This window comes from Brassica napus, chromosome C7 (assembly GCF_020379485.1).
Source record: "Brassica napus cultivar Da-Ae chromosome C7, Da-Ae, whole genome shotgun sequence".
NCBI classification, from domain to species: domain Eukaryota; kingdom Viridiplantae; phylum Streptophyta; class Magnoliopsida; order Brassicales; family Brassicaceae; genus Brassica; species Brassica napus.
Window position 1 is genome coordinate 21031553 of NC_063450.1, and position 59969 is coordinate 21091521.

Genomic DNA, 59969 nt, shown 5'->3' on the forward strand with positions numbered 1-59969 from the left:
TCCTCCTCCAGCGGCTGCACCTGAGCCTGTCCCAGAAGGTGCAGTTCATCCGGATTTGCGTGTGCCTTCATATGCTCCCTTCGCGAGATATACGGTGGAGGATTTGCTTGCCCAGCCTGGACGGGAGGGTTTGGATGTTCTAGACCCCGATAGACCCCGAAGAACTTATTGGTAAGTTATTAATTTTTATTACATTAAAATTTAATTAATTTTTATTTTCTAACGGTTAAATTGTTTTTTTTCAGGTTTGGGGCTAACAACCGTGTTAGCCGGAGCGTTTCGGCGACGATTAAAGGTTACTACGACGGGGCATACCCGAACTGGAGCAAGACAGCAAATCACGTTAAGATCACGTGGTTTAAATGTTTTGCGGTAAGATTTTTAAATTTAATTAAATTTTCACTTTTGTCTTTGGGAATCACCGAACTGGAGCAAGACAGCAAACCTCTTGGTCTTTGGGAATCACCGAGAGGGTGAAGGCGGAATTCGTTGCAAAGCCAAAGATACACCTCTGCAACACAGTCTCTGATTGGAAGGACAAGTGGGAGATCTACGGGTATGAGGGAAAGCCCACTGAGCTCACGACGGATGTGTGGGATGGCCTCATCGCCTATTGGGAGCACTCCTCTTCGATCAAAAAGGCCAATTCGTGCTCGGCTTCTCGAAGGACGAAGGATAAAGATGGTCATTTGCCCATGCTTCACAGAACCGGACAAAAACCTCATGCAGGAGTCCGTCTAGAAGCTGTAAGTTTTGTTTTAAATACATATTTTAAAATATTCAATTAATATAATTTATAATATTTAATTTAATTTTTTTTTTGTAGTTCGAGAAGACGGGAGTCTTACCTTCTCTGTCTGACCTATTCAAGATGACTCACGCCACATCCGACGGAGTTTTTGTGGATCATGCATCTGAGAAACTCTTCCAAACAGTGGCTGGTCGGATTGAATAACGGGAGACGCAACTAACCCAGGAGTCTCCCGATGGATTACCAGTCACATTGTCCACCGAAGAGGTCGACAAAATCTTCGAAGAGGTACAATTTAAAATTTTTGTTTACATTATTTTAAATATTTTAACATAATTAACTATATTAATATATGTTTTGATTTTATAGGTGGCTCCTAAAAAGAAGGGACGGATAGTCGGTATAGGCTCTGTTAACGAAGTTGCAAGGGCAACTTCGTCATACACTTCGAGACGGGATGAAGAGACTGCTCATATGAAGGCTCGAATGGATAGCCAGCAGGTTCGTTTAGACTCTCTTGAGGATTTGCTAGACGTGATGGCCGTGGGAAACCCGTTTATGCAGAGAATGTTGAGTGAGAGACGAGCCGCTCTTGGAATGCCACCACGAGATCCCCAAGAGTCCGATCCAACCCGTCAACAGCCGAGCAACCCCCCAACTACTTCGAGAATATGTAGTTTTTTTTATTTTTTCTGTTTGTATTATGAATTTAAATATTATTGTATGACTTTTTAAAATATGTTTTCCAATTTCATATTTCGTTTTAAAATTTAAATTATTTTAAATTCTGAATATTAAATATAAATTAAAATTTATTATATACTAATTAATAATAATATAATAAGAAACGATGTAAACTCCTCGTAAACATTACATGGAGTTTACATCGAATGTTTACGAGTGATTAACATCGAAACATTTACGAGGGTTTTACATCGAAATGTTTACGAGTGATTTACAACGAATGTATTTACGTGTGCTTTACATCGTTTTAATTATGTGGGCTTTACGACGAAAGCTTACGTGTCGTTTACGACGAATCGTTTCCCTGCGCTTTACGAGGAATATATTTCGTCGTAAACGTAACGAGTCGTTTACGACGAAACCTCCGTTACGACGGACGTTTAACAACGAAACGTCTTTCAACGTTAATTCGTCGTAACACACCGTTTACGACGAATTTACAACGAATACTGCCCTAGTAAAAAATATGTTTTCTTGTAGTATGAACCAACCTATTTTTCTAATAATTCTGAACTAGGTGATAATCCGCGTCCTGCGCGGAGCGAGGAAATTATTAATGTATTATAAATTTTAATATGTAGACATAATTAAAATTATAGGCATAGTAAGAAAAAAATATATGTAAGAAAGTACGGTTTATACCTAGGAATTTTAGTATGTGAATATAAATTTACATGTGATGGTCATGAGCATTAAATTGTATATTTGTTTGCATGCGGGTAAATTATAAATATAATATTAAATGAAAAATCCTCAATAGTCTAATAAAATATTAAAAGAACAATGTATAAAAAAACAAAAGAAAATTAAACATTCAGACAAAATAACTGCTGCCAAACTGCAGCCTTCAGAAGTCTTCGTTTGCAATCCTATTATGAGCAATAGAAAAGAGATCATGTAGAAATTTTAAAAATATTATTTAACAAAATCTGTAAATGCATGTATTACCTCAATCGTAAAGCATCAATTTCTGGAACACTAATGGGGTCGAAAACAATTTTGGAAATCCCATCAATGTTAGTAACCCTGTTAAGTCGGCCTTATTAGGAAATTCAGAAAAATATTAGGAAAATATACATATAATATCATCTCCTATTAACCTATTATATATACAGTAAATACAATAGATTACCTTGTCCCCAATTAATCTGCCAAAACTGTAAAACACATAATATTATGTCTGCATCTATAGACATAATATTTCGATTATTTGTAATTCTGTTTCCTTTTATATGCTTACATTATTATTGTGTTTCCTTTGAACTTTGACCAATTAAGCGATTTGAAATGTTGCATAGAAATGATCATCGAAAGAAGTAGTTGAAATTTCGAAAATGTTGCATAGAAATGTTCATAAGTAGTTGACTCGGTTTCAAAAAAGTATGATTATAATATGATTTGATATTAGTAAACAAATGTTCATAAAATGTTGGATTCAAAAAATGTTCAAAAAAATAGGATAACACACCGTTTAAAAAAATGTTGAAGAACCACTCTCACCCTTTTAAAATTCATTGGATAGATGTCGAGATATATTTGTTGCCTTTTTCAACCGTAATTGCATCAGATTCTACGCCTGTCATAAAGTCCCGGTTTGTATGTCAAAGCGGATTGTAATGCAGCGGTACCAAAACCGATCGAATTGTAAATAAAGTATATTATATAATGTATATGTCCAATGGCATTTGGTTGTAAATATTCTAGTTCACAAAGGGTTATTTTAAAAAGCTATTGAGAATGGCTTAGGTGATGCCACCTAAGAAATAGCACTCATGTAATAAACACATGAGGCCAAGGTTTATTTCTAACGATGTTTCTCCTTTAATAAGAAAGAGATTTCATTCTCATAGTGACACGTGGCTACAAAACAATATTGTAATGTTTTTCGGTTAATATATAAGAAATTTAAAAAAAAAATTAATAAACAGTTATTATTTATATTGGGTATATATTGCATTATAATGAAATATAATGAAATAGCAAAATACAATAATGTGAAACAATACGTAGAGCACAAGAAATGGAGACTGATTTGTCTGGACACGCTGACACCTGGCATCCTTTTCCAGTTAAAGACTTCAAAAGTATGATTCCATGTCATTTATATTGATACTATTATATCCTTTTATTTTATTTTTATTTTTATCATTTATTATTGGCCTCTACCATAGTTCATTTGAAATTAAAGTAGTGTTTTTCATTTTTTGTATTAACAAAGCATTATGTAAACCTTTTTGTGTTCGTGTGTGTCGTCGATATCTTGATTCATCCAACAAGAAATTTTGAGGAAAATGATATGTTCTAGTAATTTAATGAAATACTGAAAAAAGAGAGAAATATTTCACTTTGACTCGAACGTTTGGGCTATGGATGGGACCGCAAGCATCCAGTCTTATGTGCGGATATCCTTTTCGGAAAATGAAAATTTATCAACTAAATTATTTCCAGCAATTATTATGTACTACCTGTCCTTATTTTATCTAAAATATATCACAAATTAAATCTGTTTTCTAAAATAAATCTTTCATAGAAGTTAATTATATTGGTAAAATCCCAAACTAATTAATAGACATCTTTCAAAAGTCTTGAACCAATGAATACTACACTCATGAAAATAAAAAAGGTACTCTTTCCATTCCTAACAAAATAAGTTTGTACTTATTTTTTCTCGTAAATATTTTTTTTTTAAGTTGTTAAAACCCTATACAATGTTTAGACAAAAATATTGAAAATCCTGAGAGAGAAACGTATAGTCTGTCTAATGAGAATACAATAAAACATATTTGATTATTTTTTTTATTCCAAAAAAAATAAAACATATTTGATCACATGATTAACAAACCAAGTATGCACTCAATGCCATTATGATGACATCATCACATCAAGACACAATCAAACTTGAGTAATCACTACGTCTCCTCTCTTCTTCTTTCTTCTATATAAACCCTTCTTCTCTCTTTTCTTCTTCTTAATTACTGTTCTCTAATCTAATCTCATCCCAGCTTTCCAAACAAAACTGAAGTTTCTTATTACACAACCTAAAAGTTCTTGTCATTCTTGGAATGTCAGAAGAATTCGACGAATCTGATATCATTTTCTCCGACAGTTTCTTCCGGACTCGCCGGCGTGACGACATGAACGAGAAAGAAAACCGGCCCGTTGGTTTCCGAGAAAACTCCAAAAACAAACCGAGACGGAGCAAAACGGCGCCGTTACCTTCACCAGCGGCATTCTCGACTTCGCTACCGGTGAATATACCGGGTAATGTGGTGCAAAGGTATACGGATGATGAGGAATATTCCGATGACGGAGGAAGGATCATGGTTCCGCCGCATCTGATAGTTGGACGGAGGATGGAAGGTTGTCAAATGGCGTTTTCCGTTTGTACAGGTAACGTAAGGACTCTCAAAGGACGGGATCTGAGCCGGGTTCGTAATTCGGTTCTCAGATTAACCGGGTTTTTGGAAACTTAAATTCGTTAACCGGATTTGATCAAATTTTCGCGTCTTGTTGGTTTAACTACTTTATTGAAAGTCAAAAGGAAAATGTCAAAAAGAACATTTATTTCCTTGTTTATTTATTTAAATTCTTAATTTGATTGTTGTAATAGGAAAAAAGAATAGAAAAAACAATTTCCAGAATTTTTTTGGGATCAGTTTCAGGTTACTTATGATTTAACTTGTTCGTTGCAAAGTTTGAAACCCAGTGTTCATCAACTATTCGTTTAGGCTGATGTAATTGGATTGGATTTCTAATAAATAAATGTATAAAGGTATTGATCTCTGCAAAATATGTATGTATTATATTTGTTACAATGAAGATTAGTACAAAAGACGAACAGAACCGGCTGTTCGGTCCTAATTGATTGAGAGAGAGAGCTCACATTTCTTGGCGGTGACATCAACGCGAACAAATGCATTATTTTTATCGTATTATAACAGCCAAGTGCATTATTTTGTTTCTAAACGTAAATGCATTAATGTTTTTTTTTCTGAACTAACATTAATGCGTTTTTGTATTTTATTTAACAGTTTCCAATATCGTTAAAAGGTTTTAGCATTTGTTTTGGAAGAAAATAACAAGACAAACTAAAGTACTAAATACACGTGTTTGTAAGCAAAATGTGATGGCCAAAGTTTTTTTTTTAAGTATAAGATGATCGAAGTTTAACATAAATAAGATGACATTAGGCATGGACATTCGGGGTCCCAATCGGATTTCGGTTTTATCCATTCAGGTTTTGGTTTTTTGGGTTTATCAAAATCAGCCCCATTTGGGTTATATAAAAGTTCGGTTAGGAACCGGTTCGGGTTCTATCGGGTTCGGGTCGGGGTTAGTAATCTTCAAAGAACCGGTATAACCCTTTGTACTTTCGGGTTTGGATCCCAATCGGTTCTTCGGTTTAAAAATACCTAATTTGTACCTATTTTGTAACTAAAACATAAATAAAATCGGTTCTTCGAATTTAAAATACATGATTTTTACATATTTTAACAGTCAAACATAAGTAAAATTGATTCAAAAATAAAAAAAAACATCAAACGTCATCATTCAAAATCAAGCGAAAGATAAACATAGTTAGTGATAGAAAGAAAACCACATAAATGAAATCATAAAACAAAAACTAAGTTCTCATGAAATGTTCATGAGAAACATTATTCAATGAAAAGAAAACCAAAATCTAAAAACTTCAGGCTTCAACCGCCACATTCCACCACCAACCTTCATGTATAGATAATTATTTTAGAAGTTCAATAATATCTTAAAGTATTTTGGATACATATTAAGAATTAAGATCATATTTGGTAAAAGTTATTTTTGTGATTTTAAATGTTTCGGATTCTATCGGATATCCATTTAGGTCCGAGTTCGGTTCGGATAATATCCATAACCCAAAATACCAAAAAATAAGAGCCATTCGGTATTTATACCGGATTCGGATCGGTTCGGATTTATTTTTATTGGATCGGATTTGGTTCGAATTTTCGGGTTCAGTTTATTTGTCCAGCCATAGATGACATGGTCAAGTAAGTTACCTAGTTATATACTTATTCTACTTATATTAGACTAATTCTCTTACATTTTTAGATAAAACCGGTACGGAGATCCGATAGTAAAATAAAGACTTGACAGTACGAAAAGTAAAAGAGAATAATACCGAATATTCTTTTTCTTAGCCCAAATATAAAATGTGATGGAAATAAATTAGGTACGAAAAGTAAAAGAGAATAATACCGAATATTCTTTTTCTTAGCCCAAATATAAAATGTGATGGAAATAAATTAGGGCAAAACTCCAAAATAGCACATTTATAAGTTTATATCACAAAAATAGCACTCAAAAACTAAAATAACCAAAATAGCATTAATCATTTGAAAATTTTAATTTTATTTTATTTTTCAAAATTTGAAATCTTATCCCCAAAACCTCATTTCTCAACTCTAAACCCTAAACCCTAAACTCTAAACCCTAAACCCTAAACCATAAACCCTAAACCATAAAATCTAAACCCTAAACCCTAAACTCTAAACCCTAAACCCTAAAATCTAAACCCTAAACCCTAAAATCTAAACCCTAAACCCTAAACTCTAAACCCTAAACCCTAAACCCTAAATCCTAAACCCTAAATCCTAAACCCCACCCTTTAACTCTAAACCCTAAGTTTGTGACTTTTGATAAAACATTAAGTGCTATTTTTGTGACTTTTGATCTTGAGTGCTAGTTTGGGAACATAAACTTGATTTAATGCTATTTTTGTATTTTTTTCAATAAATTATTCAAAGGGTATTATTTATTAAAAGCATATGGAGATTAATGATGTGGCATAATAAAAAAAAATCAGTAGCCATCCGTTTGGAATTTGAGGGTCTCGTGGATGTACTTGACATGATTATAACCCGACGGCACATGCATCTAGCCAAGTTCTTATCCATTACTTTTCTTTTTACTGACTACATTCTTTAATGTACAACATTATTATATTTTAACTTTCAAGCTTGTTTTTCACATTTAGGTTGCGATTTATATAAACATGTTTTATACTTTAACAGACTATAAAATTCAAATCTAACATCCGCGTGTCTTAGATTAGGCAACTTTTTCTGACGGTCAATTTTTTTCCCTACCACCCGTGCCTGTTTGGTACTAGTTTTTTATAAACCCAACAAAGAAATAATAGGTCACACTCTAAATCTAATTGCATAAAATTCCTCTCGTCTGTCAATAATCAAAGAAGAAAAGACCAAGAAGGTTTCTTTTAACTCCTAATATATTATTAAATTAGAGTTTACCGTGGAATTCCGATTTAAAACTTGATAACTGAATTGTTCGTAACCTTTTATATATTATTTATGTCTCAGTTAAACTTTAGATTTGGGAGTTCATATTTTCACATTCTTCCTCAAGATGACGGTTCTTATAACCATTAATCTTGACAATATCCCAGTCTAGGATTCAATTTAGTCAGACGCCAGACCATTTAGGTCAAGGTCGGTTTAGGATCGATCGAGTCTTTTTTGCTGGACCGAATCGATTTCGTTTCAGTTAGGCAGAGAGTGTGTTCGGACTCTAATACCATGTTTAGTTTGAAGGAATTCTAAATAGTGTAATAGTTTTCTCATCCTCAGGAACTTGCTACCATTATCACTCCGTACTATCTTCACTTATTTATTAAATTCTCTCTGAACTAAAGCAAAAAAAATTCCACTATAGTTCTTTTAACTCGATTCTTCTCCACAGGAAGAAACACCAAAACAGTTAGGGGTGGGCGTTCGGATACCAATTCGGGTTTGGATCGGGTATTTCAGATTTTCGGGTATTTTGGTATAGGGATATAGAACTCGTTCGGGTATTTCTATACTTCGGGTTAAGATATTTAGATTTTGAAAGAACAAAATCAAAATTTTCATTATTTAATTTTTTGTATTTTAAAATATACATTTAACTTAATTGATTTTTAAAATTTTTAATAGATCAAATGATTAATATGTTTGGAGATAAGATTTAAATCTAAAAAGACATTAATTTGGTTATTATTTGAAAATTTGAATACAATTTTTGTTAATGGACGAACCAAGAAGTTTGACATGTTTTTCAGTTGAGTAGCAATCCATAATTATATGTATATTATTTGATACTAAACTATGTGTAGCATCAATATAAATATTTTGAATAAAATGAGAGAAGTAAACTATAAATATAAGACTATGTATACATATGTTCGGTTATTTTCGGATATCCATTCGGATTCGGATATTACCCGTTCGGGTTCGAATATCCAATCTCTCATAACTCAATACCCGTTCGGGTATTTTGCTATTTCGGTTCGGATTTCGGTTCAGGTTTTTCGGATCTGGTTCTGATGCGGCTTCGGATAAAGTGCCCAGGCCTAGAAACAGCTCTAGAATAATCATTCAAAATAGTAAGAAAATAAGAAAAACCACTTAAATTAGTCATCTGATACGGTCTCCAAAAATCGCAATGTATCATCTCAAAGTACTCTTTAGTTTTATTTGTATTCAACGGAAACTCACTTGTACATTGCTTCGCTTTGAAGCATATGTCACAACCAGATACACCAATAATTCCACTATCAACACCATACGTGACCCATCCTCTTCTGCCAAAGTTCAAGTGATTCCACTTTTGCCCTCTTTTCTAACACTTCGAATATATCTAATACCTTGAAGAAAATACAGTCATTCTTTTCTTTCACCTATTCCAATCACCATCTGCACACTAAATCATGTAGAAGACATCATGTTTTCGTGAGCAATACAATGCAGCCCCGTTCATCAATATACTGTGACTTGGAGATAAGATTACATCTCAAATCTTCAACAAAAGTACTCATTTCAAAATCAACTCTTTTTCAAAAGTCAAAACAACACTACCTTCACGATCAGCAACCACACTTTTTCCATTATGTAATCAAACCAAGCATGTTGAGATTCTATGGATATCAGTAAGAGAGCTCAATGTTCCTGTCATATGATATGTTCATATCAAAGTTCTTTTCGCTCTAATAACATAAAAGATCTGGAAATTCTTTTCTAGTATCACGTTAAATTATGGCTTATCATGGACTTTCAACTTAAAACCAATTAAAAATAACTAAATTGATTCTCTCTTTATATATTAGTTATGTCCCAGTTAAACCTCTCATGTATGAGCTCATATTCTCACATCTATATGCATTATGCATACAATATACACTCTAATTTCTTTGGTTTTAATGGTGTGGTATATGTACAATCGTCATGAACTACTATCAAGATAGTAGTTTTAAGGGACGGGGTCTTACTGTTTTCACAAGCGTGAAGATGCTTTGCTTGCCTTGATTAAAATAGTGTATTTATTAGCATTAGATGTCGTCGATCGATTCATTCATTGCAGTACTTCGTTTTTCATAAACCCACTTTCAGATAAAACCAAACAACTTGAAACTAGTGCTTAAACATAACTAATCGAATTATAAACTTTACAATTTGAGAGTTACAATAACTAAATCCCTTATACGTTTGACAATGACGCTTAAAGACGTAACGTAACGGTGAGCTGTTTCACAGTTATTTCTTTTCAAATAAGGTAAGTTTAGCAGTAACCTTTTGCGGGATAAACAAACTAACTAAAGCAGCTTTTTAATCATCTCATATATTGATATTAGGCTTGAGGTTTTCTCTCTCTCCAAAAAAGGCGAAAAAGGCGATTTAGGTTTCCGGTGTTTTCTCTGCCATTAGCTTGGCCTCACGCCGACTAACGAGAAGCTATTCCGCATCTTTCTTCTCCCATGGCGATTACAGTTACTTCCTCCCCCTCCTCAAGCTCTCCTATTGACCCAGGCGGGGCCAGTGACGACAGAGTCTCTAATCGTGAAAGTTGTCTTATCAATCGCGAGTTAGAGATGAAGCTTCAATCTCCTTCGGTTCCAATGACGATTCCAGCTGCGAGAGTTCTGGAAGGATCATGTCGTAGCTCATTTCCATGGTCGTCGACCCTCGGCAGCGAAGATTCTCGCAGATCTGAACCCAGTTTGGGGGAAGTTCGGGGGCATTATTGTTCGTACGGTGTCCGAAACATGTGTCTTGATATTCATTCCCTCAGTTCAGACTAGAGAATGGGTGCTTCAGGTGGGTTATTGGCAGGCCGATCGATGTGCTTTCTCGGTGTATCCTTAGACTGCTGATGGAAACTTAGCGGCTCAGGAGCTCCTCTTTGCACCAACGTGGGCAGTGCTTAAGAACGTGCCTCCTCAGTTGTACTCTCTGGATGGGATCAGTGTTGTTGCCAGCGGTATCAGCGATCCGCTCCACACTGAAAAGTCTCGTCTGGACCCGTTTCATTTTGGTGATACCAAAGTCAAAGAGGAAATTGATATTTCGAAAACTCCTCCAGAGGTGGTTGAAGTTAGGGATACTCAAGGAAATTCGGTTAGGATTAACGTAGAGTATCCCAGTCTCCCTCCGAAGTGTATCAATTACGGAAAATTTGGTCACCTGATGAATCGTTGCCACAAACCTCCTAAGAAAAGAAGTCACTCGCAGAAAGTAGAGAAAGTGACCAGTGTAGTGAAGTCTGGTGAGGAAGTGTCTTTAGCACCTCAGAGTCAGTTAATAGTTCAAGTTGTTCCGAGCAAGACTACTGATATTAAGAAGAACAGGGCTCGGTCGCGGTCGCGTAGAAGGTCACGTTCTAGAGCCAGAGCCAAAGCGAGGGCTCTTAGCTCTCCTCCTGAAGTTATTCCTGTAGAAGTTTCATCTTTGCAGACTGAGGAGTCTTTGGATTTGGCGGCGAAGGAAAGTAAGTCTTCGGAGGTAAAGGGTTGAGTATTGGTGGTGTGTCTGATGCAGTTGGAAAGTTAGTGGGTGAGGGTGAAACTCAATTGGAGGAAGGGGAGATTAGTGAAGAGTCAGGAGCAGGTGTTAAGAATGGTGATGAGGTCAGTCGGGAGGTTACTGAAGTCAGTATTGAAGAGGAGAAATCTCTGTGGCTTACTAAGCACTCAAAGAACTATAGGAGGGCTCTGCGTCAGTTTGAGTATTGGAAAGCTTCGAGTGCAGTTGATACCACCCAAATTACCCTAAGGAGTGAATTACTCTCTCAAATAAGAGGTTCAGTTGCAGTACTTAGGGATCAAGTCCACAAGGACTCTAGGATTACTCAACAGATCTAAAGGATTAGAAATAAAGATAGACTAAGAGGTTTATTTGTTTAAAAACAGTGAATGATGAGTCGAACAAGGCAATTGTTCGGCAGTTTAAGTTGAAGTTGTTTTAAGGATGGGAAAACAGCTAGACTTAGGCAAATTCTTAGGTATGAAAAGCATGCAACTTAGTTTAGACTAAAGGGTTTGACGGTTTTTGAACTCAAACAATGGTAAAACCATATAGGTTTTCATTACTAGATCTCGGATCTCAACTGTCTTCTTTTGATCTCGAGAAAGAGTCGATCGATGTGACTTGATGCACATCGTTCGATACACCTTTCAAACAATCGATCGACACAACGATAGTCGCGTCGATCGACGGTTCTTATAGCAAGCTTTGCGAGTGGGTTTGAAGCTGTTGTCTAACCTTCTAGACCAACTCTCGTTGTTATCTAGTCAGTTAGATCACGCTGGCTATTTCAGGTATTGAGGGTAACAGTTGGTTATCACAATTAATCCTAAGATCTAAAATGAGGGTGAGCAATCCAAATTTTAGCATTAAGCACAACAAGCATGAAAGAACAATCAAACACATTTTTAACAGTCTTATTAGCAGCACATACTTTCAACCTTTATGAGAAACCTAAATCTAACAATTGGGTTTACTCAGACATATTCATGAGAGACAAAGTCATGATGGTTTGAATGAAATTCAAATGAAATATTGAATACAGGAAGTAAGAGTAATAGAAATAAAGGAGTTCAAGATCTTCTCTGTTATGCAGTCTCAGATCTATCTCTCCAATCCTAAGCTCTTCTAATGGTAGCCAAAATGCTTCTTCTCCAAACTAGGTCTTTAGGCCAGTCTACCTTTAAAATGATACAAAACCCTAGTACATATAGCCTCACAGACGGCTAAGGGCTTAGGTTGCAATTAATAAACTTTAGGGGAATGAAGTCTTCTAATTTCGTGATTAATCCTCGAGTGATCCAATATTGATCGATGACGCCGAACGGCTGTCGATCGATTTTAATTAGCTCCGGTCGATCGATATTGCTCTTCAAGCTTCGATCGATTCTCTACGCGTAAAAGTACTCCAAAGTGTCCCAAAAGCATCATTTCCTTCTATCAAGTAACTGAACCTGTAATTGCTTTGAAAATACTCTAAAACATGATAAATATATCTTAAAATCACTTATATACCATGACTAAAAATGGGTGAAATCCATGGTATATCAACTCCCCGAGACTTATCATTTTGCTTGTCCTCAGGCAAAACAAACGGACAATCTCTCTGAAAGAGGTTTGAAAACAGCAGGGACTCACATATTTAAAACATAGAAGTCATCACCTCTACAATATCTCATTCCACATCTAAAAGGTCATAATCACAAAAGCACATTATGCAATATCCTAGCTTAGCAACCAAATTCATCTAGCCAACAACTTAGCAAATCTTATCTGACATTCCCCTTAACCAACCTCATTTCTTAACATAAATAAAAGTGCATGCTTTACCTTGGGAGTATCGATCACAGGATGCAAATGTTTTCAAACAAGTATCCGGATCTGCAGGTAAAAGTTAGTTCATATATTTTCTCTCTTCTAATTTCTCTCTTTAGTTAAAGTCTGCTTATATTGCAAGATCATTGACAAAGATTGGACAGGCTTCCATGAACCAAGCCTCAATGGTGGTTGCCACCAAGTCCTGTTCACTTCTTTTTGACCTATATCCAAGAATTCATATGAATCGAGCCTTGAAGATTGCCGCCACCAAGTCCCGTTCGAATTCTTTTTGTTGGAATCCTTATGAAGCAAGCCTTAATGATTGTAGTCACCAAGTCCTGTTCGGATTCCACCTAACTAACACCTATATATGTATATATATATATATATATATAATATATATATTTATAAATATCTCTACCTATAAATCTAGGGTCGAAATAGAGAGAGAAAATGTGATAAATCTACACAAGGATTTACCTTCCAGACTTGTTTGAAGAATCCGATTCCATGTATACCAAGCTCTAAGATAAGCAGTAATGTCAGGTTAGTGTTGGAGGTTAGCTTTGGTTCTTTCAAACAAGCTAGGCAAGTGTGTATAGTTGACAGGTTGATCCACTTTAGCATCTTTAGTACTATCTGCAATTAGTAAATCTAGAATGGTGCTAAAAGTGGTTAGACATTCAAGTAAAAATCATAAGTTCATAGTCCCCTTCTTGACTCAATAAAATTATTTTTGAAAGGATTTTGATAAAACTCAAGAAGATGGTGTTAGTACTACCTCCCCCAGACTTAAATTACACCGTCTCGGTGTAAAGTGTCCAAAGGTGGTGATAAGCAAAGTTAGATGTTTGAGATGTTAAAGCAAAGTATCGTACCTCTCTGTCCCGCACATCGATCGATACCATCCTTTCCGTGCCGATCGATGGCGAGGAACAAAAAATTCTGCGTCATGTCTGGAGTCTAACCCATATGATTTGTCAGTGTGGTTAGCTCTGTTTGACACTCCAAACATAAGAAATAAGTAAACAGTCTCAAACATAAAGCATAGATATGTTTAAAATATAAATCCTACAAGTTCGAAAATAGAAAAATAAGTTCATAAGGGAAAGAGATAGAAATGGGAGGACTAGTCGGTGTCCTCGCTGGTCTCGTCGTTGCTCCCAGACGAAGGATCCCTGTGCTTCCTAGAAGGTCCTTCTGCTGCTGGTGAGTGAGCTCTGATGGTCCTCTTGTTCGTGCAAGATACTCTAGCCCAGATGGCATGAAGATCATCCAGAAATACCCTCTGAAAGTCTCCCTGATCGCGCATAGGGATGTCTGGTATGATCGGGAAATCAGGAAGAGGTACCTCCGGTGGTCCCTGTGTAGCTTTGGCTCGACGCGCTCCGGGAGGTCTGCGCGGGATAGTCGGAAGATCGCGGAGGAGCTGGGAATCGGGCATGAACCGGAGTCTATCGATCTAGCCATCGAAGTCTGTGATCATCATGTTCGGCATCGGCAGTAGACGGTGCTGGTTCCCGATCCTAAAACTCTCGAGAAGTTCCTCCTTGAGCCAACCTGAGTTCATCAGGTGTTGCTCGTCCAAGAAGCGGTGGGATCGGTCGGCTGTGCGCGGGTCTAGGCGGATGCCTAGATACTCAAAGATCGGTGTCAGCAAACTCGCAACCGTCTTCTTCTTCCTACCTTTGCCCGTGAAGGGCTTCTTCTTCAAGTCCACCAAGTGCGCGGCAAAAATGGCTCCGAGGTTTGGAGTCACCACGTCACCGTTCTCATCGAGATGAGTCAGGTCTACCAAGCCGTTTACTCCACAGAAGAGTAGTGTAAGCTCATGTATCCTGACCTTGTTGGGCTACATCTTGCAAACCAACGTGTTTGCAAGAGCCCGTAGAAAGTACCGGAGGGTGGGGTGACGGATGTCTGTCTGCGTAGCGGAGTTGGAGTTTCACGCCCCTGTGCCGATTATCTCCCAGAATCCGTCGAGGCCTAGGAAGGGTGGAAACATGCTCGCAGCTGCATCCTCCTGGAAACCGTAGATGCGGCAGAGCTCGGTGATGGAGATCATGTATCTAATTCCCCTGGCGAAGAAAGTCAGTGTACCATCTCCTGCTACCCTCGCCTTCGAGGTGCTGTAGGTGAGCGCGACTGTGGCCATAAACTGTCTGACCAAGTCGACGTGGAGATCGTATGCGCGAGTGACCATGGTGCCAATTCCGAGCTGCGTGATCATCTCCCTGATGTCTGGCTCGATCCAGAGCTTCCATAAGATGTATGGGTCGATGAGCCGTGTGGGCTCGATAGAGCTGCCAAGCCAAGCATTGTAGAACAAGCTGTCGTAGTTGTCCCACTCGTCCTTGAGCACGCGGTTGATGCACTCCTTGCTGTTGACCGCTTTCTTCGAGTCAGCGAACTCCTCGAATGTGTCGATGGGTGTTTTGTCGTCACGAGGCCAAGGGTCGCGGTGCTGTATGGAGGTGCTAGCTTCGTCGTGTCTCCTCTTCGTCCTCCTCTCACGTCTTTCTGCGTCTGAGCTCATCTGAAAACAAACAGAAAAGAGAGTAAAAGTGAGATAGTGTTGTTGATATATTGTGATATCGATCGATGAAGTATGTGAGACATCGATCGATATTTGTCGTTAAGAATTAGTCGACAATAAGGGTATCGATCGACGCTATAGAATCTGGGTCGATCACTGTCGAATCGTGAAACCTGCGAAGATCATTCAATTCCAAATCGCACTTTCAAGGCATTAACATCATAAAATCCACGATCCTAACACTAGATAATCGTTAAAAACATGAAAACCATCCCAAATCTGCGCCTAATCATAAGTTCTAGTTCATCTCAAAACTTGACTTTAAAAATTCCTAACAAAAGAGAATTTCGAAGTCAAATTTTGTAAATCGGGTGATTGAATAATCTAAACAGATAGAGAATGAGAAATCGAGTGGATTAGGGCGAGAAACGGAGGAATTCCGTCAAGAATCAAGAGAGAAAGGAGAGGTTTTGATTTCGTTAGGGTTTCGGAAATGAGAGGAGAAAGAAGCGGATGTCGAGTTAAATGAGGTTAACTCTCGATATGTCCGCATCGATCGATGGCAAGAATGCTACATCGATCGATATTTCTCCAAATAAACTACTCCTGGTTTCTATTACTCCTAATATTTTACTAATAATAAGATATAAATATAAATATAGATATAAATAATAATATAATTAATTTAATTTATTTTTATTTTATTTTTAAAGAAAATGGGTTGCCTCCCATTCAGCGCTTAAATTTAAAGTCTTTAGCTTGACTTCCTGAATAAACTAGTTATCAGGGGGTTCTAGAATAATGAGCTGATTTGCTGGCGGTTTGGCCCAATAATCTTTCACTCGTTGGCCGTTCACTGTAAACTCATCCCCTTTATCACTTTTTAGAGTTATGGCTCCTGAGGGTTTTACATCTGTTACTGTGAATGGTCCGGACCAACGAAATTTAACCTTTCCAGGAAATAACGTTAGCCGAGAATTATAAAGAAAGACTTGATCATCCGGTTCAAAGTGTCGGGATAAGATCTTCTTATCGTGGTACGCTTTAGTCCATTCTTTATATAGTTTCGAATTCTCACAGGCTAAATGTCTGATTTCATCAAGCTCATTAAGCTGTATGAGTCTCCTTTCAGCAGCAGGCTTTATATCAAAATTCAGAAGTTTAGTGGCCCAAGCTGCTTTATGCTCCAGTTCGACTGGTAAATGACAGGATTTGCCATAAAGGAGGTGGAATGGTGTTGTTCCCAATGGGGTCTTATAGGCGGTCCTGTAGGCCCATAGTGCATTATCTAGTTTCCTAGACCAATCCTTTCTGGAAACTCCTACAGTTTTCTCTAGAATTTCTTTGATTTGCCGATTAGAGACTTCTACCTGTCCACTGGTTTGTGGGTGGTAGGGCGTAGCTGCTCTATGCTGAACACCGTTCTTTTTAAGCAATCCATCAAAGACCTTATTGATGAAATGAGTTTATTCTAGGAACTCCAAACCGCGGAAAGATTATGCTCTTGAAAAGCTTAATAACTACAGATGCGTCATTGGTTGGGGAAGCTACTGCTTCAACCCATTTGGATACGTAGTCTACAACGACTAGTATATACTTGTTTCCGTATGCAGATGGGAAAGGACCCATGAAATCTATCCCCCAGCAATCAAAGACTTCTACTTCCAGAATGAACTTCTGTTCCATTTCGTGTCTTTTGCTAATTTTTCCTCGTCTTTGGCATCTGTCACATTGTGTTATAAATGCATGGACATCGCGAAAAGTCGTCGGCCACCAGAATCATGCTTGAAAGATTTTCGAAACTGTTTTGTAGGTGGCAAAATGTCATGCATAGTCAGATCCATGACATTGGTATATAATGTACGGAATTTCAGCTTCGGATACGCATCGTCTGTATATCCCATCAGAGCAATGCCTGTAGAGGTATGGTTCATCCCAATGATATCTCCTAACTTCTATGAAGAATTTCTTCGTCATATACCCCTTGAGTTCTTCAGGCTCGACTTCGGCTGCCAAATAGTTGACTATATCAGCATACCAGGGTCGATCTTTCGAGTTCCTACCAATTGCGTGCACCTCTCGTTGCGATTCTTCATCATGTGTGAGATTTATCTTATCACCAGCAACGTTAACCTTTATGTCAATATTTATTTTTATCGACGAGGTGCCGTGATTGTGGTTACTAGGGAATCGAGGCGTTGCGATACTGTCGTTATCGATCGATGTATCACTACTGGAATCGATCGATATGGTTTCTTTCGCATCGATCGATGTCTCATCGGAAGTGAGGGATATTTGACCTACGAAAGATGTGTCTATTTGTGCAACGTTATCTGTTGGGAAGAAATCGTCTACATGGACGTTATCCTCTATTCTGATCCGAGAAAGATAGTCAGCGACTCCATTATCTACTCCTCGTTTATCTTTAATTTCAATATCAAACTCTTGTAGTAGTAAAATCTAGCGTATGAGTCGAGGTTTTGCATATTTCTTTTGCATCAAATATTTAATGGCAGCGTGGTCAGTGTGAACTATCACACGTGTGCCAATTAGATATTGACGAAATTTTTCAAATGCATAAAATACGGCGAGTAGTTTTTTTTCTGTTGTTGCATAATTCTGTTGCGCTTCATCAAGCGTACGACTGGCGTAGTAGATGGCATGCAACTTTTTATTTTTTCTTTGGCCCAAAACTGCTCCTATCGCAAAATCACTCGCATCGCACATGATCTCGAAAGGGAGATTCCAGTCGGGGGCTTGAACGACGGGGGCAGTTATAAGGGATTTTTCTAAATCTTTGAAAGCTTTCATGCATTCTAGGATAAAGTCAAACTTTACTTCCTTGCACAAGAGGTTATTTAAAGGTCTAAGCAATTTTGCTAAAGTCGTGTATAAACCTCCCATAAAATCCGGCGTGTCCGAGAAAAATTCGCACGTCTTTTACATTTTTGGGTGCTGGTAGACCGGTCATCACCTCGATTTTAGCTCTATCTACCTCTATACCAGCGGCGGAAACCTTATGTCCTAATACGATGCCATCGTTGACCATAAAATGACATTTTTCCCAATTTAGGACAATGTTCTTTTCTTCGCATCTTTCCAATACCTTGCATAAATTATCGAGGTAACTCTTAAAATTTGATCCGTAGACTGAAAAGTCATCCATAAAGACTTCCATAAAGTCCTCGATCATGTCTGTAAAAATTGACATCATGCAACGTTGGAAAGTGGCGGGAGCATTACAAAGACCAAATGGCATTCTGCGATACGCAAATGTCCCATAGGGGCATGTAAAGGTTGTCTTTTCTTGATCATCCGGATGTATGGGAATTTGAAAAAATCCAGAATATCCATCGAGAAAAAAGTAATACTAGTGATTGGCTAAACGCTCCAGCATTTGATCAATAAAGGGCTGGGGAAAGTGATCTTTCCTAGTAGCGGCATTTAATTTCCTATAGTCGATACACATCCGATGTCCAGTGACAGTACGAGTCGGGATGAGTTCATCGTTTTCGTTCTTCACTACTGTAATACCTCCCTTTTTGGGTACAACATGTACGGGGCTTACCCATTTACTATCCGAAATAGAATAGATAACTCCAGCATCTAGGAGTTTAATAATTTCCAGGAAGCTCGATAGGATCCTTTGTAATGAGAGGTGGAGGGATAAGTACCCAGAGTCTGTTAGCATTTTTGAAGCTCCAGGAGATTTGGATCATACCCCAGCAGTGGTAAACTTCTCTTCGGTTTCTCAGTCGAGGAAGTGCAGTTTTAAGTATTTCTCCTTCATTTTCTCACATCCTAGATTCCTATCTGAGTTGAGGAAGACGTGGGAGGAGGCCATTCCGGTTGGCTCTAAGTTGTTTTCTCTGGGTCAAAGATTGAAGAAAGCAAAACTCACCTGTAGGAGATTGAATAAAGAGGGCTTTGGGAACATTCAGCAGCGAGCTAGTGAAGCACTTAACAACTTAAAAGAGATCCAGTTGCAGTTGCTAACGTCTCCGTCAGATTCTTTGTTCCGGCATGAATTTGTAGCTCGCAGGAAATGGTAGTTTTTTGAGGCAGCTCAGGAGATTTTCTTCAGTAGGAAGGCGAGAATTCGATGGTTAGATTGTGGTGATGCTAACACGAAGTTCTTCCACACAGCTGTGGTGGCTCATCAGATGAGGAACTGTATAAGCTATATGTTGGATGCAGGAGGTAACCGAGTGTTTAATCCGGCGCAAATAAAAAAGATGGTGGTGGCTTACTTTCAAAACCTCCTGGGCTCAGAGGATAGGAAGCTTCTTGGCATCTCAGATGAGGAGTTATGAAGCTTACTGAGATATAGATGCCCTCAGGAGGTAGCGGAGCAACTTATCTCTATTCCATCTGAAGAAGAAATCAAGTCGACGATGTTTGCTATGCCAAATAATAAAGTGCCAGGCCCGGATGGTTACTCAGCGGAATTCTTCTGGGAGTCGTGGGAAATTGTCGGAGTAGATCTGATTGCAGCGGTCAAAGAGTTCTTCACGGCTGGTCGCTTGCTAAGACAGTTCAATACTACTGTCATCTCTCTTATTCTTAAAGTGGTAGGAGAAGATCAGCTCACTCAATTGAGACCTATCTCATTATGCTCCACGGTATACAAGGTTATGACCAGACTTCTGAAAAAGAAACTGAAGATCTGTGTCTCCGACATTGTACAGCGAAACCAAGTGGGTTTTGTGCAAGACAGATTGCTCTGCGAAAATGTCCTTCTTGCTACGGAGCTGGTGAAGGATTTTAAGGTCCAACGACTCGAGGTTGTCTCAAGATCGATATTTCAAAGGCTTACGACAACCTAAACTGGGATTTTCTCATCAAGGTGTTGCGAGCTACTGAGATGCCAGACAGTTTCATAAGTTGGATCAAATCATGTGTCACTACGCCTTCTTACAGCATAGCGCTAAATGGAGAGCTCCAAGATTTCTTTCCGGGAAAGAAAGGGATCAGACAAGGGGACCCTATCTCACCTCTGCTGTTCATCATTGATGTGGACATTCTTTCGAAGATGCTGGACAAAGGGGCTATAGATGGGAGGTTTGGCATTCATCCGGAGTGCGAGGCACCCCTGATTACTCACTTAAGCTTCGCTGATGATGTGTTGATCTTCTTTGACGGCATTGCAGAGTCTCTCAGGAAAATTTTGGAAATCTTGGAGGAGTTCAGATTGATCTCGGGTCTGAGGATTAATAGACAGAAGTCAGAGCTGTTACTTGATGGAGGAAGTTCGAGTCGTTGTCGAGATATGGCTAATGAGATGGGGATTGCTCAATGAGTTCTTCCTTTACATTACTTGGGTGTGCCTTTATCTCCAAAAAAATGACAAGGACGGATTTCCAGCCGCTCCTAGATAAGATTGCAGCGAGGTTCAACTCTTGGAAAGTCAAGCATCTGTCTTTTGCTGGGAGATTTCAGCTCATCCAAGCGGTGATCTACTCTACAATTTCCTTTTGGGCTTCTATGTTCATTATTCCATCGGATTGTGTAAGCATTTTAGAGCGAATGTGCAATGCTTTCTTGTGGAATGGTGCTCCTAACTCAGCTAGGGGAGCAAATATTGCTTTGGACTCGGTACGCACTCCTAAGGAAGCATGTGGCTTGGGTCTGAGACGCTTAGACGACTAGAATAAGGTTCTTGGATTGAAGTTGATCTGGCTCATTTTCACATCAGGAGGTTCGTTATGGGTCTCATGGGTGCGGAGAAATTTGATTGGTGGAGAGAATTTTTGGGCTTTAGACCCAACGAGGAGCGGAAGCTGGATTTGGAGAGCTATATGGAAGCTGAGGCCGCTGGCGAGACCTATGGTGTTCTGTGAAGTGGGCTTTGGCATTACAGCGAGCTTCTGGTATGATAATTGGACCTCCCTTGGTCCTCTTATTGAGATGGTGGGAGAGAGAGGGCCTCAGGTGTCGGGCCTAAGCATAGATGAAGCTGCGGCAGATGCATTAACGAGTGATGGTTGGTGGTTGAATCGGAGTAGTAGTAGGAGTCCAGTATTTGCTTTGTTGAAAGCTTGCTTTGTTGAAAGCTTGCTTGCCAAATGCTCAGGAGATAATAGATTCTGAAGTAGATGATAAGTATGTGTGGCATCCAGAACCAGGAAGAGGCAATGGCAATTTCTCAATGGGTGAAACGTGGAGAGTACTACATCCTTTTCCAATGGAAGTGTTTTGGCATAAGGTGGTGTGGTTTACGGGAAGAATCCCGAAGCATGCTTTCATTACTTGGGTTGCTGCTCGAGATAAAATGGTAACAAGGGACAGTCTCACTCGATGGGGGTTGACGGTTCCTTCGTCTTATGTTCTCTGCACATGGCATAATGAGAGGCGCCAACATCTTTTCTTCGACTGCGAGTATAGCAAACAAGTTTGGACGTTCTTTGCTTCTCGTTTAAACCTCGTCTCCCCACAGGGTTTTGAGGCAGTGTTGAGATGGTTGAAAGCTCCATCAAGAAACAAGCATGTGACTTTGATTATCAGACTAATACATCAAGTTGTATTATACTTAGTGTGGAAGGAAAGAAATAGAAGAATTCACACAGCGGTGGAGAAGCCACCAGGGACTCTGATTGCTGAGATTCAGCAGATAATCAAACTCAGACTGGATCTTCTGGCTCGAAGACAGTTAACTCCGACAGGACAAGACTCAGTGCTTGCTACTTGGCTATCTTTCTTTGCAGGTTAAAGGCACAATTTTCCTAATTTGGTTTAGTTTCAAAAAGTGCAGTCTAGGTTTTTTGAGTAGTGGGTAGTCAGTTGGTCTATGCCTGAAAGCCTGATATAGTTTTTGTAATGGACTTGAGAATTAATAAAGGAAGAGTTATAAAAAAAAAAGTTTTACACATAAGACATCAAAGATTTAAGTGGCTAAAGGATCATTTTTATACTTAATTTGTATTTGACAATTTAGAGATTTGATTGGAAATGACCGTAGAAACTTTGTATCCATTTTTTTTCTAAAGCACTTTGAAGAAACAATTATGTTTTAGTTTTAAAAATTAAATCTAGAACCAAAATTTTTTTTAAAAGGAAATATACTAACTTTGGAAATCAGTTTTCTAAAACTTTTATTTAATATTTTGAATATCTTTGAAAGAAATTAAAGCAATTTAAAATTAAAGTCATAGTTAAAATATATACAACATAATTCTTAAAAGAAAAAAAAAACATAAAGCTACAACATTAACCAATCAACCCCCTTAACCACAATATGGAATTTGAATCATTAAGATATGTAAAAACATGTAAACATATATTTTTACAGAAATTGCACTCAATAACTACAAAAAATTCAAATTTGTCAAGTTTCTACCTCCTCTTTTAGTCGCTTCTCTTTGTATCTCTCTTTACCCTCTCTACAGTCTACACACCTAATTTTCCTTTTTTTTAATTGTACACAAATAAGTCCATCTTTTTAACTTATGAAAGGATTAAGAAAACTTGGAAATGGATAAAAGACAGAGAAATAAGTGAGATGATGTGGAAGTACAACTGGAACACGTCTGTGAGAATTAGCAGAAACTTCAAATGGGACGACCCAAAGTGTCAGAACCTGATTGGACTTGCACATATGATATGTTTCATTGCATTCACGTGCATACCTTTCTATCCACAATTCTTCCCCCTACGTGTGTAAACAAACAACCTCAAGTCAATAACTCTCTTGCAAGTAGGTCCGGAACGGATCGGGTATCCGGACAATTTTAAGGTATCCGAATCTTTATCCGGCGAATCTATAATTTTATTATCCTTATCTGGATTCGGGGTTCTCGGATATCCGGATGTCGGATATCCGGGTGTCGGATATCCTTCTAAAAATTGTAATATTCGGCGGATATCCGGATCTAGATTTAGATCTTTAAAATAAATAAATAAATAATATTAATATATATAAAATATTAAAAATAATTTAAAAATAACAAAATATATAATGTTTTTAATTATTTCTAGGTATAATATTACAAAATTTACATATACTATTATAAAATGAAAATATATTAAATAAAGTTAGTTTTATATATAGATATTACTATTTTTAAAATAGTTATTAATAAAATTTACGGATCCGGATATCCGGACTAAAAAATCAAGATATCCGGATCCGGCTTTGACGGATCCAACATTATACTATCCGGATCCGGATTCGGTCCCTACGAATATCCGGGTTTTCGGATCGGATCCGAATCTCATCTCAGATCGAATCCGGATCTCGGATAAAAGTTTCAGGCCTACTTGCAAGGTTTATATGGTTTAGTGGCCCAAGTTTACATTTATTGCAGACCATTGCTTTTGGGTTTCTGCAACTTTCAGTTGTGAAAATGATTTCTTCTGTAATTTCTCAAGAAAATATCAACAAATAGAAGTAATCTCCAAGAAATGGCAATGATAACTTTTTCCCCCAACTTATGGATCAATTTGTTGGGTAAAGAATCTATGAACAAGAATGGTCTGCACAATCGAAAGCTATGAGATACTCATACAATACAATCACCAAAACAACAACAATGTAATGCAACCAAGAAGTTTCCGCAGCAAAAGCCTTTGCTTCTGCTAAAATCGCTCACATTTGGTTAACTTACAAAACTGAACTCACAATCGCCTTGATTTTGTTGCGCTGCTTGATGCATAGCCAAACTTGCTGAAGTCCAGTTTAGAAGATAACCTTTTTTGACAAAATAAAAAGAAAACAAACAAATCTCTAGTGAGAATATTGCATCAATCACAATAAACTATTGACGATAGTAAAGGTCAAAATGTTCACCCTTTGGACGGACAAGTGTTGCGGATGTCTTTGAGAGGTGCACGCAGACCACTAGCACGAGAGCCAGGACCAGAGTATCTAAAAGATGATATAGCTGAGACAAATCTTTCCACTGATTTCTCTGCTATTTCCGAGTACTGCCCTATATGCGAAATGTTGGATCCAAACTTCTCAACATCGTTGTTGGTTTCAAATGATGTTTCTGCATTACCAGGATCTGTTTCGTCTATGCGCATGTGCTTGGAGTTCAAATTTTCCTGAAATTTGTAAGAAAAGTTGACAAATGGCTTTGAATAATGATATGATAACCTAAGCGACAAAACAATTAACGTGGCGTGATTGAACCATACTATCTAACCTTATGAAGGTTTTCTTCTGGCTCAAGCTTCCTTTTCCCTGTTGCAGCTCCACAAAAACTATAAGTACCAATGGAGTTGAGAGGTATAACATCCTCGGGTGTACTAAAGGCGGAAAGGATCTCAACGGATGGGTACTGTTCTTCTTTATCGATCTGATGGTCTATCTCGTGTCTGTTTGTTGTTCTCTCAGCCACCTCGTTCATGGCAAAGATACTCGCTTCTTTGGCAACTTCATGATCGTTGTAGATACGCTCACATGAACTTGTTGATATAGCTCTGTCACTCTCTTCTATCTTAGATGCGCTTGACTTGTTTATCACAGTATTAACAGTCTTTCTCTGGCCGATCACAGAGCAATCATTGAGACATGGGAGAGATTCTTTAAGACTTTTGTCATCCTGCTTCTGCTTGAAATATTTGCTTCTTACTACAACATCCGTCTTCGTCTTCTTCTGCCTCTCCACGTGCTGGTAAACGTACTTATGATCAAGGTCCTTGTAATTCCTTTCCACCGCATCTAAAAGATTAGGACACATAAAAGATGAGTCAGGATTTAAGGTCTCAAGTATACTTTGTTTCCAATTTTTAGAATAAAAGCAACTGTACCATAGTCGGGTGATTCTCTTTTCTCTGCAACTTTGCCAGCATTCTCCCCCTATAGAGACAAAGAGATTAGATCTTGTTATACGATTTCCGAGAACTAAGATGTAGTTCTTCTAGTTTCTTACCAAGCTGTAAACCGGGGATTCATTTGTTGTCTGACTCGAAGGAGCATCCACATCTGTTGAATTGTCCTCAGTAGTGCTTGGAGACTCCTCTGTTGGCGTCAGAGACATTGGTGATATCCTCGGAGCCTTGAACTTTCTTTTTGCCTCAAGAGATGCAAAGCCTTCCGGATGTTAAGTGGAACAAGACATTCTTGATGATGAAAGATCTTACTCAACACCAGCGATACTAAGTTCCAAATGTAATTAACTGTTTAAAAATGAGAGATAAGGGATGTAACATAGAAGGATACAGAAATATTTGGTGAGAAGGTTTTTCTGGACTGGCAACTCAAGCTTTTTCTTCAGGTTTTCAGGTTTGAAACTTCTGGGGCGGGAAATAGCATCAACAACCAACTTAGGAGTGATACCCTCAGCCTATTCATTTAAGAAAACAAGACAGCAAATCAAAAAACCATCGCCATGAGGAAAGCCAGGGAGAGATTATAAACATAGAGAAGTCAGCATATTGTACCTGGAAAGGCAACTGCGTAAATGGATCAAGCTGCCCCAGTGCTATACCCTTAGCAATATGTTGTGGCATCGATGTGCATGAAGTTAAGGAATCAACTAATATGTGTTCATTAACCAGTCTTGATATACTGAGTCCTAAAATCAAAAGACTTGTGTCAAAGGATATGGGCCTACAAAGTCTGAATCTTCGCCAATGTCTTCAGAAATGCCAGACAAGTGTACAACGTCTTCAGATTTGGGGTCATAGACCCGTTGATGCTTGAAAGTAAGCATAGCTTTCTTGAATGATTCTTCATAAAGAGGAGGAACTGAAACTGTGCTGTACTTTAAGTGCTTGATTACCTAAAAGCAAACAAACCAGACTAAGTCTACAGGACTGTAGCCAGAAAATTTAAAACCAGTATCGCAAGGATATGTGGTAAAAGTTTCCGGTTTTTGAATTAATCATACTGTTGCTTTACCAAACCTTTGTTGTAAGATAAAAATCAAGTGAGAAAGGAATGTGTACCCTATCATAGCTTTTGAACTTTGTAATGAGTGTATGAGCTCTTTTGAGTCCCATTCCTGGAAGTGACTGCAAATAATCACAGCCACTCAATATGCACATTTCGAGAAGCATCTGGCTTGAAAATCCAGACAGGCTGAGCTCTTTATTTCTGGGCAGGTTGGAGGCTTGAAACTCAACACCATGACCAAACTTGTCCATTTTAAAGATGATCTGCGACAGAAAAAATGACAGTTCAAAGCAGTAACCGGGATGGACAAAGAGATACCAATAAGGAGAAGAGGAACTACTGATGAAGTACAAATGATCTGATTCAAATTGTAACAGAAAACTTACTCTTGGGCAGCCAAAAGGAATAAGATCAGAATCCTCGGTGATAATCGCATCAACTTGCTTAGTAATAGCCAAAAAAGTCATCTGGGCATCAGCTTCGTAAGGAGCAACAACGTAATCGACATTCTCGTGCCTCAGAACCTTCCATGGTAAAATAACATCAGTTCATGACAGCAAAGAAGAATAAAAAATCCGTTCATTTGGAGAAACTTCCAGGTTAATGTTACCTGTATCAACTGATGTGCAATAGAAGGTGAAATGTCAACAGCCTTTTGATAGCACTCATAAGCAGCTGATGAATTTCCATTTGCTTCATGCTCTAATGCACGTGCAAGATTTTCCTTTCTGGACCTGAACTTGATGTGTTACAGAAAAGAAGAGGACTTAGTATGAAACTAGTTCGATGATAAACAATAAACAAGCATACTGTTCTCAAAACTGGTTATGTAATGTTTTGGATACCTAGCACGCTTATTCTCTTGTTCTAGTTTCATAGGAAGCGGACCTCCATCGAAGACAAGAAGAGGCTTCACTCCATGGTGGCGGAGTAAATTCACTCTATGCATACAGTACTGCATATGCCTGAAAGATCAAACACCAGTTAGAAAAAAAAACAAGAACAAAACAGCAGTAACAAGACGAGATATCTTAAAGAAAAATCACAATGACAAACTGGTTAGCAAAGATGAATTAGTGTGCGTGTGTTGTAAGCTAAATGCTTCATGGCTTATAATTTATAACACACAGCACCACATATAAACCCATCAAATAAAAAAAAAGCTTGAATTTTTCAAGGAGTGTTCAACGATACACTTGGAGACAGAAGAAACCCAATTTCTAAATTTGGGGGGAAATGGAAAAATCGATCGATCTAGGGCTGGATTAATCGAGAGAGGAAGGGGAGGAACCTGGTGGTTGGCAATCCCTTGCAGAGGTCTCGGCTGCAAGAGAGGGCGCCTTTGTGAAGCCATGAATAGGTATCAACGGCGACGGTACAACCCTCGAGGTCGTGGATATGTACCGGAGCCATAATCGATTTCAGCAATGGCAGAAGCCCTTGAATACCCATTTCCGCTTCTTCCTCCAATCTGATCGGAAGGACAATATCTAAACCCTAATTTCGCCGCGACGATGGAGGGGTTTTCTTTAGACGATTTTCGCAGATGTAGCGGGAAAAGTTGTAATTGGGGATTTTGACCAATTGTTGATTCCACACTCTTACAATGGCGCCCAACGTATATAATATTCCTAATCTTACTTATTGCAATTATTTTAGTCATTTTAGTTTTTGGGGTCTATTTTTATGATAAAAATTTTAATCTATTTGAAAAAATTACCCTTAAATTATTTGTTTTTCAAATGAATATAATTAAATTATTTGGTTATGAACCAGAGGCATGACATTTTTGATAGAAATTTTTTTTTATATAGCCATTTTTAGTTTATTTTCACAAAAATAGATCTCAAGAAAAAAAAATTACCAAAATAAGTTTTTTTAAAAGGTAAATATGCATTTATATCTAAGGGTTAACTAATATAGACTTAGAGTTTAGAGTTAAGGGATGAGGTTTTGGAGAAACGGTTTCAAATTAAAAAAAAAAAAAAAATATTAAAATTTTTAAAACAAAAAAAATGCTATTTTGGTCATTTTATTTTGTGAGTGTTATTTTTGTGACAAAAACTTAAAAATGTCTATACGAGAAAATTGCTACTTTTTTTTATAATGCTTCAGGCATTAAAATGTCTGAGTCTCTAAAATGTTTGGGCCAGCATTGAATATGTATATGACTTTTTTCCTTTTTAGTAAAAATACAAAATGTTGAGTAACTTTTTAAAAAGAGTTTAAAATTAATTATAAATTTTTTTTTTAACCAATTAATTTTTTATATTTTAGAAGTAAATGTAAACAGCCAAACTAACGACAGCGACCACAAGACTGAAATTACAAAAAGCTTGACAAAAATCTTTCCACCACATAGTTCTCATTAGTCTTGTATAATGACGAAATAAAAATATACTGATTACAAATTACAGGTCTTTAGTAGCTGAGTTGCTAAATGAGAGTAATCCAAAACATCTTTTGGGAGAAATACTAAGGCTCTATCTTCAAAATATCTTCAATTGATTTTCTGTATTCCACAATCAACTCCCTGACCATAGGTTTAAGAAGACAAGTATAAGTCAAAGCACGACCAATCTGATCAAATACTAGATGACACTGAAAATTCGTAACAATTTGCTTTACCTTCTCTGTTGAAGCAACTTCTCAGTCTCTCCTAGTTTTCGCTTTTGCCCATCAACATACTATAAAAGCACACGAAGATTCATAAGGAAAAAGCCAGACAAGCTATGTTTTCTGGTCCAAATGTGGAAGCTTTCTTGTTTTTTTTGTTATTACCATAGTTTTAAGTCCTAGGGCTTCTGAAACCGAGTTCAGCATCTGTTGGCTCTTGTTGAAATAGCCACTAAGTTCAAGCACCTGCAACAATTCAACGTCTAATTAAGAACCCTAAAATCCAACTTGAATACGTGATTTTTATTACAGAGATAAGAAACAGTCAAACCATGGCATTAGAGTTCTGATCTCGTGTTCCAGTTTCAACCGCATTTGCTAGTTTCTCCACCAGCTGGGAAACCCTGACGTTACTTAGATCCCAAGTAATCCCATTTCAGAGAAGAAACTGATTCATTTCTTACCGGATAGAGATGGAAATGAGAAGCTAACGGCTGCTGTTGCTGTTGTGTAGGTTCTTGTTCTTGTTGGAGTTCCATCTCTTGTTGTTGTTGTTGTGCCTGGAACTGCTGCTTCTTCGTCCGTTGTCGATTATAAAACTGTAAAACGTCAAAGACGATCGTTGATGTCGATGTATATTATATAGTAATATAAACATGAAGCTTAGATATGCATATAATCCTAAAGAGATATATACAAAGACCTGCTCAAGTCTGAAACGAATATCTCGCCCCTTCTTCTCAACACCTCTCTGTGGCTCCATGTTTTGTTGATCATGAGTCTTTGTTTCATCGTTGCTTTGTTGCTGCAGATTGTCTTGAGCATCAAGGCTAAGATTCTCTGGAATGTCCTACAATATTTGTTTAAACAAAAATACCAACAAGTCAAGGACCATGATCATAAAAACAGTAAAGGAAATGAAATTCAATCACTTTATCTACCACATTCTTCTCTAAATCTTCGAATCTTTCTCTTGAATCCAGAATAGTTTTCGCCTGAGATTGAACATCCGTATAAATAAAAAGTTAACACAGTCTCCAATATATAAAGATGACATTTAGTTTAGTTACCCTCTTCTCTGGCCTAGTCACGATAGAACTCTGCGTCTCATTTTCGTCTCCTTTCTTCTGAGATATTTGTATCGACTCTGTTTTATCATGATGACCCACCGTAATGTTCTTGTTCATAATCTTTACCATTGAATCCGGAGCTCGTCTCTGAGAAATCACAGTTAAGAACATCATCAGGACAAGTTTGGAAATCAATAGAGTAAGTTCTTGTTGAGTTTCTTGTTTACATTGGTTTCTTCAATGGATCTCAACTCTGTTGTATAGCTTCTTCTTCTCTCAACTGCTTGCAGATTTGCAAGAGCTTCTGCCATGATGTTGAGAGTAAGAACTCGCCTCAGTTCCTTCTCTGTTCAGTGGAAATCAAATCAAAGAATGGTTTCACTCTTTAGTTTTCTTCTTAATCCAGAATATAAAAAGTTTGCATGTAAAAATGATTTTAAATATTTTATGGTTCCTTTTTACAACAGATGTTATCTTATGGTTTATATTTAAATCTTGTTCTATATGGAACTCGGCCACGATTATGACAAATTCAGACTAATCAATTTTAAATTTGTATTTAATTGGCTTTAGTTTTTGTTTAAATTGTATTTATTGGATTTTAGGCCCACCGTTGGGAAATTCTCGATCGTTTCTTCGAAGTGACAAATAGCACAAAAAAGAGTAGAGATTGCAATATTTATAAAGTATGTTTCATGGCACCTATTCTACCTATACCCGATGTGGGACTGTTGTGATTCTATTTGTATGTCGGCACGTGTCACGAGTCAACTTATGCATCATGGTGTAATCCGAATTGGGCTATTCTGTCTTTTTAAGCCCATGGGTTGTTTATATACTTTGGTTTTATAAACTTTTCTAAATTCTTCAAATTGTCATAGTTGGGTGTGGGTGCGACTATGAGTTCCAGAACAATGTTTAAAACCACAACTAAACCCTAACATTTCATGTTTGAAAATAACAGTATTTGTAGGGTGGACCTATTATCCGAGACTCGTTATCCGTTCCGGAAATCTGCTCTGAAAAAACGGATAGGGGGGGGGGGGGGATGGGGGGTTTATAGTAAAATTTTAGCCATATATATTCGATTGTGATCCAGATATCCTAACTTTTGATATACGGATGCCCCAAATCGAGATCCAAATAACAATTTCATGGATCCGACGGATCTGGATATCATAAAATAACTCAAATATCCAGACTGATCCACCCCTAAGCATTTGTAATTAATTAGACATCATATATGCATATTAATTTACTTTTCCGTTTTTACTTTTATACCAAAAATCAGCATAGTATATAAAACTCAATATTTGCGAAAGGGGTTTGTATAAAATGTCGATCTTGAAAACTACTGTATTTCCCTTTGTAAACAATGTACAAGAGGTAATGTTTAAATACAACAAGATCGTTAGACTGTTCCTCTAATCTAGCTTTAGATCCAAGAATATATGAGATATGGTTTGGCATATTCTATCAGATCTCTTCACAAAATTGATAGAATTTTTATTAAAATAACATTAATAAAGCTTTTTGAAAATAGATTTTAATGCATAAATCGCAATAAAACATACGATTGATTTCATAACAAGTAACAAACTTACCCTAATAGTAGAATCGTCGTCGAATTGCTTCCAAGAGCTCAAAATTTTCTCAAAATGATATATTGTATTATTTTAATGCTTTATAACCCCATTTCTCTATTTATGTTGTTTCCTAGTAAAAAAATACTCGAAATTCATAAAATTTAGCATTTAATGGCAACATAATAATAAGAGTACCGGAATTCTCATCCTTTAAATTTATGGTAAGTTTATCAATCAATCGCTAAATCACCATGAATGAGTTAATGTTAAGAATTGACTGCAGCAAATTATTGATATTCACATAAATAAATTTTATGGTTAATCCAAATTATATAAGGTATTTTTATTAAGTGAATGATGGTTCGTCGCAAATTGGTTTAGATGGGCATATAAAGTGAAGACAAAATGATAAATTCATACCTAAAAATAGTCCATAATATGGCTAAATAGTTTGATCGATTCGCACTGATGCGAATTTCTCGAGGGAAAAACACCAAAACCAGTGATTATAAAGCATAAAATGACACAAAAGAGTCATCCCTATAGAATTCATTGAGCATCCTAGAATAAAGCAGCCTAGCCTTGCAAATCTAACTCACTCCCAGGAAGACAAACTCGATGAATTTGATTTTTACGAAGAATAAAACACATCCCCACCCAAATAAGGTTGGGACAAAAGATGCCTACGATCAATTAGCGTATATATCGCAGACGGAGAACTTTCGATCAAAAAATGGACTGCTCTGAAAATAAAGGCCCAAGCTATCTGCTACCTAATGATGTACGGAGATGTCTTTACAAGGATATTATATGGACTACTCATGACTTGCATCAAAGGGAAAGAATCAAGAAATATAATGGAGGAGGTCCATATTAGATATTGAACTTGAAGGATGAAGAGAAAGTTTGTCACGGATGAAAGTGTATTTTATTATCCAAGTTGAAATGTATTGTACAACAAAGACTAGTATTTATACTCCCTAATGTACCTGTTTACACATCAAACCCGGTTTAGTCATTAAACCATCATGTTAATCACTTTAATACTCTAATAGTCCACATCGGATCATGCGGAAATCATTCTGGCGAAAGATCACTCGCAGTTAAAATGATGTGTCAGAGCTATTACTAGCCAACCATGGTCAAATATGCAAAATATTCGCACAATAATGTGGAAAGTTTCAAAGGCACGCCTTGACAATCGATCAACCAGCCGAGATACTCCCATCAATATCAGCATTCCTTTCATGCGTTGGTTGACATATCTAGAACTTTTACAATAGTACAAAAAAGGTTCTTGCTAGTTTTAGCGGACCACTTCATATTCTCTTCTTATGTTGCAAGAATCTCGAATCTGTTACAGGGCTTCTCCTCTGTTGCATCTCAGCATCTCTTAGTCTCTGTTGTTGTAGATTCTCTCGTATGTATGTCTCGTTGTGATCAGAAATCTGAACCGTTTCATTCACTCTTGGACCTGATTCTAAGTATTCCTGTAAAAGATATTCATATTCTCGATTAAGTAAAAATAGAGTAAGTTCTTGTTCATTTTTTTAACCTTATTCTCTTCCCATAATCTTGTATCTCTATCGTTTCTGATAGATATTTGATATATTCTTGTAAATATTGTTCATCTTATCACGTAGAATACCCAAGGAATGTTGTAACCAATTGTAACCTCTTAGGCTATTTAAAAGCCTCGTCAATGAATGAATCCTCATCGAGGAATTACCAAAGTTATTATGGTATCAGAGGTAGATCGCTCTTGAGTTTTTTTCCTCCTCTCCTCTCCAATCTCTTCCTATTTTTTTCTGTTAATACTGTTGCAAAGCTTTGTTGGTTACGAAATCTACTACTTGAACTCCACTTCAACATTTCAAAAGGACCAAAATCTGTTATAGACCAAATGGTCAAAAAAAAAAACTACAACCACCTAAAAAAATCTACATAGACCTAAAATGACAATTTTGCCATTAATGAAGGGACAACATAAGCCATTGGATCATTTCATCTATGTTTTAATCTTGACCACACGATTTCATACATCTATGTTTTTCTCTCCTTCTCTCTCATTCTCTTTATTTAATCTCAACCATTCACAACCACACAATTTTCCTTATCTCATTCTCTCATTCGACTAAGTACAACTAATATAATTCGTACAACTAAACATGTTTGAATAACTAGTATATAAATGTTATAATTTACACATAAAATAAACATGTAAATATTCTAAATGGTATATGATGACACAATTTCATCTATTTTATTTTGAAAATTTTCAATTTGTTTTTATATTAATACATTACACTCTTAATTTTACATTATATACTTTATATTTTTAAGGTTTATAAACTATATTAGCCATATTATTATGATAAACAAACATCAAACATATTTTTACAAAGCTATAATGTGAAAATATAAGTACAACCCCTATAACTAGACATATAAACAATTGATATAAAATTTTTTATTATATATTAGACGAGTATTACTGGTACAACTGATACAACTTTGACATTCCAGAAATTGACAAAACCAATATGGTTATCTATATGAGAAAACAATCAAATATCCCAATTAGTATGTACTCAGATTTTTTTTCTTAATTTAATTTGAAGTTTTGGAGAAAAAACTTTAACAATTATTAAACATATGTATAAGTTTACATGATCCACCTTATAATTTTAAAATTTGTAGCTTGTTTGTCCACATAACTTTTGAAAAACATACACAATATGTATTTTTACGAAATTGATGATTTCATTGTAACCGGACAAAGTCATGTAAACATAAATAAGTGGTACAACTGAGGTAAATGTATTTATTATGTGGTACAACTCCAATTAGTACAACTCAATACCTAGTACAACTAGAAAACTGGTATTTATGTCTTTGGTCCTTAGCTTTCTCGCTTCTTTTCATTTGACCCCAAACTTCATTTCGTCCCAAACTTTTTAATTGTGAACTATAGACCCTATTAAATATAAATCGACATATAAATCAAGTTTAATATGATGTTATAATTAGCTATATCATGAAATTTGAGTAGGAGTGGATTATAGATGATGATACAACTAGTACATTCTTAATTATTTCAATTTTACGGTTAAACTACAACTACATGTAATCTGGTACAACTCCAAAACTGGTAAAACAACGCGTAACTAAACATATAATATTGGTACAACTTTGTATTATGTACCAGACATGTAATATTGGTACAACTAGTTCAACTTCTTCATTATAAAAAAATTATAAATTTCATTTGGTTTTCCATATGAAAAAACAATCAAATGACCTAATTTGTGTGTGTTTATAATGGTCTCTCCTAACAAATTTAATTTTTAATGGTTTTTGACAATTATTACACTATCTCATAAGTTTCCATGTTCCACCTTATACGTTAAAGGTTTGTTAACATGTTTGTCCACTATATTTTTTAAAAACATACACCGAATGCATTTAACCAAATTAATGATTCGATTATATGTGATATCAGATAGGTATACATATATAAGTGGTACAACTGTGTATATTTATTTTTAACTAGGTGATTTTTCTGTTCTCATGCACGAGTATAAATATTTATAAAATAAGTATATTAAAAATTATTAATATTCTAATTCTAATTTTAATTATTTTGTTATTTATATATAATTTATTTTACATAATATTATATTATTTTAATTAGAAATATAATTTGGATATATAATATTTAGTCGATTTTCTTATTACTTGGATTCATTAAATTGTATTTATTTTTCCAAGTTTAACCATATTTAGCTGTATTATTTTTTGTGCTGAAATATATTTCAATTTTTTGTTTTTGCATTTAAACTTTTGATTTTGGAAAAAAAAATTAGTTTTTTAAGTTACTCATTTTGTGGCTTATATTGAGTTACACATATTTCATCAAATAAAAGCACATTTACTTTTGATTCTAGTTAAACTAAATTTGATTAGTATTTTTTATATCGCATTATTCAGTTATTCATATTAAATATGTATATATATTTTTGAAATATTTTTATAATTTGATATTTGTGTATTTGTAAAGATAGAACTAACAACTGAAATGATGATCATGACAAAATTTTATAAACAAACATTACCATTAAAAACTTATGAATGAATATCAATATTTACAAAATATTTTATTTTGTCAATTCGAAGTAAATTAATACTTTAGATGTAAAAAAATAAATTGAAAATATTTTAACTAACCTTAATCATAAAAACCTATGTTGGTTTATGTATTCTCATTATAGGTGTATTATGTTGTTTAAATATATTAAAATTAAAAACAAATCAAAATATTAAGCCTTAAATAATATTTAGTGGTATATTAGGTTTGGTTAAAGTTTGTAGATTTTGTTTATTTATTTATTTTGATAAAAATATATATATAAAATGTAGATCAAAATTAAGAACGTAACAAAAATAATTATGCAAAACGAATAAATATCTCAATAGTAGCAATTATAAAATATTTTTAGTCCATCAATGATATATTAGTATATGTTATTTAAATTATTTTTTAATAATCTTAAAAATAGACTGATATAAATAAATATTTTATTAATTTTAAAATATATATTATGTTGTATTATTGTGTTTTAGTGAGATGATTATTTTTAACATCAAAACTGTTTTTTTTGTGACATTTCCTTTTATGATATCACATTATATATAAAATATAGTTTCATAAAATATATTTTGTTTCCTTTTATGTATATATAATTTTCGTTTTTAACTATATCAAATGTTCCCTGTTTATTATATATGTTATTTGAAAAATATAAAAAAGAAACTAAATTAAAATTTTAACTGGCATAAATTGTTAAAAAGTTTTAATAATAACAATTGGATATAATATTTTAATTCATATAAGGGTGTCATTGTAATAAACCACTGTAATAATTAACGTGAGAGTGCCACATATGAAACTGACTTATATGTTATTTGAAAAATATATAAAGGAAACTAAATTAAAAATATAACTAGCATAAATTATTAAATAGTTTTAATAATAGCAATTGGATATAATATTTTAATTCATATAAGGGTGGCTTTGTAATAAACCATCGTAACAATTAACATGAGCGCCACATAGGAAACTGACTTCTCAAATAATATTATAAAGATGTGGTACAACTAAGTTTTTCAATTTCACTGCCAAAATACAAATATGTACAAACTTGTACAACCTAATATTTGGTACAACTACGTGTTATTGAAAGAACGTAGATGTACCGGTTAAACCAGTCACACTAACTTTCTCGTAGTTATACTGGTTGTACTATTTATACTGATCATATTAATCTACTTTCCTTTTAATTTTGTGTCTTTTAGGGTTTCATTTTTTGATGGAGGTATATTTCTATTGATAACATTAAAATCTTTTCCAGGTATGTGTAATGTCTATAGAAAATCATAAATAAAATCATTGGTATGTCATCCCTTCGTGTCGAAATATGTAAGTTTCACCATGTTTTTATTGTATATATGTGTTTACAATTTCTTTATTTCATATCTTATTTTTATATCCATATAAAGAAAATAGGTGTTGGGAACTGCTGAATCGGAAAAATTGGGTGATATCATATAGCTTTGTATCGGCTAAGTTGGGTGAGAAATCTATCACCTAGTGTTAGTTATGTTTCTTATTACCTTTTATGATTTTTTTTGTTTTTTTGCAGCTCTTACACCATCACATAAGTTTGCATCATTTACCTTATACTTGTAAGATTTGTTAACTTGTTTTTCCACTTAATTTTAGGAAAACATACATGAAATTAATATATTTCATTGGGTATCCATATGAAAAAAAAACAATCAAATAACCAAATTGGTAAATATTTAGATAGATTCCTTATTATTTTAATATTTTTTGGGTTTTTTTTTTGCAGTTTTTACACCATCTCATAAGTTTGCATGATCTACTTTATACTTTTAAGGTCTGTTAAGTTCTTTATCCACATAATTTTTGGAAAACATACATGAAATGTATTCTAAAAAAATTGATGATTTCATTTTATTGGGGTAAACTTATCTTCTTATACAATAAAACAGACTTGACTCTCTCCTCGTTAAACCACGTCATCAGGTAGGAGAGGGCAAATCTAGACACGTGTGGCAGCATCAGAGTCCCTGCGATTTTTCTCCAAAATTATGAACGCCGTCTAGGTCTTTGCAACGTATCACCCTCCATAACTCTGAGTTTTTTTTGATTACTCCACTCCGCCCAGTTGCATTCATTCAACCGCTTCGTTTTCCACCGTAACTGGCTGAAGCCTCCACTATAAATGTTCTACCTTTCTGTGATGTTTAGTTCAACTCAAACGAGATCCAGAATAATACTCTTTCCTACCAATCGATTTCAATGGCGGGTTATCCCTGATTGATTGATTAGATCTTTCTCATCACTGATGCTTGATTCATCTCCCTTGTGATTATAAATCCTTACTTTTCAGCTAAGGCGAATTCGAGTGTAGGTATTCCTTGGGTGAGGTTTCAAGACGTTGGAGTATGAAGACTTAAAGCTCTGGTCGTGTTCTGACGGCGCTTTAACAAATACCTAGGCCGACTCTCCGTGTTCTTATTTTACGGTGGTAGAGTTTAGATTTTCAATCAATTGGGCGTTTATAGGCGAAGGTTTTTAAGCAATGCAAGCGAGTGAAATATGATCTAGAGGCTCAAGGCGACGATTATTGAAGTTTTTTCAAGCACCATGGATGATGTTCTAGAACTGGAACGAGGATTGCGGTGGTGGTTTCGCCGGAAACGAGATAGCGATGACGTCACATCTCGAGATCTCTCTAGATTAGCTTCTCTTAGATTACACGTGTAGGTCACTAAAATTGTTATTGAGCTGTAATCTTAATTTAGGCTTCCTCCTTGCATTGTAATATTTACTTACCCGTTTGGGTTTAATGAAACGGTATGGTTGCCGGCAAAAAAAAAAAGAGATATATATTATGGAAGCCCAAGATATATTAATGAAAAGCCTGGCTTAATGAAAAGCTTTCGCCGACGAGTTGTGGCGTCCATCTATGTTCCTCTGAACCACTCCGACGACCCGTTGGTGTAACCGTCAGCAGATGCATTCATTCAAAGGAATTAATGCTGCCTTAAAACACCAATGATCCATTTCGCCAACTAGGTTTTATTCAATGCACCCTCTCCTTGCTCAATTTCTAGCCCTTGCTCCTTCGATTTACTCTAATTTGATTCTGTAAATATTCATGTCAGGCATCAAGAATTCAATCACTCGAACAGCCTCTTTACTATTTTTCACTCACAATTTGTTAGTCACAAAGACAGTAATTAGCGATGAAAACTTCTCAACCTCTTGCTTTTAGACTTGAGTCCGGCCATTGTTCTCAGAACGCATAACATCAAATGGTGGTGAGTTAAAGGGCCTCTAGATGCTCATAATTGATGAAAAGGTAGGTTTTGTTTTTTTCTTCTCCACTCTCTTACCATCACTCTATATATACTAATATTGTATCTCATTTCTTAGCTCTTGACCCTAGAAAGAAACAACCTTTTTGAGGTTATAAAAAGCTTTGATTCTTAATAGTGTTTCTGATTATACAATTGAAGAAGAAGAGTAAGGAAACCTACATGTTCTATTGAAGTTGTGCAAGCACCTGGATCATTCATTGGGAACTTATTTTCTCTCAGATCTGCAAAAACGCACATTAGATCTCTTACACTTATCAGTGTTAGATTCCTCAAGACAGTGATTTCTTCAACCTAATTTAGTTCCCACTAGAACGACAGGCACGTTAGGGGCATAATGTTGCAGCTCAAAGGCCCACTGCAAAAGAAATTTGAACCAGAAGCACATGAGATGGTGTGTGATAAAATTGCAGTGAAACTGAAGTGGAAAGAAAGTTTAAACCTTTTTACCAATGTTCTCAAAGCTAGGCCTGCTGATAAGAGAGAAGGCAAGAATAAAAACATTTGCTCCTCTGTAACTCATCTAAGCCTATTGTAATCTTCTTGACCTGTAATATAATAAAACACCAAAGAAGATACTCCACAATATTCATAATAAAACACCAAAGATACTGCCCAAGATTCATAATCTGTCTGATTATAGTTTAAAAAACATGAACGAACTCTAATAGTGAATTCAGGAAGCAAACTTTTTTTATATCATATGGTTGACAAAGACAAGCTTAAGAGTAAAGACCAAGATCGACAGTTTTGCGATTGACTACAACATTTGCATAGATATTGTCGAACACTGCTGGAACATATATAATCCTGTAATAACAAGGAAAAATTCACCAACAAAAGCCAGTAAAAAGACAGTTCAATAGAGAAAGAGATGGATATAGTGGGAAAAGTGTTGCATGAGTAGGAGATAAGAAGACAAGTTTAGCCTACAACTTCATCTCAAACAGTGACGCACATTATAGATGTTGTTGTTGTTGATACTGATGCTGCAGCGAAAGAAGCTGACATTGATTGAAATATGAGAATGATACTTTGAGTTAGCTTCGCTTTCACTTTTTGTACTACTGGATAAGTATAGAAGGAAACTGAGACTTAGATGGAAAGTTGCAAAATTTTAAAATCTTAGAAAAAAAGAGTAAACTTTAATTTCAGAGGCAAAACTATTTTGAATGCATAGACTTTATTTCATCTTAATTGTAATATCATAATAAATCAACTTAAAAAAAAAGACTTTATTTCATCTTTTTTTGAACAACCGACTTAATTTAATTATTTTTAAAAAATTCTTGTATACCCATTTCTTCAATAGGACATACAAAACTCAAAGGTCCAGCTTTTTTCAGAAATATGAGTCGACAGACACTCCTTATGGTACTATCCATAAAAATTAATAAACCCCAAAACATAATCGTCCTAACTCAATTGTTTTCATTCTTATTAACAAAAGCAACAACTCAACTCAACCAGAAGTCCACAAACTAACGTCAAAACCTCAACAATTAACACGATGCCCAGCTACCTAAATTTGGGGGCCATAATTCAACATAAAATTTAAAAACACCACTTGCTTGGCAAGCAAACCCAATCTACTTTAAAATACAACAAAGTACAAACGACATCACAACCAATTGTAAATTCATGTAAAAACAAAACATACAAACCCGACGCGTAGCGCCGGAATACCACTAGTGTACACATAAAGAAGTTGTACAACTGAGGTAAGTTTAAATTCTATGTGGTACAACTAGTTTTTTCGATTTCAATACCAAAGTCATGTAGACATAAAGAAGGGGTAAAATTAGTATCAATTTTAAGAAGTTATTCAAAAATATGTATCATTTACAACTGCTGATTTATATTATTTACTAATTAAATGTAATTTAAAAAAAAAAATACTTGATTAAAATGATTTATTTTGGTAAATAATTCTTAATTAATATTTTTACTTATTATTTGTATTACTTGTTGCAATTTTGTTTCTTTCTAATATCTATTATTATATTGATAAAAAACTAAAATTTTATAACTGTTGATAAGAATTGTATTAATACATCATTATAAAAACAATTATTTGCAACAAAAAAAACACAAAATCATACATCAAACCCAATCTTTTTCTTTTTTTCCGGTGACTCGCGTTTTTAGAGCAATGGTTGAAGAATTTTCTGGCTCCGCATCTAGCTTTTCGGCCTCGAGACCAAAAAGATGAAGATGATTTTTTTTCCGAAAATCGTAAAACTAGTATAACTAGTACAACGTATAAACGTATCAATTCCAAATCAAATGTTATTAAAAATATACTATTCATATATTTGACATATGCAAGCAGGGGTGATTATACCAATATGTCTTATTGGTTCTACATCATTCTCTTTTCTAGCATCTTCATATGTTGGAAACAATAAATAAAGGAAATTGTACATCTCATAATTAAGTGATGTCATTTCATAATTTCTCAAAGCCATGTCATCTTTATTTTGGTGAGAATGAATATTGTGACGATGCATAAAAAAATCACTTCTCAAATAATATATATGAGATATTCAATCCGTACTAGTTGTACTAATTCGAGTTGTACTAGTTGTACTAGTTTGATTTATACTAGTTATACTAGTTTGAATTGTACTAGTAATACTTTGCGTTCTTCATTATCTTGAATATCGTATGGAAAAATGAAATTTGATTCTGGATAAGATATAATTGATTAAATATGACTATGGGTTGATCGATTTGAGATAAGAAAGAGAAAATTAGTAGATGGTTGCATAATTTTTTTTATTTTGTTTTTTAGTTAAAGAAATGAGGAAGAAGAAGGAGATTGGGTCAGGTTTCTTCCTTGTTTTTTTTCTGGCACTAATTGGAGACATAGTTTCTCAATGAGTGATACGAAACTGGAGAAATAGATGACATTCAAGATTGATTGTTGCCGAGTTTGATTAGTGATGGGAGATATAGGGAGATCGTGATTTTAGTTTGTAGGTTTCATTGGTTATGTCGAAGACCAAGAAATTGGGGATTTAGGGCTATTAAAATGAGGGTCGGGTTGGGGTAATGGTTAATGGGTGGGTAGAGTGGTTGGATATGTAAATATGTTGAAGTTTTATGGTTTATTATGGTATTTTCTGCTTAGTTTTGATTTATTTTTAATTCATTAAAAAATAAAAATAGAGAGAGTCTATTCCAAAAATTTTTGTGCCCTTCTGGTCCATCCCAACATTTGATCTATTTCAAAAGCAGGTTGAACTGGACATTCATTTTGTCAGGGAAAAAGTTGTGATTCATTTCAATATGCCGAGATCTTCACCAAAGGGTTGCCCACTTTGATCCTGAAACCGAGTTCAGCAGCTGTTTGTTTTTGTTGAAATAGCTAGTAAGTTCAGTTACCTGCAACAACAGTTCAACGTCTAAGAACCCTAAAAACCAAACCAACTTGAATACATGCTTTTTGTTACAGAGAGAGATCAAAGAAGATTGTGAGTGATTAATATAAGAATTATAATTTTGAAGGTTTTTATAATACCACAAAGAAGTTATGAAATTTTGTACATTTGATATAGTTGATTTAAACCCCCCGTTTTTCACACAAAAAAAAAAAAAAAAAATCTAACATGTGCATCTTTTAATACAGTAAAGATAGATCATAAGCAAATAAAAATTCACAAGACACATAATTACTTGCGCCAAAAGGAATAATCTTTGATATGTTTATTAACTCTGTTTCCTCTTTAAATTCCATCACTCTCTTTTCTTTCAGTCCCAAGTTGTGGTGATGACTCTCTGTTATGAAGCCCCTTCATTTCTCACCTCCCTCTCCCTATCTCTCTGTTCCTGCTCACGTAGATTCTAATGAGCATTAGAATATATATTACGATATTTGTTTGAAGAAACTATAGAACTGGTCAGGGGTCATATTCAACTTCCTTACCATTCTCCTTGGAGGACGCATAAGAATCTCCCTAGTTGCAGGATTTCTCCGTCTCTCATCATAACTCAGCCACCCTCCCCCTCCCATACACTGTTCTGCCTGATAATCATAATTGTCCAAAGAAAACGTCTAAACCAAACCCTAAACTAAGAAAAATATAAAAGATCACATTCAGTATAGTTAACCTCTTCTCTGGCACCTCTGTGTCATGTCTCCTCTCGTCAAATCTCCAACTCGGAGTAGGATGATTGAAAACAGAGTAAACTTAGGTTTCACATCAACCTCTTAGCTTCACAACAGAGTAAACTCTATGTTGAGTTTCCTTACCCTATTCTTCTGCTGTTGAGAGAATATCGACTCTGTTTCACGGCTTCTCCTCTGTTGCATCTCATCATCTCTCTGTGTCTGTTGTATGTATTTGATCACGAATTTGAACCGCTTTGTTCTCTCTTACACTTGATTCTAAGTATTCCTGAGAAAAAAAATAATAATTCGGATTAACTCTTTTGATTCATTATACTACAGAACAGAGTAAGTTGTTGTACTGTTTTTTTGTTACCCTGTTCTCTTCCCAGGATCTTGTATCTCTATCGTATCTAACAACTGGTGACCACCTCCCTGATCCACTAGGCCGAGTTTGTCCCTATGAATCAACAATAAACGGAACGATAAATCACCCTAATGCAAGAGCATAGCAATAGATCTTTCTCGACTCTGTTTCCTTGACTATAAGTGAAACCGTGTACCTTGGTTTCTTTAGTGGATCTAGACACTATTTCATTGCTTCTCATGTGTTGCATCAAAGCATCGCTCAGTCTCTGTTGTTCCATTTTGTCTTCCCAGAATCTTGTATCTCTATCGTATCTAACAACCGCTTTCTCCCCTGATCCACTCGGCCTCATATCCACAGTTTCTCCCTGACAATAAACAATAAACTGAACTATAAAATCCTTACGCAAGAGGAGCATAACAATATGTTCTTTCTTGACTTTGTTTCCATGGTATCATTTGACTTCTATCATCAAATCTTCACATAAGAAACTTAAAACGCCAAATCAAAAGGTTATTGTGTACCTTCGTTTCTTCAATAGATCTCGACTCTGTTTTATTGGCCCTCCTCTGCTGCATCTCAGCATTTCTCAGTCTCTGTTTTTGTATTGTTTCATTGGCTCTCCTCTGTTTCATCTCAGCATTTCTCACTCTTAGTTCTTGCACTTTCTTTTCCCAGTATATTGCATGTGCAATCGGATCTCTATCCGGAGTTGCTTCCTTTAAGAATCAAAAAATTAAATCATAATGATTTAAGTATTTCTCGACTCTGTTTCCTGTTACCATGTTCTCGTCGCGGAATCTTGTATCTCTATCGTATCTAACAACTGCTTTCTCAACAGACCTCGTCCCTGATCCACGAATAACGATAATGTCTTTCTTGACTCTGTTTCCATGGTCGCTTTGACTTCTATCATGAAATCTTGCTCTAAATGCGATACTGTAAGGAACAATCTAAGTGAAACTAAATCTCAGTAAGAGCATCAGCCGAATAAGGTACTAGCAATTCTCTACATTTTTTTAGTTTTTGTTGCAAAAATATATGACCAAAATAACATTTTTTATTTTGAAAATTTTAATTTTATTTTATTTTTTTAAATTTGAAATCACGTCTCCAAAAACACGCTCTCTAACTTTAAACCCTAAACCCTAAACTCTAAACCCTAAACCTTAAACCCTAAACCCCACCTCTTAACTCTAAACCCTAATATCTAGATTAATTAACCATATATGTATAAATGTATATTTACTTCTTTTGATAAAATATTTAAATCCATTTTGGTTATTTTTATTTTTTAAATCTATATTTATGACAAAAACTTTTTTAGGTCTACCCTAGAAAATTTCTCATAAGTTATTGGTTACCTTCGTTTCTTCATTGGATCTCGACTCTTTTTTATTGATTCCGGATCTCTGAACTTCTTGCTGATTGTCTAGAGCATCTGCCATTTTTCTGAATGCCAACTCTGTTTCCGCTTTTGTTTTCTGTTAATCTTACCCACTCTCCCCTCTCAAAAAATCAAATTAAAGAACGGTTTAATTGCATGGGAATAAGTAAATATATAGTTAGGTTTAAAATTGATGAACAAAATTATGCGGTGGAGGACACAAGACATGAAGACAAATCTCTTAAATTGATTTTCTATATTCACAAATATTAACTTAAATCGGAATTTTTTTTTTTTTTACAACAAATCGGAAATTTATTGATAGTTAAAATAGTTATATAAATTTCCACATAATTCTTTTATACTTTATTTCCTTATCTAGCTTTTTATAACATTTCAGTTTTTTAGTACGAATATAGTTAATATATAATACTATGGTTAAGGTTTAGATGAGTATATTAACTATAATCATTGAAAGCTCTTGTAATGATGTGTTTTTAATTCGTATTTGAATTAAATAATTGATTTGGGTTAATGATCTAAATAATTCTAGGTTTCAAAAATATATTTTTATAAATCCAAAACAGAAATATAATATAGACACAGTGAAACCACTCGTAATTCCATAATCAACACAAATACAAAATGATTTAAGGTTCAAAATGCTATAAAAGTTGTAATCTGAAATGTCTATCAAGAAATCACAGTGAGGGGATTTCATCCCTTACCCACTTTGACGTTTCAAGATTTATTAGTCCAAAACAAACATTTCATATTTGAAAATAACAGATTTTGTAATTACTTAGATGTTATTATACATATGCATATTTAATTACTTTTCTGCTTTCACTTTCATACAGAAAATGGCATAGGATATAAAATGAAATTACGATGATTTGCGAAAAGAGCTTGTATAAGATGTTTCATAACAAGAAACAAACTTACAATAATAGTAAAGATCGTCGAATCGCCTTCAAGAGAAAAGTTCCGGATCAAGACAATGACAAAAGTAAAATTTTCTCTAAATGATTTATTGTGTCATTTTATACTTTTTATCCCCTCCCGCATTAAGTTGTTCCTATTCCATGGATTCGTAAAATAACAAAAATTAAACAACACATTTTGTTTCTAATCACTTTCTTGCAACATAATAGTGTGTGGACTCGAATTCTTACCTTTAAATTTAGGGTAAGTTTTTTAATCACTAGGGTATGACTGGTTTTCCCGCTACCACCCGCAAACGCAGCTTTTGCGGTTGGTAGTTTGCAGGTGGTAGCGGTTGTTGGCGTTTTGCAACAATCGCTCAAACCGCTCCAAACCGCTCCAAATCGCTCTAAACCTCATAAATTCAAAAGCTGGTTCCAGCTAGCGTTTGCGGTTGCGGGCGGTTGCGGGAGGATAAAGTTTTTTTTTTTCTAAAACAATTTAAATACAAAAATAAAAATATTCAATAAAAAATTTAAATTAGAATTATAAAAATACTAAAATATATCTATTATATTTTAATTAATATTATAAAACTTTAAAATGAAAATATTTTCTATAATTTTTAAAAAGTTTAAACTATAACTTTCTAAATATAAATTTTATATTTATTATAATATTATTATTTTTGATATTTTATAATAATATAAAATGTAAATATTGTTAATTTATTATTTAACCGTTGTTGCGTTTGGTAGTTAACCAGTCATAAGTATCCCGCAAACGCACCAATTTCTAACCGCAGAACCAGTCGTATAAATCTCTTAAAACCGCTAGAAACCGCAACCACCCGCATCCGCAAACTCCCGCAGCCGCAACCGCAACCGCTGCGGTTGAACGAGTCAGGCCCTAAATCGTCATAAATTAATCATACTTTTTAAAAATTGACTATAGTAAATCATTGACTTTCTTCACACAACGATATTTTGTGGTTAATTCAAATTACATATATAAGGGAATTGCATTATGTTTCATCAATCGATTTAACGAAAAATACATATACAATTTCAAAATTTGTCATCAAATAGGAATTATACATGGAACATATTTTGCGGTTAATTCCAATTAAATAAGGGAAATGCATTAAATTTCACAATTCGGTTTAACAAAAAAATAAATATCCTTTTTTTGTTCAACCCAACTTTCGTCAAAGGAGAAAAAATAGTTTGGCCCAATTCACAGCCCATTACAGATGCAGGACGGCGAAGAGATCGTTTAGCCAAACCGTTGGTTTGGAGATTAAAAGATCGAAAAATGAAAAAGAAAAAGATCGGAGAAAACAGAGATGAGAGATGGTTGACGTCTACCACAACATCAACGATCTCCTTAACCATAGCTCTGTTATCGATGGCAACAAAATATACTAATTTCAAAGAATTTCATCAAATGGGAATAATTATACATGGAAATGTTTCATGAAATGAACTTATTGATGAATTGATCTATTATTTACTTTGTCTATTCTTTACTGTTGATACTTCAAAACTTCATATAAATGTGTTTTAACCTAAAAAAAAACTTATTAATTTAAAAGAACTATGTTAGAATATATCAAAAACACAATACATCACTTATATACAGTAATAATACATATGTTCTTTATCGAACAAAAAATATAACAAATTGTTTTTGAGCATACAAGAATATTGAAGTGAATTTCTTGATGATGACAATATATTTAACTGAACTAGTTTCAGAATAATGTGATTGCTACTTACTATACTACATTTTCAGAATTATATCTAGCTACAATTTTGCACAAACGTAGTCTTTTGAAGTAAATTTATTAATTTAACCAACCGAACTAAAAACAACAAGACTGAAGCTACGAAAACTTATCATCCAATACATTGGTTCCCAGAGTTGTCAAGTAACTGTATGTGCTTCATCTTAAACCCATCACCCTCTATGTTCTTAAACCCGAGTTCTGATAATGCCTCTTGAAGAAAACCAATTAAAAGAGTTCCTATGATATTCTTCTCAAAAAGTAATTTGAGAGAAATTTTTTTGGTTTATTAAAATCATTATAAAACAACTTCTCAAAGTTACAATTATTCAGAAAAATATTATTTCTTCAATATGTATTTTTTCTTCTGAGTTCAACAACTACTTTGTTATAGTGAAACCAACAAATTAAAGATGTAGGTCTTTTCGTGTTTGAAACAATTGCCTTAGCATCTCGATACGGCATCTTGATGCAAAATTCACAACATCTAGAAAATCAAGATATTTCAGATGCCAAATATGTTAAAATTTGGATGAAGCATTTGCATATCAAAATCCAAAAGACTTTAAATCCATTTCATAAAGATATAAAATAGAACTAGTTTATATTAATAATTATTATTAGATATAATTTTGAAATAATAAAATAATATTATTCTCAAAACCAAAAATCATTTTGCAAAAAAAGAAAGACGTTATCTCGCCTAAACCGCAGAATTACGTTTTCCCGCCAAAGCCAAATCAAACACGTATTCCGCTAAAAAAAAAAAATTTGCTAAAACCGTAAAATCATGTTTTCCTACTAAATTCGAAAATCACAAAATCAAAATTTTCCACCAAAACCTTTAAATCAAGTTTTTCCACCAATTTGTTTCCCCCAAAACGAAAAAAATCGTGTTTTTCCACCCAAACCGCAAAATTAAATTTCCTACAATAAGTGTAAAATCATGTTTTTCCGCCAAAATGAGTAAAAATAATTTTAGATATATTTATTTGAATATTGTAATGAGGAAAAAATAATCATGTCTTATTGGTCTTTTTAACTAGTAGTATTCAAATGCTATTTTAAATTAAAACAAAAAATGTAGCATCTAGATGGTGCATCTGAAAGGAAATATTAACTAAAAAATCAGAACATTTGGATGCAATAGCTAGATATTATTTTCAGACGCTACATCTAGATGATGCATCAAATACAAAAACGAATATGGCCATAATGTATATGTATTGATTTCCATCAGTTGTTTCACCAAAATTTACATTGCATTTCAAAAAGATCAGTTCTAACCAATGAAATTATAACTTAAATAATACTTATATGCTTATTTCTCTTAGGAAAAAAAAATACAAGACCTAGAGCATACAAGAATTGTACTTGGCTACTATTTATTTTCATACCAGTGTGGTTGAAATTGACTAGATTACCTTTCGGAACTGTAGTTAGCTATTATGTTAAATGTTGTCTACAAATACGAAAATAGTTCACAAAATAGCAATAAAGTTTATGTTGTCCACAAATAGATTGAAACTACGAAAAGATTGACCTAAATCATCCCAACACATATCGTTTTCTTGCGCCCCAAACAATCTGATTAGTTCTCTTGGGTTTGTCTCAGAACTCTGTTTTCTCCTAAAACCCATCGCCCTCTTTTCTTTCAATCCCAATATGTGGTAATGCCTCTCTGAGCTGATCCACGTTACTGGTTAGAACTCTCGGTTTCATCTGAAAGAAGATGAAAAAAACATCATGTGAATATCGTACCTATATTGCATAGAATTATAAAATGCGATTGAAAAAATCTTTATGATTCAATACCCGCTCAAGACGCAAACGAGCCTGCCTCCTCTCATTATCTATCTGTCGTCTACGTTCCTCCTGCGCTTTCTCTTGAGCCTCTCTGTTCTGCCTCTCCATATCTGCCTGTTGTTGTAGATTCTCTTGAGCGTTAACGTTGTGGTTCTCTGGAATCTAGTTTGAAGGAAAAGAAACTAATTTATTCAAGGACTCAGGATCAGTAAACCAGATTTGGCTGAGAACATGTAAACCAAATGAGAATTCACAGTAAAAGACAGAGTAAACTCTGTTTCATCTACTAGTAAAGAACATAATCAAGCCATTTATTAGTTTTTTTTTACCATCAATCTTTCTTCCTGCAGATTATTTTGAGCCTCTCTCCTCTGCTTGTCAATAGTTTTTGCCTGAAAATTAACATAGAAGTGACTTAAAACAGTAAATCAATAGTATAAAAGATGACATTTAGTAATAGTTACCCTCCTCTCTCGACTTGGACCATAGCTTGACTCAGTTCGCTGTCTTTTCTGATCCTGAAGAAGAGACTCAGTTAAGTTTTTCACATTTGGCTGATCAGAATAGTATAGTAATTTATATGCAATCACCTGACGCATAGCTTCTGTACTATCCCCTTCCTTTGAATGTTTAAATTTACAAGTTGAGCCGTACTTACATTTTCCTCCCAGAAAAAACTGAACGAATTGCATATAGAAGAAGCAATCTGTTACCTCTTAAATGATATTACAAAACTAGAACAAGTTGTTCCTTTTGCTAGCATAAGTGAAATGCATAACGCTCAAAAAAATATTGTTTTCTTAACTACCTATATAATATACTCGCACCTTACATTTTTGCAGACTAAGCTCCTTTTGAATCTCCTAATAAGATGTCAAAAGCAGTACGCCATAAGGAACTTTTCAACTTAGAATAAGCTAAATAGATAATGTTATTTCTCACCTTTGGATGATTGAAACGACAAAATTCTCCGAAGTCACATCGACCAGTTTTAAGATAAAACGAGCAATCTTTTTCACCGGGACGAACTGGATACTCATCTTCTTTCATCCTCCTAAATGTATGTAAACATAACATGATTATTCACTATACATCCAAATTTTATTTTATCATTAGATACATAACCAACAAAACGATTCAAAATGCTATAAAAGTTGAAATCTGAAATATCTATCAAGAAATCACAACTATGAAACCACTAGTAATTCCACACTTGAGGGGATTTGATCCTTGACATGGACTAGTATGGTAAATTCTCAATACGGTGGAATCGAATCAGGCCCGGCCCTGCATGTTTTGGCGCCCAAAGCCCAAAAACCTATAAATTAGTGTTATATGTAACAAGCAAGGATCGAATCCACTGCTTCTTTCCCCTCTCCATGATATAAGTTGTTTTTACCACTACACCACAATCAATTATTATCAATTTGCTGCCCTTTAAATATAGAAGATAATTTGGCACCTAAAACAAGAGCTTTACCAACTGTAACCCAGGACCGGCTCTGGGTTGGGCCTCGGCCCGGCAAATACCCTCGGGTTATTTTTAAAAAAGAGACTCTAACATCTCATGTCTCACGACAACATATTTATAATTTACTAGACGTCATATATGCATATATAATTACTTCCCTAGCTATTTTCACTTTCACACAAAAGATGTTAAAATATATAGAATCAAAATATTATGACTTGTGAAATGGGTTCGTATAAGATGTGGATCTCTTGATAAACCGATGGAGTTTTTTTATCATCCAATCAACAATTTTTATTGAAGTTTCTTAGAAAAAGAATTCAATTCTAAAATCACTCAGAACATGCAATTATTTCATAACAAACAACAAACTTACAGTAATAGTAGATTTCGTTGAATCGCTTTCAAGAGCAAAGTTTCGAATCAAGACAATGAAAAAACTAAAATTTTCTCTAAATGATATATTGTGTCATTTTATACTTTTTAACCCCTTCCCCCCATTTATGTTTTTTCCTATTACATGAAATTCATAATTAATAAAATCTATTGCAATATATATTGAGAGGACTCAAATTCTTACCCTTTAAATTTAGGGAAAGTTTTTTAATCACTAAATCGCCATGAACTAGTCGTACTTTTCAAGAATTGACTGCAGTAAATCATTGACTTTATTTACATAATGATATTTTGTGGTTAGTTCAAATTAAATAAGGGAAATGAATTAAATTTCACAATTCGGTTTAAAGAAAAATAAATATCCTTTTTTGTTCAACCCAAATTTCGTTAAAGGAGAAAAAGTAGTTTGGCCCAATTCGCGGTCCATTACAGATGCAGGACGGCGAAGAGATCGTTTAGCCAAACCGTTGGCTTGGAGATTAAATGATCTAGAAATGAAAAAGAAAAAGATCGGAAGAAACAGAGATGAGAGGTGGTTGACGTCTGCCACAACATCAACGATCTCCTTAACCGTAGCTCTGCTATCGATGGCAACAAAATATACCAATTTCAAAGAATTTCATCAAATTGGAATTATACATGGAAATGTTTCATAAAATGAACTTACTGATGGATTGATCTATTATTTACTTTGGCTATTCTTTACTGTTGATACTTCAAACTTCGTATAAATGTGTTTTATCCTAAAAAAACTTATTAATTTAAAAGAATTATGTTAGAATATATCAAAAACACAATACATCACTTATATATAGTAATAATACAGATGTTCTTTATCGAACAAAAAATATAACAAAATTGTTTTGAGCATAAAAGAATATTGAAGAGTAAATTTCTTGATGACGACAATATATTTAACTGAACTAGTTTCAGAATAATGTGATTGCTACTTACTATACTAAATTTTCAGAACTATATCTAGCTACAATTTTGCACAAACATAGTCTTTTAAAGTAAATTTATTAATTTAACCAACTGAACTAAAAACAACAATACTGAAACTACGAAAATTTATAATCCAACACATTAGTTCCCAGAGTTTTCAAGTAACTGCCTGTGTTTCATCTTAAACCCATCACCCTCTATGTTCTCAAACCCAAGTTCCGATAATGCCTCTCGAAAAAAAACAATTAAAAAAGTTCCTGTGATAATCTTCTCAAAAACCAATTTGAGAGAAATGTTTCTGGTTTATTAAAATCATTATAAAACAGTAAGTATTAATGTTTATCAAATGTTCATTAAAATTACCACTTCTCAAAGTTACAATTATTCAGAAAATATCGGTTCTCCAATATGTACTTTTTCTTTTGAGTTCAACAACTACTTTGTTATAGTGAAACCAACAAATTAAAGATGTAGGTCTTTTCGTGTTTGAAACAATTGCACTAGCATCTAGTTACGACATCTGGATGCAAAGTTCACAACATCTTGAAAATCTGGATATTTCAGATGCCAAAAATGTTAAAATCTGGATGCAGCATTTGCATATCAAAATCCAAAAGACTCAAATCCCTTTCACAAAGATATAAAATATAACTAGTTCATATAAATAATTATTATTAGATTTAGTTTTAAATAATAAAATAATTTTTTTCTCAAAACCAAAAATCATTTTGCAAAAAAGAAGTTTTTTCGCCTAAACCGTAAAATTATGTTTTTCCGCCAAAACCAAATCAAACACGTATTACGCTAAAATAACAAAATTGAATTTTTTCGCCACAACCGCAAAATCATGTTCTCCTACTAAATTCAAAAAATAAAAAAATCAAGTTTTTTCACCAAAACCTTGAGATTAAGTTTTCCGCTGAAACGAAAAATCTTGTTTTTCCATCAAAATTGAAAAATTAAGTTTCCTGCAAAAACCGTAAAATTTTGTTTTCTCGCCGAAATGAAAAATTAATTTTAGATATATTTATTTGAATATTACAATTATTTTATAATTCGATGAAAAAAGTATTTTATTATTAGGAAAATTAATCATGTCTTATTGGTCTTTTTAACTAGTAGTATTCAAATGCTAATTTAAATTAAAAAAAAAACGATTTAGCATCTAGATGTTTCATCCGAATGGAAATATTAAGTATAAAATCACAACATTTGGATGCAATAGCTAGATATTATTTTCAGATGCTACATCTAGATGATGCATCAAATACAAAAACAAATAGAGCAATAATGTATACTAGATTTTGATCCGCGCGTCCGCGTGGGTGTATTTTAAAAAAAATATGATGCTATTTATTTTTTTATGTCACTGTTTTGGGTTGGGCAAAAACCTCGAATTCGAAGAACCGAACCGATCCCAATCCGAATAAGTAGTACCAAATCCAAACCGAAATTGATTAAATATCCGAATTATTCAAAATTTTGGTCTTTGAAGAGCTGAAAGTTAATCCGATCCGAACTGAAGTATTTTGGGTATCCAAAATAGATTTATATACTTATATGTATTAATTATTTTTAGATTTAATATATATAAAAACATCCTAGATATATATGATACTTTTAAGTTCATTTAAATACTTGAAAATATTTGAAAATATATACAAATAATCAAATGTAAATATCTAAAATAGTTAAAATATACTCAAAACTCCCAAAATACTTAAATAGTTATTAATTCTCTATCCAAATATTTAAGCCAAACCAATTTATATGTTAAATTAGGTACTTTGGCATATGTTATTCAAATTTATATGCAATATATTCTATTGTTTATAGTTTTTTTAAAAAATTAAAGCATGTAATAAATTTTAATTTTTTAAAAATAATTTAAATTGGTTATCCAAATCCGGACCGAATTCTCAAACATCTGAACCGAACACGAAATCCCAAACAGATCCGAAAATGAACCCGAACGCTCACCCCTAATCACTATTATATATCCTATATGTGTCATCATAGGTTACAAAAACATGTGTTATCATATAATTAATCGTATTTTATACGTACCCTCAAATAAGTAATCTTATAATTAATAATATTTTGTACGAACAATCATATAAATAATCACATATATTATATTTTTAAATTTCAATTGGAAATATAAAAACCATAATTTAAGTTGGTGTTTGAAATTAGGCTTTGTATTGTATTTTTCTTATATATATTGAAAACATTTTTATAATGGTTATTGGAAAATATGTTAGTAAAAATCAATTTTTGAATATATGTATATTTTTGAATGAATTTTTGATATAAATTAATTTTAAATTTTTATTTTGATTTGAATATGTATATCAAGTAGCATAAGTCCATTACTTTTTTTTCCTAACTTACTTCTATCCATGTTTTCAAACAAACACTATTTTTTTAACTGCTATCTATGTTACAAAATAAAAACTTAAAGTACTTATAGATTTCCACAGTTGTTTCACCAAAATATACATTGCATTTCAAAAAGATCAGTTTTAACCAATGAAATTATAACTTAAATAATACTTATATGCTTATTTTTCTTAGTAAAAAAAAATACAAGACCTAGAGCATACAAGAATTGTACTTGGCTACTATTTATTTTCATACTAATGTGGTTGAAATTTGACTAGATTACCTTTCGAAACTGTAGTTAGCTATTATTTTGCTCAAACGTAATCTTTTAAAAGTGAATGATCAAGCGACCTAACACAACAACACTAAACAGTTACAAGATTGAAGCTACGAAAAGGTTGACCTAAATCATCTCAACACATAAAGTTTTCTTGCGTCCCAAACAATCTAATAGTTTTTTGGGTGTCTCATAACTCTGTTCTCCTAAAACCCATCGCCCTCTTTTCTTTCAATCCCGATATCTGGTAATGCCTCTCTGAGCTGATCCACGTTATTGGTTAGAACTCTGGGTTGCATCTGAAGAGAAGATGAAAAAAACATCATGTGAATATCGTACCTATATTGCATAGAATTATAAAATGCGATTGAAAAAATCTTTATGATTCAATACCCGCTCAAGACGCAAACGAGCCTGCCTCCTCTCATTATCTATCTGTAGTCTACGTTCCTCCTGCGCCTTCTCTTGAGCCTCTCTGTTCTGCCTCTCCATATCTGCCTGTTCTTGAGCGTTAACGTTGAAGTTCTCTGGAACCTAGTTTGAAGGCAAACAAATCAACTTATTCAAGGACTCAGGATCAGTTATAACCAAAATAAGAACATGGTATTGTATTGGTCAGGTCTTGTTTCTTTACCTCCAATCTCTGTTCCGTTTGACTCCCTCCTTCACCGGATTGAGCATTGGGATCAATTCTCAAATTTTCCACCTTCCTCTTCTTCTGTTTATGTTCCTCCAGATCATGAGCTTGCCTCTCCTGTGAATTAAGTCAAAAACAGAGTAAGGTGCTCATCTCATATTCTCTGTTTCATTTACTTACAATAACTCTCGTCTGAGAATTAACATAAAACAACAAACAAATGTAAAGATTTAGCTTAGTTACCCTCTTCCATGGCCTAGAGCTTGACTTGGCTGCGTGTCTTTTCTTACCCCAAGTTGTATCCTGAGTACCAAAATTAAAATAAAACGTTAAATGACATGGTGAGAATAAAATTGAAAGTTTGGCTGATAAGAATAATATAATAGTAACACACAACCTGACGCATAGGTTCTGCTTCTGCACCATCCCCACTCATTGAATGAGTAAATTTACAACCTGAGCCGTACTTACAGTTTCCTTTCTGAAAAAACTGTAACACGTAGAAAAGGAAGTTGCTTACAACACAAGTAACCAGGGGAGCGGTGCTAAACCAGATAACATGAATCTATTGTAGATTCTTGTCACCTCTTAAATGAAAGTGTTACTAACTCTATATGGACAATGAGCTTAATTCTCGTTTTCTCTTACAAAACTAGGCTAAGTTGTGTTACTTTTACTAATCATAATTAATCAATTTTGAGAACTGTACCTTACAAATCTGACGGCTAACCCACTGTGAAAGCACCTATTTAAAGATGTTTTTTTTTCATTAAGGAGACTGAAACTTTTACTTAGACAGAAAGTAACGTAATTTGCTTTCTTTCTCACCGGTGAAGGAGGATGGTTGTATCGGCACTTAGGCCCATAGCTACACTGCCCAGTTTGTAGATATTGTCTACAATCTATTGCGCCTAGATCTCTCTGAGGAAGGGGTTTCAAAGACAATAAACCATGAGGAAATCTTGAAAACTTAGGTCCATAGCTATATTGTATACTCTTTGTTTGTGTTCTCATCTCACTCACCGGTGAAGGAGGATGGTTGAATCGGCACTTAGGTCCGTAGCTACACTGTCCACTTTGTAGATATTGTCTACAATCTCCTGCACCTGGATAGGGACTCGGTTGCACCATGCCATGTCTCATCTGATTTCGATGTATCAAAGAATATAAACCATGAGAAAATCTTGAATCTAGACACAGTAAGTACTCTTTCTTTGTGTTCTCACTCACAGGTGGATGGTTGAATCTGCAACTTAGTCCATAGCCACAAAAACCGTTTTTCAGGTAATAATAACAATCTTCTACACCGATGCGAACTGGATACTCACCCAATCCATGTCTCTCTGGTTCATTCTCCTGAGAAAAACCGTTTTAGCATAATGATAAAACCGCAGTAAAGAAACAGAGTAGTGAGTTCTTGGTCAGTTTCTTTACCCTCTTCTCTGCCCCGGATCTTGGATATATTTCGTGTCTCAGATCAGTTCTAACATTAGATTCGCTCGGACCTGAATCCGGATCACGTCCCTGAGAATCGAAATTAAAAGCAAAAAGCTTGAGTCAGAACATCTCTGTTTCCATGGCGACTTCGACTTCTCTCAACAAATCTTTATCTAGATACTATATATTATGAGTAAAAACAAAACGCGAAATCAAAATGGATGTAAAGAAGAGAGTAGATTATCGTTCAGTTTCTTCGTTTTTACCTCTGTTTCTTCAATGGATGTCGACTCTCTTCTCGTATCGGTTTCTTTAGCCTCTTCGTCTCCCTTCTCTAGGTTCTCTCTGTCGCTCATTGCGCTTGTGTTATCTCTTTTCTAAGCGCCTCTTGTTTGTTCTTCTCTCTGGAAATCAAACCAAAGAATGGGTTTTGATTCTTTAATCCAAAACTCTAAAGTTCGTTTTTTGACAATATAGTTCCCATAACAGTATCTTTACCACTTCATTCGTTTATTTATATGGTGGCGGGAAAATGTTTTATTGTTTTTAATGTATTATGTTTCTTTAACAGCTATTCTGTTAAGGTCATAGAGGAAAAATAGTAAATATTCTTACGAAACATATATATACTAGTTGATGTCCCGCACATTGTGCGGACTAATATATCTTAATATCTATATATCTAATCATTTTAATTTTAAGGTTTATTTTTTTAAAATAATAATAACAAATTAGATACAAATTTTCAATTAGTATTATAAATTATAAAACTTTAACATTAATATCGGTAATCGGTGTATTAAATTATATTCTTTGGTTTCATATTTTATTGATGGGATCTAGATTTTGAATCAAAATCTTTTTTTTATAGTAATAGTTAAATTAGAAAACTTGGATTTGAAATAAAATACTTATTATATTTGAAATGAAAAGAAATCAAATGACACTAAAAGGATTATAAAAATCAGAACTCATAAACATCAACAAAATAACGATAATTTAGGAGTGTTCAACCCAGTAAAATTGAACCATTTAAAATAAAACCAAATCAAAATAAATAAAATAGTTTTGATTTGGTAGTATCGAATAAACCGAATGGCTGTTCCTTTTAAGAAACCACAGTATATAGATATTGTTCAATATATTAATCGATCCAACCAAATAAAGCAAAGAAACCGATTAATTAAAATATATTAGTATATGTATATATAAATTTTATAATAATATGTATTTGATCAATATTTTCAATAAGAATCGGAGAAACTGACTATAATATTAGTAATTAAAATCATAAACTAAATATAAGATAAAATTAATTATGATATTATTGGTAATATCAATTGTTAATATCTATTTTAATTAAATGTCTTAAATATCATGACAATTATATATTAAAATATTTTTTTAAAATAATAGTGTGTATATATATATATATATATATATATATATATCTGTAGAATATGTTAATGTTGATTATTTACTTTACTATCATGATAAATATATAGGTATCAAAATAAAATGTAAATAATAATATTAATTAAACAAATGATTTATCCTAAAATCATGGAGAATATGACAATAATTAAATTTACTAAAATCATGGAGAAGGTGATAAGTATGAAAATTCACTTCTCAAATAATATTATAGATTTGGTGTTTTACCTGCACATGAGGGCATAATATTCTAATAAATGCTTCTTATTTTATGTCTTATTAATCTAAAACCAACATAATAAGTTATTATTTATGTTTTTAAATAGTTAAATCAAACACCAAAGTATTTATATATGTCAAATATTTTTCATCAAAATATATACTTATTATTGTGTTAAATTTCTCAAAACACTCATATCTTATAAATAGTTTAGAAAATATCTTTATATAATTTTTTTTGCTTGACTAATATTTGGTTATAAATTGTTTTGTGTCTTAATTTCTTAACTTTTATAATAAAAATATTGTTTTTAGATAGCAAAACAATATGTAAGAATTATCTTATTTCTAAAATATATTTTTTGATAATTTTATTATATTATTTTATAATCAATTATTTAATATTTAATACAATATAAAATTTTAATATCATTAAAGTAAAATTCTTTTTTGATTATATATAAAATTCATTAAGGATATTTTTAAATTATTAATTAGTGAATCAGTTGGAAACTAATAATAAATCAATAACCTAGCTAAAAGTCGAAAACCTAATAAGAATATGATAAATAAAAAAAACCAACTAAATATTTAATATATCATATAAATTTAATACTATTAAAATGAAATTAATTTTTAATTATATATAAGAATCATTAAGGGTGTTTTTTTAATTAATAAATTAGTGACTGAGCTAAAAACTAATAATAAATCATTGATTTAGCTACAACCTAATAAAAATATGACAGATAAGCAAAATAACTTTAAATTATGGAGAACATGACAAATCAGCAAATTCACTTCTCAAATTAGTGAATCAGCTAGAAACTAATAATCAGTTAGAAACTAACAATAAATAATTAACCTAGCTAAAAGTTTAAAAACTAATAAGAATATGACAAAACATATAACTTTAATATTATAAAAACGAATTTTTTTTAATTATATATAAGATTCATTAAGGTATTAATAAATTAGTGACTCAGCTAAAAACTAATAATAATCTATGATTTAGATAAAACATAATAAAAACATGACATATAAGCAAAATTACCTAAAATTATGGACAACATGACAAATAAGCAAATTCATTTATCAAATAATAATATTGATATGTGCGTGTGTGTAA

General features: G+C 34.1%; 4 protein-coding genes and 1 long non-coding RNA gene across 6 annotated transcripts; 1 reads left to right on the plus strand and 4 right to left on the minus strand.

Moving 5' to 3' along the window:
* The first annotated feature begins 4369 nt into the window (after window positions 1-4369).
* Window positions 4370-5285, plus strand: LOC106374817. The gene has a single exon (XM_013814756.3). The coding sequence runs from the start codon at window positions 4558-4560 to the stop codon at window positions 4966-4968; it is 411 nt and encodes a 136-aa protein (XP_013670210.1). The 5' UTR covers window positions 4370-4557; the 3' UTR covers window positions 4969-5285.
* An 18784-nt stretch (window positions 5286-24069) lies between these two features.
* On the minus strand, window positions 24070-28121 carry LOC106357980 (exonuclease 1-like). Its single transcript, XM_013797714.3, has 13 exons — window positions 27811-28121; window positions 27365-27484; window positions 27130-27253; window positions 26906-27043; window positions 26573-26782; window positions 26231-26406; window positions 26066-26138; window positions 25845-25968; window positions 25555-25715; window positions 25433-25481; window positions 24826-25343; window positions 24468-24724; window positions 24070-24368 (listed from the first exon to the last, which is right to left on the minus strand). The coding sequence occupies exons 1-13, from the start codon at window positions 27969-27971 to the stop codon at window positions 24296-24298; spliced, it is 2184 nt and encodes a 727-aa protein (XP_013653168.1). The 5' UTR covers window positions 27972-28121; the 3' UTR covers window positions 24070-24295.
* Window positions 28122-36502: 8381 nt separating this feature from the next.
* On the minus strand, window positions 36503-44903 carry LOC111199216. Of its 2 annotated transcripts, none has more exons than XR_002653127.2 (5): window positions 39709-44903; window positions 39553-39616; window positions 39421-39482; window positions 39096-39325; window positions 36503-39026 (listed from the first exon to the last, which is right to left on the minus strand). It is a non-coding gene; the product is annotated as an uncharacterized LOC111199216 (long non-coding RNA). The 2 variants fall into 2 exon arrangements; XR_007326557.1 differs by having other exon boundaries at window positions 39701-44903.
* A 4559-nt stretch (window positions 44904-49462) lies between these two features.
* LOC111207981 (putative zinc finger CCCH domain-containing protein 9) lies at window positions 49463-50238 on the minus strand. The gene is made up of 4 exons (XM_022706634.1): window positions 50104-50238; window positions 49969-50031; window positions 49649-49801; window positions 49463-49555 (listed from the first exon to the last, which is right to left on the minus strand). Exons 1-4 carry the CDS (start codon window positions 50236-50238, stop codon window positions 49463-49465), a joined length of 444 nt encoding a protein of 147 aa, XP_022562355.1.
* Window positions 50239-55014: 4776 nt separating this feature from the next.
* LOC106434705 (zinc finger CCCH domain-containing protein 33-like) lies at window positions 55015-58360 on the minus strand. Its single transcript, XM_022712577.2, has 11 exons — window positions 57454-58360; window positions 57185-57274; window positions 56981-57106; window positions 56774-56893; window positions 56579-56671; window positions 56460-56495; window positions 56148-56240; window positions 55994-56053; window positions 55748-55867; window positions 55507-55647; window positions 55015-55412 (listed from the first exon to the last, which is right to left on the minus strand). The coding sequence occupies exons 1-11, from the start codon at window positions 57541-57543 to the stop codon at window positions 55320-55322; spliced, it is 1062 nt and encodes a 353-aa protein (XP_022568298.1). The 5' UTR covers window positions 57544-58360; the 3' UTR covers window positions 55015-55319.
* Window positions 58361-59969: the final 1609 nt, after the last annotated feature.

Coding starts and splice junctions, on each gene's coding strand:
- LOC106374817 (XM_013814756.3), top strand. CDS start 4,558: ATGTCAGAAGAATTCGACGAATCTGATATCATTTTCTCCGACAGTTTC.
- LOC106357980 (XM_013797714.3), bottom strand. CDS start 27,971: ATGGGTATTCAAGGGCTTCTGCCATTGCTGAAATCGATTATGGCTCCG. Junction 27,044..27,129: donor TTGCACATCAGTTGATACAG/GTAACATTAACC, acceptor TTACCATGGAAG/GTTCTGAGGCACGAGAATGT. Junction 26,139..26,230: donor GATTCAGACTTTGTAGGCCC/ATATCCTTTGAC, acceptor AACTTCATGCAC/ATCGATGCCACAACATATTG.
- LOC111207981 (XM_022706634.1), bottom strand. CDS start 50,238: ATGCGTCAGGTGATTGCATATAAATTACTATACTATTCTGATCAGCCA. Junction 49,802..49,968: donor TGCAGGAAGAAAGATTGATG/GTAAAAAAAAAC, acceptor CCTTCAAACTAG/ATTCCAGAGAACCACAACGT. Junction 49,556..49,648: donor CTCGTTTGCGTCTTGAGCGG/GTATTGAATCAT, acceptor ATCTTCTTTCAG/ATGAAACCGAGAGTTCTAAC.
- LOC106434705 (XM_022712577.2), bottom strand. CDS start 57,543: ATGAGCGACAGAGAGAACCTAGAGAAGGGAGACGAAGAGGCTAAAGAA. Junction 56,672..56,773: donor TCAACCATCCTCCTTCACCG/GTGAGTGAGATG, acceptor CCCCTTCCTCAG/AGAGATCTAGGCGCAATAGA. Junction 55,648..55,747: donor AAACGGAACAGAGATTGGAG/GTAAAGAAACAA, acceptor CCTTCAAACTAG/GTTCCAGAGAACTTCAACGT.